Source organism: Triticum aestivum, chromosome 4A, assembly GCF_018294505.1.
Source record: "Triticum aestivum cultivar Chinese Spring chromosome 4A, IWGSC CS RefSeq v2.1, whole genome shotgun sequence".
NCBI classification, from domain to species: Eukaryota; Viridiplantae; Streptophyta; class Magnoliopsida; order Poales; family Poaceae; genus Triticum; species Triticum aestivum.
In genome coordinates, this window is record NC_057803.1 from 717,897,118 (window position 1) to 717,969,206 (window position 72,089).

The 72,089-nt window shown below is 45.9% G+C and overlaps 1 protein-coding gene and 2 pseudogenes across 2 annotated transcripts in view; all 3 read left to right on the top strand.

Moving 5' to 3' along the window:
* LOC123088316 (GDT1-like protein 5) overlaps positions 1-3,282 on the top strand; it is a 4,124-nt gene extending 842 nt beyond the window's left edge. Inside the window, exons 3-12 of one of the 2 annotated variants that reach the window (XM_044510510.1) lie at positions 401-460; positions 540-587; positions 1,040-1,128; positions 1,242-1,278; positions 1,360-1,407; positions 2,328-2,396; positions 2,497-2,541; positions 2,641-2,702; positions 2,784-2,856; positions 2,947-3,282. In XM_044510510.1, coding sequence (XP_044366445.1) covers positions 401-460; positions 540-587; positions 1,040-1,128; positions 1,242-1,278; positions 1,360-1,407; positions 2,328-2,396; positions 2,497-2,541; positions 2,641-2,702; positions 2,784-2,856; positions 2,947-3,024 — 609 coding nt within the window. In that variant the 3' untranslated portion in view covers positions 3,025-3,282. Of the gene's footprint in view, positions 1-400; positions 461-539; positions 588-1,039; positions 1,129-1,241; positions 1,279-1,359; positions 1,408-2,327; positions 2,397-2,496; positions 2,703-2,783; positions 2,857-2,946 lie in introns of both variants that reach the window. The other variant, XM_044510509.1, reaches the window with a different exon arrangement.
* Positions 3,283-34,945: 31,663 nt separating this feature from the next.
* On the top strand, positions 34,946-56,139 carry LOC123084389 (disease resistance protein RPM1-like; annotated as a pseudogene).
* An 8,258-nt stretch (positions 56,140-64,397) lies between these two features.
* Positions 64,398-67,205, top strand: LOC123083370 (disease resistance protein RPM1-like; annotated as a pseudogene).
* The last annotated feature ends 4,884 nt before the right edge of the window (positions 67,206-72,089 follow it).

Here is a 72,089-nt window from a genome sequence, read left to right on the forward strand (position 1 = left end):
TTGATTTGACTCCGGGGCTGCTTGCTGTTGCTGCGCTTCCCGATTTTGGTAGCCACACCAGCTGGGCTCTCCACTTGCGTTGGACTGTTGCTAGTTTTGGGTCAGATGCATGCTGGCCAGTCCTTTCCCACCGAAAACTGTTTCACCACCTGACCAGGGTAAACCTTTAGAAGCATCGCTCCTATCTGGAGTGATTTCTGTTTACAGAATGATTGATGGGCTTCACAAGGTCTGGAGTAGCAGGACAAAGATATTCCTTTCTAGTGATAAACTGCTAGTCATTCCCCACTTCGACATAGATTTCCTTTTCTCTTTTACTCTGCTCTGCGCTCTGTTTCTGTTGCTGTGTTTTTCTTTTATATTTGGTGGGCTTGTGATGTTTTCCGTTTACTTGTGCAAGATTCTGGCCATGCGCCATCCACGGAAGCTCGTCCTTGCTGGCTGTCTATCGGCATTAACAGTGAGAATTTTCAGACATGCTCTAATCTAATGTAATGACCTGTATTTTTCTGCTTGACTGACCGAGTTCAAAATTCTAGGTGATGACGGCTTTATCTGCTTCTCTAGGCTGGGTTGCGCCAAACCTGGTATGTATTCGTTGCTTATTCACCCTGATATATCCAAAGGCACACGCCTACACTACCTATATTCTGTAATAGTTGCTTTGACACTGGTGGTGGTTAGTATCTGAACAGCAACCAGGCAGAAAAGAACAAACCCATTCAGAGGAACTTATTATTGAAATTATGCTCAGCTCTATCCAATGTCAATACTGTTTATTTTCCGTTTGAGCATGGAGAATCACATTTAGAACCCTTGTCCTGATTATAGCTTTACATTAAATCTTGCAATAGCAGTTATTACAATCCTCATACGTGTATTTGTTGGACCAACGGTGAGCTTCCTCTGAACCTGCTGGTGGATATTACCACCAACCCTGTTCCCTCAACTGTCTTGTTGTGATGATGATAGGCCAAAATTTTCTGCTTCATGGGTTACCTTGATGGAAAGCACAGTTAACCGTTTTTTCTCCGAACAGATATCACGTAAATGGACTCATCATATCACCACTCTGCTGTTCTTTGTGTTTGGCATCTGGTCATTGTGGGAAGGCTTCAAAGAAGAAGGGTATTGATCTTGCTTGATTGCTTGTTTGCTTTTTAGTTGGTTAACTATGTACTTGCTTTATGTGATTGGCATTTTAGTGAATGATTTCACTAACTCACTAACGTTTATCGCAGAGAGTCAGAAGATCTGGCTGAATTGGAAGCAAAGCTGGTTTGCATATTTCATTCTTGACTTACGTCCTATTGAACTGTAGGCCAAGTAGCTTATAGCCAACTTCTGCCAAATTTTCAGGATGCGGACTTTAAGAGTAACAAAGGGGAATCGAAAAATAAATCAAAGGTCAGTGGCTCAGCGCATGTGCGACATGCCCATTCAGATCATCTTTTCCTTATATCAGAATGTTGGCAAATTTTTGTGGCCTTCTCCATTTTCACAATCAAAATGTACATAGTTCGTGTGTCATGGGATAAAATGCAAAACACCTTTTCCCCTTCAACAGTCAGAAGAATGATTTCTGATCTCCAGATATTCTCATTCATCTTGGGAAATGTTATACAAAGACAATTCTAATGTGCGAATGCAATTGTTGTTGCTTGTGCCAAGTTATAACGAGTATATGATTTTCATGTAATATTGGTAAAAAATGCTAAAATGAAAATTCCACCTCCATGTATATCCCTTTTCATTATTTGTGCGAACTATTAATTTTATTTTAGCAGAAACACAGTTTTGAGAACCTGCTTACTGAGGGGTGAATGGAAACTCACTTTTTCACTACATTGTCTTTCTTTTTGACAAGTTACTATCCTTACTTTGGACGTGGATTTTGTGCACCTGGGTTATGTGCTCTCTTTAGTTCAGAAGATCCATTTTTTTCCCTCGCATATTGCATATAGGTACAATCTGGAAGATCTCGTGTGAAATGTGTCGATTGTAGTTTGCATTATGATAAAGACAAGATTGAGGAGCTAAGAAAAGCTTTTTCGGGTGTTAAAGCTTGTTTTTTCTGCACAGGCCACAAGAATCCATAAGTTTGCACTAAACTTGAATTAGTGCATAATAAATACTCAGTCATCAACACGTGAGAATTTTTTAAGAACGAGAATTTTGTTTGTTTGCGGCTTTGTGTCCGGAGCATATGCTCCAGACCTCTATATTGGGCCTTGCTGGTTTTTAATATGAGCTCGCGGAGCATCACATATTAATTCCTCTCTGTATGTTTACCTGGACGTGCAACTCAAATATTCTTCACATTTTAGGCAACTGAAGATACAAAGAAAAAGCAAAGGCCATTTCTCATGCAGTTCTTCTCACCAATTTTTATAAAGGTATCAACTAGACAACTACTGATCTATGGGAATGGCAGACAATTATGGTGCTTGTGGTTCCATCTTGACATTTACATGTCCATTCATTTGTATGCTGTAGGCATTTTCCATCACTTTCTTTGGTGAGTGGGGTGACAAGAGCCAGGTAAGTTGCACAAAAAGACTCTTCTATTCGCCCCCTTCCAAAGCAACTTTGATGTTATTCGTAGATGATCTGGTATATTCCTTACCCTTTTCTTCTCAGATTGCTACGATTGGCCTGGCTGCTGATGAAAACCCATTCGGCGTCGTCATCGGGGGAGTCATGTGAGGGCCGCTTCTTTTGTACAGTCTTTAGAAATGGTTCACTCTGTGTTGCTGACAAAACCCCTCTTGTATTGTGCTCAGAGCTCAAGCACTCTGCACTACGGCTGCCGTAATGGGAGGGAAGAGCCTGGCCTCTCAGATATCCGAGAAGATGGTAAGAACTGCTGTCCGAAGCCTGTTTCGCGTGCTCCCGCTGAACAACTCAAACGCCTTCACATCTAATGCGGTGCTTATCTCGTTTCAGGTTGAATTGTCGAGCGGGGTGCTATTCCTGTTGTTCGGCATAATGTCCTTGTTGTCAGGACCAGAAGGGCAGTTGTAATTTTCTACAGGAACTTCGGCAGGACTCTGCCAGCCAGCATGGCCTCCTGGAGTAGTTACCAAGCTTACCTTAATGGCGACGAAAGCCGGCCGTCCTTCACCAACTGGATGGCGATTCATTAGTTTAGTCAACACATCATTGTAACACTTGGCTTGCCACTCATAAATAACTTGATGTTACTGAAATCTCTGCTGATGGCTTCCCTGTTGGTCCTGAAACCTGGAAATATTCAGTAAAAACTGCTGAGAAATTGCTGTAGGCGGTATGTGTGTGAACTGCAGGGCTTTGGCACTGAATCTCGAAAGGCGGCGAGTAGTGTTGAGTTGGATTATTTGCCTTTGAAAGATCCAGATGAAATTCGTCTTGCTTGTATTTCTTTCTGTCATCTTAGGGATGATACAGTACTTATCAAGGAAACATGGCACAGTTTGGTGGATTGGCAAACCTGACGTGCCTTAAAACCTTCTAGGCTACATATTATTTATGCGCTTGTACATTCACATAGTAGCTTTCATGGTGGACATTGCTTAAAGAACTGCAAGTACAAGAGCTGAGCTATTCTTGTGCGGCTTGTTCTTCACCACCAGTAAGCAATCTAAAGCCTTCTCAAACCATTCTAGAGTCACCTCAAAGGCTCAAACCCTTCTGTTTCTATGCAACTCTGATCTTTTTAATGGCTACAAGAATCACAATCTCCGATATTAATATGAGAATTGCCGATGTCTCACTGTTGGGCGGTGGCCTGGTTGTACATTCTACTCAATGTTATCAGAATGACCAGTGCAATATGAAGCAAGTGACCCATTAATTAAACCTTTAGTGAATTGTGCTACTACAAATCACTTGCCAAAACATTTAGTTGTATCTATTCCCCCCCATCACCATTAGAACAGCCACTGTAAAATGAAGTAGTGCACTGTATTAAGTAAACTATCAATGAGTTGTGTCAAGAACAACGACAATCGATGGACAACCTATTATGTTGAGGAAGCAAGTTCCATGATCAAGACTGAAGATGCTGCACCACAAAACTAACTGCAATCAGGGAATGCAGCTCTCACAAAAAGCGCAGAATTTCTCTAACAGAAAATGTACATGTTCAGGATCGAAGCAAGTCCGAGAAGACGCTCCGCCACAAAGTTGTTTTATCTGTATCGACTGACTGCACCGAAGACAAGCGACTCCAGCAATCTTCTGTACTGGCCTTGTTCAAGCCCCGCCTCATTCACGAATGAGCCGACACAGGTAGGTTCCGAGTAAGTTCGTCTCTTCTCCCGTTTTTCCTTTGTTATTTTTTTTTGTTTTTTCGCTTATTATTATTTTTGAAATATTGTAAATACATATATTTCCAATCATAAAAACAATTAAAATCGTGAATTTAATAAAATTTAACGCAATGTAAACAAATTTTAGCTTAATTCAAAGATGTTGGTAGCGTATTAAGAAAAACATTGTGACATTTAAAAATGTTCAGATATTTCAAAAAAATGTGTTGGAAATTATTAAAATGCAATCATATATTTGAAAAAAACTTAAGCATATATAACATAAATGTTTCAAATGTGTGTGAAAAATATCGAAAGCATACAAAAAATTTAGTAAATTTTTTAAAATGTCACGCATTTCAGAAAGATGTATGTGACATTATACAGAAAGGATAATCATGTATTTCAGTTTTTTAAAATGTATATCAAATACATTTTTCAGATGTATATAAAAAATGTACAACGTTTATGAAAAAGTAGACATCAAACATGTTTCAATTAAATGCCAATAATTGTATTTAAAAATTGTAACCATGTATTAACACAATTTTAAACATGCATATGAAAATATAGACATAAAACATGTAAAAATAATATGAATTGTGTAAATATGTTTACCATATATAGTATAATTTCTTTTCACATGTACATGAAGAATGTAAAGAGAAAACAAAGGAGACCCGATGCAAAAAACACATAGAAAATAAAAGAAAAATCAATCAAAAAGGTTCTACAACCGATGAAAAACCATAAAGAAAACACACATAAAAAGAAAGAACAAAAAATAAAGAAAAATGGTGAAAAAGAAAGAGAAAAAACCAAAAAAATTTAATGAAACCCGTAGATAGAAAGAAAACCAGAAGAAAAGCGAATAAAAAAAGAAATAAAAGGAAACACCAATCAAAGACAGGGAAAAATAAAGAGAACCAGTGTAAACGAGAGAAAACATAATTTATAATGAAGAAAAACAAAACCGATGATAAAACAAAAAGAACTAAAGAATAAACAAATGAAAAATAAAATAAGAAAGAAAATCAAAAGAAAAAATGGAGCAGAGAAAACCTACAATGAGCGAATCCTACGCTAGTGGGCCAGCCCACTTGCACTACGCCTGATGCGAGTGAAGCTACCGTATAGTCGAGATATAGCTCTCGCGATTTGGCCGACGATTCCCTACAAACAAAACGTTGCAAATCCTAGCATGCCGCGAAGCTTTATCGTTATCTGAAGATCTCTCTATTTCTAAGATTGTTATTGCATGTGACTCCAAGATAGTGGTGAATGACATCTTGGAGGGAAAAGGAGGCCCATATGAGGCTATTTTTAGAGAATTCAATACTAGGGCTAGTAAGTTAGATAATTGCTTTGTTACCTTTGAAAGTAAAGCTTTGAACTATGAAGCTCGTTTACTTGCCAAACACCCTTCTTTGCTTGATCAGGGTCGCCACTTGTGGCTAATTTCTCCGCATGACCCTTCTTGTATTCCATGGACATCCACATTCAATAAAGTGTTGGTAATTCTCAAAAAAAATTCTATCTTGTATTATATTTTGAACTTTTGAATTGGATTTTTGCTATCAAATCAATCCAGTTCTATTTTAAAAAATAAAATCTAAAAAAATCCAAATAGATCTAAAATAATATTTAGAGCTTAGGACAAGTATTTCCAGCCCAAAGATTAAATGAAATACATACAATTATTTCATAAAATCTATTTGGAGGCATTATAAATATTTCCGAAAATTGAATTTAGGGTCCTAAAAAAATTCCCAAAATATTTTCAACTCGAAATAAATGTCCAATAATATTTAAAACATTTTCCCAAATCGTTTTATGTTGAAGGAGGCATATTACTTTCTCTCGGTTAGTTTTATTTTTAGTTGGATTTGTTTTAAATAAAAAATGCAAATAAGATCCAAATGAATATTTGGGAAAGTCCTTTTATTCCCTCTCATTTGAATATTCAATAAACTTCAAAATTTCAAACCCTACTCAAGATTAACTAAAACCAAGCAGCACGAGCAAGTTTTAATTAATTTTATTTAAATAATTAACACTCCAGAATTTAGAATATTGGGATGTTACAAATTTGTTGTACATTTGCCTGACCAAATAACCATCCACGAATGCTTCACTGCTTCCGTAAGGATATCTCTCACTTAAAAAGCCCCGAAGTTTGAAATTTGAGCCATGTAAAAAAAAGAGGGGATCAAGCTGATCTAGTACCAAAGTGATTGCTAAGTGTTTGGCAAACATATTGAGACCCATTTTGGGAGAGATTATTTCCATCAACCAAAGTGCGTTCGTTCCTGGGAGATTGATCACGGACAACGCGCTAGTGGCTTTCGAGTGCTTCCACTTCATTGAGCAAAATAAAAATCCGGAGAAGAACTTTTGTGCATATAAGATTGACCTCTCAAAGGCGTATGACCATGTGGACTGGGGTTTCTTGGAGAATGCAATGAAAGGCTTAGGTTTCGCTCACCGGTGGATCGAGTGGATCATGTCATGCGTGACCTCGGTGAGTTATTCTGTCAAACTTAATGGAACCTTGCTGGATTCGTTCCTCCCGACCCGTGGTCTGCACCAAGGAGATCCCCTATCTCCCTTTTTATTCCTATTTGTGGCAGATGGATTGTCTGCGTGGCTCCAAAGAGAGATCAATAATAGTCATATAGTTCCATTGAAAGTGTGCCGTAGTGCCCCTGGAATATCACATTTGCTCTTCGACGATGATACACTTCTATTCTTCAAGGCAGAGGTGGATCAAGCTGTACGCGTGCAACAAGTTATTAATTCATATGCTCAAGGGACGGGTCAGCTTGTTAACCTCGACAAGTGCTCTCTAATGTTTGGAAAATCATGCCCGACTGATGCTCAGGAAGGAATTAAAGCAGCGTTGCAGGTTGCCCAGGTGGAGTTTGAGCCTAAGTACCTAGGCTTGCCGACACCGGAGGGAAGAATGACTCGAGGTAAATTCCAAAGCATACAAGAGAAAATGGTGAAGAGGATAGTGTTATGGGGCGAGGGCTCTCAGGGAGGGAAAGAAGTGCTAATTAAGGCAGTCGCCCAAGAACTTCCCACGTTTCCAATGGGTGTTTTCAAGCTTCCTGACGGCTTATGCGAGGATTTAACAAAGATGATATGGAACTTTTGGTGGGGGCGGCACAGAGACAGCGACATACTCACTGGGTGTCATGGGACATTATGCTAAGGCCCAAATCACATGGAGGCATGGGATTCCGAGATATGAAACTTTTTAATCAAGCGCTGCTAGCCAAGCAGGCATGGAGGCTAATTGAGAACCCCTAGAGCTTATGTGCACAGGTGCTCAAGGCGAAATACTACCCTAACGGGTTCTTGGTGGATATGGTCTTCACCGGCAATGCGTCCTCAACCTAGCAAGCCATTGAATATGGGCTGGAGCTCATTAAGAAAGGGATTATCTGGCGTATCGGTAACGGCTCCCAAGTCCGTATATGGCGTGATCCTTGGATCCCTCGTGATTGGTCCCGGCGACCAATGACTCCGAAGCGATACTGCCGACTCAAGTGGGTTTCTGATCTCCTCAATACCGATGGTACATGGAACAATGACCTCTTGCGGCAGCATTTTTATCAGCCATATATATATAGCATCCTTCAGATCAAGACTTCGAACAAGCTAGAAGCTGACTTCCTTGCGTGGCATCCGGACAAACATGGCTGCTTTTCTGTAAGGAGCACCTATTACCTGAGGCTTCACGAAAGCATGGAGGCGCAGGGCCGTGGTGCGTCGAGTATTCGGCCGGACGGACGGCGGCCAGTCTGGGACCTAATCTGGAAGAACGGAGCACCAGCTAAAGTACGTGTATTTGCATGGAGTGCTGCTCCTGAGTCCCTAGCTACTCAAGCTACCAAGAAACGCATGCATACAGAGCAAGATCCTACATGGGTACTATGCGGCCATGCGGTGGAGGATGTACATCATGTCCTGGTACAATGCCCCCATGCAGCGGCACTCTGGGCAGCCATGAGAGACTACCGGGACCTCCCGACCATAGAAGACCTGCGTGATGCCGAGCCCGAATGGCTGTTTCGTCTGCTTGACAACCTATCTGATGTACAGAGGTTGGCTTCCCTGATGATCATGTGGAGGATTTGGTACGCGAGGAATGAGATCACTCATAATAAACCACCGGTTCCGATTGAAGCTTCGCACAGATTTCTCACGAGCTATATCACGTCTTTGCTTGCGATACAGCAGCACCCGGAGGCGGATTTGACAAAAGGAAAGCAGGTGATTTGACCTCTCAGGAAGCATGCCGAAGAGCACACATGCAATAACAGTAGCGCCATCCTGGGAGGTTCCCGATGCAAACCATGCAAAACTTAATATTGATGGCGCTTTTGTTAAGGAAAATGGCACGGCTGGGGCTGGCATGATTTTATGTGATCATGAAGGTAATGTCATCTTTGCCGGGATACGGGTTCTTTTTAACTGTGGCGATCCCTTGGAAGCCGAGATGGCGGCGCTGGATGAAGGACTACAACTTGCTCTCCATTGGACTAACCTGCCGCTGCTTGTTGAAGCGGATTGTGGCGAGTTGTTAAAGATGGTGCAGTCGAAAGATAAAGACCGGTCGAAGTATGCGTACCGGGTTAATGAGATCAGAAGAGTTCTGGCTCAAGAAAGGAACATTAATCTAGCTAAGATCAGCCGGCACGCAAATTTGGCGAGCCACACCCTAGCTTGTATGGGTCGCTTGCAACAGCGCACGGCATGCTGGCTCCGGAATTCCCCTAGGGAGATAGCCAGCATTGTCGAATCTGAATGTAATCATCATAGTTGATCAATGAAAAGTTCCTTTCCCGCAAAAAAAAACTGATCTAGTACCGTACCAGAGTACCAGCCAGTCCGAACACACTGTCTTTTTAGTACTATACTAGGAGAAAATAGAAAGCCTACAGTGTATTATTAGCATTTCCCTACCACAAACAGTATGTTCTTCCCATGACCAGCTTGGCTGAACTCCACAAAATATTGCAAACAGCCCAAAATTTCTCTAGCAGAAATGTGCAGCGGACGATACAACAACAACAGTTATATACCTTCAGGATTGAACAGAGCACCGAAGACATGCGACTCCAGCAATCTTCTGTACCGGCCTTGTTCAATCTCCGCCTCGTTCGCGCCATGCAATAACAGGAGCTCGATCACACAATCTTCCCAGTCAATGGCACCAATACCATTACAACATGGCCCTGATCTTTTCCGTTTCTTCTTCTTCCCAGAGTCATCAGGAGAATCGATTCGACGGCGCTTGGCGGCTTTGATCCGTGCCCTCCTCTGCTTCTGCAGATGAAGTAGTCCGGCGGTGAAAGACGGAGGAGTGACGCCGGCATCTGCTACCTCCTCCTCAAGCCTGGTCCAGCCATCTCCCTCGTCCAGCGAGTCCATCCATGGCTCCAGCTCCAGCCATGCCCTCCACCGCTTCCTCCGGCTGGCCACTTTACCGACCTCCGCGAGCTCCTTCAGCTGGGAGAGCCTGTTGAAGACGGTGCTCTTGAGATCCAGATCATCGGCATCGACATCCGGGGGAGCAGTCTCATCGGCGGATTGCACAATGCCGGCCGGGTCCGGCGTGAAGCTCTCGAGGAACTGGTCGGACGGGTCGGACTGGATGAGCCGGAGCAGCATGGGCGCATCTCGGAGGAGGTTTCCAGCGTGGACTTCGGCGCCCCACGGAAGCAATGCCCGCGCCACACGAACCAGCGCGTCGACGAGCTCATCGTACCGGCGACGGCTGGTGCGCGCGGGCACGGCCGCTGACATGTCCCGCGCGACGTCTTCGGCAGAAACGTAGGTTATCCCGTTCATCTTGGCGGCCAAGGCGACCGCGGCGGCGATGAGCGGGAGCGGGCGCCGGCCGGCAGCGAGGGACCACCTGCAGGCGCAGCGGAGGAGGAACCGGGCCTGGGAGAGGATCGCCTCCGTCTCCCTGGGGGCGGATGGGGCGGAGAGCAGGTAGGAGCAGCGCACGGCGCGCTCGAGCGCGGCCGAGTAGTTGAAGGGCGGGAGGGGAGGGAGGGAGAGGCGGGCGGCGACGCCGGCCGCGAGGTCGGCGAGCGCGGCCGCGGTGCATCTGGGCGCGGCCTCGGCCAACTCCGTGAGGGAGAGCGGGAGGCGGTGGGACCGCGCGACGAGGAAGGCGCAGGCGGCGGCGAGGGCCGGGAGGGAAGCGGGGGCGGCGGGGTTCCCGGCGGTGGCGGACTCTGCCATGCTGCGGGCCTCGTCGGCGCGGGCGGGCGAGAGGCCGAGGCGAACGGGCGTGGAGGTGAAGGCGAAGGCGGTGTAGTACTCCTGGGCGATCGAGCTCGTGTCCGGCAACACCGGGCCATCGCCGCACGTTGAATCCATCCCACTGGCGGCGGCGGCGGCTTGAGGCGAGAAACGATGCAGGGATGGACGAATTTGAAGCCACTCCCCGTTACGATTGCGGATTCATGCGACGTACGGGTCGGCTTGGCTCGAACGTCTTTGTGTCCCGGTGTGGTTACGCACGACTCGCCTTTCCTTTTGCACGAACCGACTTATATGAGGCCAAATCCAGCGTTTCGACTCTTTTGCGAAACTTTAGCAGGAACCGGATCCTGGTTCGAAATAATTTCGTGCTCTGATCCTTTCCCTACCACGGTAGTCTCTGGCGGCAGGTAACATTGCGCGGTCCCTGACAGTAGGATATAACTGCGTTATATGACGTCATCATGACATGAAAAATACCCTACCGTTAAGGACCTAACGGTCGACCATTATACCCCACCGCCATGATCTTCGACGGTAGTGTATGTCACTACCTCCGCTTTGAAAATGTGGTCGCTCGTGCATGCATGCCGGCTGGGCTGGATGGCGTTTTGCAATATGTGGCTGCGGATGTGCCTGCGCTACCTGCTGTCTGCCTAGCTAGCTAGCCGTGCAGTCTATAAATTGTTTAAGTTTGTGGCACGTCCGAGCTAGGAGCTACGTACTAGTAATGATGCATGTAGGCGGAGAGAGAAAGGAAGAGATGGATGCAAGTGAAATTAATCCGTCCCAATCTAGGTATACCGTCCGGCCGCCATCCCATCCATTCTACCTCCGGGGAGTGTTCACGGGCACCGTTGGATGCTTGTGCCCTCGCCGGCGCCAGCCGGTCGAGGACGCCCGAGTCAGAGGTGCCGGCCGCACGGCACGAGCGGCAATTTGCGAGGGAGGCCATGGCTGCGGGCGACGCGTTAGCGAGGCGCCAGGCACTCGCGCGCGCGCCCTTCGATCCCGACGACAGGCTCATTGCGTCCGTCCTCCGGTGCTCCCTGACAACGGCGGAGACGAATGCGCGACGGCTGCGGCGGAAGAACGACCAAGCGCTCTGTCTCGCTATCAAGCTATCGGAGAGCGAGGCGTCGGTGAAGGCGAGGAGGCTCGCCGAGGAGCAGGAACGCTTGCTCCGGAGGCTTGCCATGGGTCACATGGAGCTGTCCGCCGACTCTGACAACGGCTCAAGCTCTGACAACAACGACAATAAACTTGTAATACGGTAATTATTTTAAAAAAGTGTTCTCAGAAATGAGCTATCATGTGTGAAGATTCATGGCTTTCAAGCCAAATGATCAATCTTATGGTTGACAAATTTAATGCACAATTGACCAAATGGTTGGGTGAAATTTTTTTTGATCCACCTCTCGTGAAAAAAGACAAATTCCCGCCGATTCAATAGGAAGCGGGTCAAATTTGAACTGTAGCTACCTCGTAGTTTGCTCTTTATTTTTTCTAAAAATAATTTTTAGGTACATAAGTATCTATTTAATAAGAGAAACACCAAAAAAATTCCAAGATTCAACCACTAGCTAGGAACGGTCATTCCCCCGTTTTGACCGCATTTTGAAATGTTCATAGAAAATTAAAAAAAAATTAAAAAATCGGAAAACCTCCGCATTGTGTCATTATATGTGACCAAATTTTCAGCAAAAATAATAAACTTGTAATACGGTAATTATTTTAAAAAAGTGTTCTCAGAAATGAGCTATCATGTGTGAAGATTCATGGCTTTCAAGCCAAATGATCAATCTTATGGCCACATTCATGACATAGTTTGTTCAAATGATCTCATATTGTTCACAAGGGTGCATCTTGGAATTCCGAACAATGTTGCCTAAGGAAGTTTTCATTTTCTTTGGATGAAAAATTCATTTTTCATTTTTTCGAGTGCCCAAAATGAGTTTTTTGTGAAGGACCTACCATATATTTGTTGCAAAATTGGATCTGATCAATTTTACAAAATACTAGGCCATATATAATGCACAATTGACAAAATGGTTGGGTGTCAAAAGTTTTGATCCACCTCTTGTGAAAAAGACAAATTCCCGCCGATTCAGTAGGAAGCGGGTCAAATTTGAACTGCAGGTGCCTCATAGTTTGCTCTTTATTTTTTTCCAAAAATCATTTCTAGGTACATAAGTACCTATTTAATCAGAAATATATGGTTTGGTGGCGATACATCGAGGTTTGGAAGATGGCCGAGGGCCCCAACTGTAGAGTACGTAAGCTCGCATGCCCGTCGCGTGGTCACCGCGTGACCGTGGTGTTGCCATGCGTTCTGGGCGGACTAGGAATATCTAGTGGGTTGGGTACTCCAAAGGTAGGTGCTAGGAAGAAAATTATAACATAAGATTCTCATGAGGAGACCGAACTATGCTCAAACATGAATTAGCAGCCAAGTGTTTGATTAGCGGTACGGGAAATGCACATGGCCAATGGGCGTGAGTTTTGGCTGAGGATGATCATATACTAAGAAGAATGTCGTCACAATTTTTTAGGTAAATCAAGAATATATAAATAACACTTCCTTCACAAAGTGTTGTTCTGAACAAAATAGGAAAATGAATATTGTTGAATTATTTTTGAACAAGACAAGGAAGGTTTTTTGACACATTTGATGAAGATATGATCCAAACAATTTATGAGAATTTTTGGAACAACCGAAATATAGGTTGCTTCACAACCTAGGGCAAAAATTGACACATGGACATGACACATAGGCAAAACTGATGAGATGACGCCTATTCATCACAACCCACCACAATTTACAAGGCTATGACCATCTTATTGGTCGTTAACAACTAGAAATAAGGCAGCGGACCAGCGCTGTTTGCTTTATGACCATTTCGTGTAAGGAAATTACAACCTTTCTGACCAAAATGGTCGCAATGGTTTAGGGTTTGGAGCCCCCCGAACAGCTTTTGACCAATTGGTCTCAAATGATCATAGATCTATGACCAATTCTTTCAGGGTCACTGACAGAAGGTCACTAGTTGACATATTTCTTGTAGTGTCGCCATCCTCAAGCGTCTTCGGGTCTTCCTCGGCGGTGGTCGGCAGCTCAACCTCGTCGGGCATCGGGTGAAGGGGCTGCTTGCCCTTGTTGTCAACGGCTGTCATGCCCAAGATGCGACCCTGTCCTAAAGGAACTCGAAGGTCCCACCAAGGATAGAAGCGCATCTTGAAGACGCTTTTGCAAGGTGGATATCATTACCTCAACATTACATAATAGTGGGGATACATCCAATACATACAAAGTCACATGAATACAACAATACAACATACAAGAACTACATCCGACTACGGATGAATCATAACCAGAAACTCAAACAATATCCACCCTGCTAGCCCAGGCTGCCGACCTGGAACCTATCCCCTGATCGAAGAAGAAGCAGAAGAAGAACTCAACGCAAGCAAGCATCACTCTCGCGTCATGATCATCGCACAACCTGTACCTGCAACTGTTGTTGTAGTAATCTGTGAGCCACGAGGACTCAGCAATCCCATTACCATGGGTATCAAGACTAGCAAAGCTTAATGGGAAAGGAAGGGGTAAAGTGGTGAGGTTGCAGCAGCGACTAAGCATGTATGGTGGCTAACATACGTAAATGAGAGCGAGAAGAGGAGCAAAGGAACGGTCGTGAAGCTAGCAATTATCAAGAAGTGATCCTGAACTCCTACTTACGTCAAACATAACCCAAAGACCGTGTTCACTTCCCGGACTCCGTCGAGAAGAGACCATCACGGCTATACACGCGGTTGATGCGTTTTAATTCGGATCAAGTGTCAAGTTATCTACAACCGGACATTAACAAATTCCCATCTGCCACATAACCGCGGGCAGGCTCTCGAAAGTTCATACCCTACAGGGGTGTCCCAACTTAGCCCATGACAAGCTCTCGCGATCAACGAAGGAATAGACCTTCTCCCAGGAAGACCCGATCAGACTCGGACATCCTACGAGTAAAACCAGACCTCGAGTTGCCCCGAGGGGGCCCCGCAGTCTACTCGGTTCGGACCAGCACTTAGACAAGCACTGGCCCGGGGGGGGGGGGCTAAAATAAAGATGACCCTCGAGAGAGCGACTCCCAAGGGAAAAAAGTAGGTGGTGGTGTGGCAAATGGTAAAACCAAGGTTGGGCCTTGCTGGACAAGTTTTATTCAAAGCGAACTGTCAGGGGGGTCCCATAAATCACCCGACCGCGTTAGGAACGCAAAATCCGGGAACATAACACCGGTATGACGGAAACTAGGGCGGCAAGAGTGGAACAAAACACCAGGCATAAGGCCGAGCCTTCCACCCTTTACCAAATATATAGATGCATTAATAATATAAGAGATATTGTGATATCCCAACCAAAATCCTGTCCACCATGGAGCAATCTTCAACTTCACCTGCAACTAGCAACGCTATAAGAGGGCTGAGCAAAAGCGGTAACATAGCCAAGCAACGGTTTGCTAGGAATGGTGTCAAAGGTTAGAGGTTCATGGCAATTTGGGATGGCTTGATAAACAGGTGATAGGTAGCGCAGCATAGCGATAGAACGAAGCAACTAGCATAGCAATGATAGTAGTGAGATCCAGGGTAGCGGTCATCTTGCCTGAAATCCCGCTAGGAAGAAGAACGAGTCCATGAAGAAGACGAACGGATGAAGCCACGAAGACGAACCAAGCGCAGACGAACGAATCCTGACGATCGCAAGGAAACAGGAACTATCGAGAAGAAGCACACAACATAGTAAACACACCACTCATGAACACGACATGATGCACAACAAGCATGATGCATGAGAAAGCTAGATGAAGCTACTCATGGCTAGAGATGATGCAAACAAGAACAACACATCAAGGCAAGTTTAAATGAGGCCGGAAACAACATATAACAATTCCGGTAAGTCCTCATATGCAAATTTCGAAATCGGTCCAGATCTGAATAAACCTTATATTCAAGTTGTTAAATAGCAAGTTAAGATACACCACAATGATCTACACGAAATTCTAGTCAAGTTACATATAAAGTTTATTAGATTCGGAGCTACGGCCTAGAAGATATGAGCAAAACAAGTTAAGCATGGCATTGATGCAAAATGCACCCAAACATCAAGAAAACACACCAAAACAAGGATGCAACATGATAATATGAAACTACACGCAAAATCACGCAAGTTTCATATAGAGCACACTCAAAACGGAGCAACGGTTCAACACATACACTCTATACAAGTCATAGCAACAATCTGTCCATAACAGCAACTAGACATCTTACAAGCATCAAAACAATAAGCTACAGCACCCCAACATAATAACAAAAGGCATGGGCATGAAGTACAGGTAAAGCATAACAAAACATGAACACTGAGCTATCTCCAGAAACTACTAGAACATGCTTAAAAGGACATGGTAAGATTGCAAATAATAACAGTTTCAGACTTTACAGAAATAACATCAGGTTGCAATGTTTAGAGCTATCAATCAACATGTTACAGGAACTTATCATGGCAAACAAAGGCATGACATGAATCTACTAAAAGCATAGATCAAAAGTCCCTTACTGACCATGAGACAAAAAGGCATAGAAAATATGACGGCACCCATATAAACATGGCAAGTTATAGTACAGATTCATACATGGCAGGAACAACAATAAGTAGGCATGTTGGTGAGCTTGAACCACTCACCACAGAGCATTACATGGCATGGCAAGGCAACCAACAGTAAGAAGACATGTTTGTGAAGCTAAGCATGGCAAGAGCAAGGTCATAGGGTGCATGAAACACTAGCAAAACACATGGGAACAAGTGAACTTAATGTTAACAGACTGATAGCAACATTATCAAGCAACATTGGAGCAAGATATGAATAATCTACAGCAAGCTATAAATGTAACCAGAGGCATGGATGGATAGGGTATAACATGTAGATCAAAACATGTTTATAGAACATCTTCAGATTATGCATAGAATGATTATTAGCAACATGTTTATACAGCATCACGAAATAACAGATTCAGCCTAGCAAAACAGCAACAACAAGTACACTACTTAACAAGGTCGATTCACTCACCACAAGTCATTGCATCACAAGATAAGCATAGCATCATCAAGAAGACATGTTTATGAAACAAACCAAGTCAAGAACAAGTCCATAGCATGCAAGGATCAACTATAGCAAACTTGGCCAAATTGAATAACACGTAAACAATCTGCCAGGAAACATTTTGAAGCAAAAGTAGAGCACGAAAATGACATGCTAGACTACTCCATAATTGCAAACAAGGGCATCAATGGATAGACAATAACCATATGTTCAAAACACCCTTACTGAAGTATCTCAAAATATGCATGGATCTCTCTGTAGCATCAAGTTTACATGGCATCAAAATAACAGCAGAACAGGGACTAAAATCAGCAACATCACGAAGCCTAGTTTGCATGCTTGTGCTAGTCACCACATTGATCACAAAAATACATGGCATACACCCTAGAAATATGGCATGGCATAGATTAAAACACATGTAGACATCAACCCCATAGGATGCACACATCAATCATGGCAAAAATGACAAATGAGCAAATTATAACAGTTTCAGCAGATTAACATCAACATGCACTCTTCCAACAGCATTTCGGGCATCAAGATGATCTCAAATGAAAATGGTGCAATGAAACAAAATGAAGTACTCGTTGAGGCGAACAATTTGACATATTACACGCACGAAACGGAGCTACGGATGCAGAGATACAGTAGGTCAAACATGGCATGATTATGCAAAGAAAACAGGGACTTAGTGGAATTTCGGGGGCAACCTCAGGATCTGGATCTCGACGAACTCACCGGAGTTTCGCCGGAGACGGGGCTGCGGCGGCCAGGGATGAAGAGAGAGGCGCCGGGGGAGGCGGATACGGCCGGGGACGACCGGAGGAAGGCGGCGCGGTGCGGAGGAAGCCGGGCGGCGCCGGGATGCGGCCGGAGGCGACCAGCCTCGGGCGCGGCGAGGGCGGACGGCGGCGGCCGGGCGCGGGGCGCTGCGCGGGGAGGGCGCGGGCGGCGGGGTCGTGGAGCCCGGCGGGCGGCGGAGGAGCGCCGGCGGGCGGGGACGCGGCGGCGGCGGCCGAGGGCGGCGGCGGCCAGGCGCGCCGGCGGGAGGGCGCGGGCGAGCGGGCGCGCTGCGGGCCGGGCGGCGGCGGCGCACGGGCCCCGCGGGCCTGCAGCGGGCCGGCGGCGGGGTCGGGCGTGAGAGACGACGTGGCAGGCTGGGATTCGCCGGGCGCGCGGCGGCGGACGTGTCCGGCGGCGCGGAGGGAGGTGGACTAGGGTTTGGACCTGAAAATGAAGGGGAAGAGGGCGTTTTTATAGGTAGAGGGAGCTAGGAGAGTCCAAATGAGGAGCGATTTTCGGCCACGCGATCGTGATCGAACGACCGAGAGCATGGAGGGGAGTTAGATGGGTTTTGGGCCACTTTGGAAGGGGTGTTGGGCTGCACACAAAAGAAGGGGTTTGCGGTTACCCGGTTAACCGTTGAGTACCAAACGACCTCCAAATGGCACGAAACTTGACAGGCGGTCTACCGGTGCTATACCAAGGCCGCTTGGCAAACCTCGGGCCATTCCGAGAAAGTTTAACACCCGCACAAGAGAAGAGGCAAAAAGGGACGCCGGATGACATAGGAGTGCCGGATTGCAAAACGGACAACGGGGAAAATGCTCGGATGCATGAGACGAACACGTATGCAAAATGAGATACACATGATGACATGATATGAAATGCATATGATGACATGGCAAAGTGCAACACGCAAGCAAATGACATGGCAACGACGGCGAATAACTGGCAGACACCTGGCGCATCGAATCCGGGGCGTTACAACACTCCTCCACTAACAAGAGATCTCGTCCCGAGATTTTAGGACCGAGACGGAAGAGAAAAAGGGATGAGTGAAACAAGAACTCAAGAGAAGAATCAAAGAATCGAGAGCACTCGAGAAGAAGAGAGGAGCGCCGAGAATGACGAGAATCGAAAGCTCACGGAATAAGATAGACTAAGAAATCACTCGTTCTAACCGGAGTGGTTAGAATGAGAAAAGAAACGAATAAGACTGAAAGGATTTAGGCAGCACTCTGGCTAAAAATGGGAGGATTAGAACAAACTTGAGAGGATGGAATGGTACTTGATGAACTCTTGAAGAATGAATTAAATCATGAAGAACCACCAAGAAGAACTCCGGTAAACAAAAGACAATGAGATAGAATGGAGGAAGAAAGAATAAGATTAGCCTTGCGATGATTTAGATGGAGGTTCCGACGAAATGGCCGTGGAAAAATTGAACTCCGGAAAAGAAAAGATGAAAGCGCTTGGAACTAGAATTTATTCATGAAGAACAAACTCCGAAGAAAAAGGATTAATCACTTGGATGCAATAAGAATAAGATTTATTGTATGTTTATCCTTCATCAAATTAAATTGATGACAAGCAATGGATTTTGCGTACTACTTATTCTTCTTGAAAAGGATTGAGAAGAGATTTGGCGCCAACTTGAAGAAGGTCTTCATGAACCACCGGTAGGATTGAAAAGAATGAATGGATTAATATGATAATCAAGGAAAAAGAATCTGAAAGAACCACCATTAGAATTCAAAATGACTGATGAAAGAGAATGAATCACCGGGAAGAATTAGCAGAACAAATATGCTAGAGGGGATTTAGATGCAAAAGAACGAAGAGATAATGAGTTGATTGAAGAATACTTGAACGAAGCACCGGGATAATTGAAATATTCGAATGAGGTAACAACCTCGAAATAATTGAAACACAGACGAATCTCCTGAGATGTCTTGAGCACTCCGGAAGGATAAACTGGCGAGAGGCGAACGAGCAGGGGAAACACTTGAGCCGAGGGAAAGAATATGATCAACCCGAAAAAAAACTTGAATTGGGTCCACCGAAAAAGAAAAGAGATGAAGAATGCCAAACAAAAGAGAATTCACCGGTTCAAACAATTGATGAAAGACTGAAGAGGCTCTGCACGAATGAAATAGATGGTCGAGAGAGAGTCAGACTCCAGGAAGAAAAAGGGTGGGAGGGCGGGAAAACAAAGACAACTGGAAGGGGAAAAACGATGAATATGTTGAAGAGATAACACCGGTTGAAATCATTGAGGAAGGAAAACAAAGACTTCGCACGAGTAGGATGGATACTCGATTAAGGACTCCGGATTCGAGAAGAAGAAGGGAGGGCGGGTGGGAAAAGAAAACAACTGAGGATTGAACTCAAAGATGAAGAGGCTCGAGTCAACTTGACGAGAAATGCACCGGATAAAAGAGGATGGACAACTCACGAAACTAGCCACGTGATCCTAAAGAAAAAATTTGAACGGGAAGAGAAGTAATTCAAAACACCTACGTCAAGATTCCTGACCAGAGCGACGAAGGGGAAGAGGAGTAAAAAGAATTCCTACTCTCCAATATAACTAGACTCCGAAAATAGTTTTCTTCTAGACTCAACAACGACCAAACTACACGATCAAACAAGGGGGCTCCTAGGGTCGGTCGAGGCTCTGATACCAACTTGTCACGCCCAAGATGCGACCCTATCCTAAAGGAACTCGAAGGTCCCACCAAGGATAGAAGCGCATCTTGAAGACGCTTTTGCAAAATGGATATCATTACCTCAACATTACATAATAGTGGGGATACATCCAATACATACAAAGTCACATGAATACAACAATACAACATAAAAGAACTACATCCGACTACGGATGAATCATAACCAGAAACTCAAACAATATCCACCCTGCTAGCCCAGGCTGCCGACCTGGAACCTATCCCCTGATCGAAGAAGAAGCAGAAGAAGAACTCAACGCAAGCAAGCATCACTCTCGCGTCATGATCATCGCACAACCTGTACCTGCAACTGTTGTTGTAGTAATCTGTGAGCCACGAGGACTCAGCAATCCCATTACCATGGGTATCAAGACTAGCAAAGCTTAATGGGAAAGGAAGGGGTAAAGTGGTGAGGTTGCAGCAGCGACTAAGCATGATATGGTGGCTAACATACGCAAATGAGAGCGAGAAGAGAACAAAGGAACGGTCGTGAAGCTAGCAATGATCAAGAGGTGATCCTGAACACCTACTTACGTCAAACATAACCCAGAAACCGTGTTCACTTCCCGGACTCCGCCGAGAAGAGACCATCACGGCTACACACGCGGTTGATGCGTTTTAATTCGGATCAAGGTGTCAAGTTATCTACAACCGGACATTAACAAATTCCCATCTGCCACATAACCGCGGGCACGGCTCTCGAAAGTTTATACCCTGCAGGGGTGTCCCAACTTAGCCCATGACAAGCTCTCGCGATCAACGAAGGAATAGACCTTCTCCCAGGAAGACCCGATCAGTCTCGGAATCCCGGTTTACAAGACATTTCGACAATGGTAAAACAAGACCAGCAAGACCGCCCGATGCGCCGACAATCCCGATAGGAGCTGCACATATCTCGTTCTCAGGGCAACACCGGATGAGACATCCTACGAGTAAAACCAGACCTCGAGTTGCCCCGAGGGGGCCCCGCAGTCTACTCGGTTCGGACCAGCACTTATACAAGCACTGGCCCCGGGGGGGGGGGGGGCTAAAATAAAGATGACCCTCGAGAGAGCGACTCCCAAGGGAAAAAAGTAGGTGGTGGTGAGGCAAATGGTAAAACAAGGGTTGGGCCTTGCTGGACAAGTTTTATTCAAAGTGAACTGTCAGGGGGGTCCCATAAATCACCCGACCGCGTTAGGAACGCAAAATCCGGGAACATAACACCGGTATGATGGAAACTAGGGCGGCAAAAGTGGAACAAAACACCAAGCATAAGGCCGAGCCTTCCACCCTTTACCAAATATATAGATGCATTAATAATATAAGAGATATTGTGATATCCCAACCAAAATCCTGTCCACCATGGAGCAATCTTCAACTTCAAATGCAACTAGCAACGCTATAAGAGGGGCTGAGCAAAAGCGGTAACATAGCCAAGCAACGGTTTGCTAGGAATGGTGTCAAAGGTTAGAGGTTCATGGCAATTTGGGATGGCTTGATAAACAGGTGATAGGTAGCGCAGCATAGCGATAGAACGAAGCAACTAGCATAGCAATGATAGTAGTGAGATCCAGGGTAGCGGTCATCTTGCCTGAAATCCCGCTAGGAAGAAGAACGAGTCCATGAAGAAGACGAACGGATGAAGCCACGAAGACGAACCAAGCGTAGACGAACGAATCCTCACGATCGCAAGGAAACAGGAACTATCGAGAAGAAGCACACAACATAGTAAACACACCACTCATGAATAAGACATGATGCACAACAAGCATGATGCATGAGAAAGCTAGATGAAGCTACTCATGGCTAGAGATGATGCAAACAAGAACAACACATCAAGGCAAGTTTAAATGAGGCCGGGAACAACATATAACAATTCCGGTAAGTCCTCATATGCAAATTTCGAAATTGGTCCAGATCTGAATAAACCTTATATTCAAGTTGTTAAACAGCAATTTAAGATACACCACAATGATCTACACGAAATTCTAGTCAAGTTACATATAAAGTTTATTAGATTTGGAGCTACGGCCTAAAAGATATTAGCAAAACAATTTAAGCATGGCATTGATGCAAAATGCACCCAAACATCAAGAAAACACACCAAAACAAGGATGCAACATGATAATATGAAACTACACGCAAAATCACGCAAGTTTCATATAGAGCACACTCAAAACGGAGCAACGGTTCAACACATACACTCTATACAAGTCATAGCAACAATCTGTCCATAACAGCAACTAGGCATCTTACAAGCATCAAAACAATAAGCTACAACACCCCAACATAATAACAAAAGGCATGGGCATGAAGTACAGGTAAAGCATAACAAAATATGAACACTGAGTTATCTCCAGAAACTACTAGAACATGCTTAAAAGGACATGGTAAGATTGCAAATAATAACAGTTTTAGACTTTGCAGAAATAATATCAGGTTGCAATGTTTAGAGCTATCAATCAACATGTTACATGAACTTATCATGGCAAACAAAGGCATGGCATGAATGTACTAAAAGCATAGATCAAAAGTCCCTTACTGACCATGAGCCAAAAAGGCATAGAAAATATGACGGCACCCATGTAAACATGGCAAGTTATAGTACAGATTCATACATGGCAGGAACAACAATAAGTAGGCATGTTGGTGAGCTTGAACCACTCACCACAGAGCATTACATGGCATGGCAAGGCAACCAACAATAAGAAGACATGTTTGTGAAGCTAAGCATGACAAGAGCAAGGTCATAGGGTGCATGGAACACTAGCAAAACACATGGGAACAAGTGAACTTAATGTTAACAGGCTGATAGCAACATTATCAAGCAACTTTGGAGGAAGATATGAATAATCTATAGCAAGCTATAAATGCAACCAGAGGCATGGATGGATAGGGCATAACATGTAGATCAAAACATGTTTATAGAACATCTCCAGATTATGCATAGAATGATTACTAGCAACATGTTTATACATCATCACGAAATAACAGATTCAGCCTAGCAAAACAGCAACAGCAAGTACACTACTTAACAAGGTCGATTCACTCACCACAAGTCATTGCATGACAAGATAAGCATAGCATCATCAAGAAGACATGTTTATGAAACAAACCAAGTCAAGAACAAGTCCATAGCATGCAAGGATCAACTATAGCAAGCTTGGCCAAATTGAATAACACGTAAACAATCTGCCAGGAAACATTTTGAAGCAAAAGTAGAGTACGAAAATGACATGCTAGACTACTCCATAATTGCAAACAAGGGCATCAATGGATAGACAATAACCATATGTTCAAAACACCCTTACTGAAGTATCTCAAAATATGCATGGATCTCTCTGTAGCATCAAGTTTACATGGCATCAAAATAACAGCAGAACAGGGACTAAAATCAGCAACATCACGAAGCCTAGTTTGCATGCTTGTGCTAGTCACCACATTGATCACAAAAATAAATGGCATACACCCCTGGAAATATGGCATGACATAGATTAAAACACATGTAGACATCAACCCCATAGGGTGCACACATCAATCATGGCAAAAATGACAAATGAGCAAGTTATAACAGTTTCAGCAGATTAACATCAACATCCACTCTTCCAACAGCATTTCGGGCATCAAGATGAGCTCAAATGAAAATGGTGCAATGGAACAAAATGAAGTACTCGTTGAGACGAAGAATTTGACATATTACACGCACGAAACGGAGCTACGGATGCAGAGATACAGCAGGTCAAACATGGCATAATTATGCAAAGAAAACACAGACTTAGTGGAATTTCGGGGGCAACCTCAGGATCTGGATCTCGACGGACTCGCCGGAGTTTCGCCGGAGACGGGGCTGCGGCGGCCAGGGATGAAGAGAGAGGCGCCGGGGGAGGCGGATCCGGCCGGGGACGACCGGTGGAAGGCGGCGCGGTGCGGAGGAAGCCGGGCGGCGCCGGGATGCGGCCGGAGGAGACCAGCCTCGGGCGCGGCGAGGGCGGACGGCGGCGGCCGGGCGCGGGGCGCTGCGCGGGGAGGGCGCGGGCGGCGGGGTCGGTGGAGCCCGGCGGGCGGCGGAGGAGCGCCGGAGGGCGGGGACGCGGCGGCGGCGGCGAGGCGCGCCGGCGGGAGGGCGCGGGCGAGCGGGCGCGCTGCGGGCCGGGCGGCGGCGGCGCACGGGCCCCGCGGGCCTGCAGCGGGCCGGCAGCGGGGTCGGGCGTGGGAGACGACGTGGCAGGCTGGGATTCGCCGGGCGCGCGGCGGCGGACGTGTCCGGCGACGCGGAGGGAGGTGGACTAGGGTTTGGACCCGAAAATGAAGGGGGAGAGGGCGTTTTTATAGGTAGAGGGAGCTAGGAGAGTCCAAATGAGGAGCGATTTTCGGTCACGCGATCGTGATCGAACGACCGAGAGCATGGAGGGGAGTTAGATGGGTTTTGGGCCACTTTGGAAGGGGTGTTGGGCTGCACACAAAAGAAGGGGTTTGCGGTTACCCGGTTAACCGTTGGAGTACCAAACGACCTCCAAATGGCACGAAACTTGACATGCGGTCTACCGGTGCTATACCAAGGCCGCTTGGCAAACCTCGGGCCATTCCGAGAAAGTTTAACACCCGCACAAGAGAAGAGGCAAAAAGGGACGCCGGATGACATAGGAGTGCCGGATTGCAAAACGGACAACGGGGAAAATGCTCGGATGCATGAGACGAACACGTATGCAAAATGAGATACACATGATGACATGATATGAAATGCATATGATGACATGGCAAAGTGCAACACGCAAGCAAATGACATGGCAACGACGGCGAATAACTGGCAGACACCTGGCGCATCGAATCCGGGGCGTTACAACACTCCTCCACTAACAAGAGATCTCGTCCCGAGATCTTAGGACCGAGACGGAAGAGAAAAAGGGATGAGTGAAACAAGAACTCAAGAGAAGAATCAAAGAATCGAGAGCACTCAAGAAGAAGAGAGGAGCGCCGAGAATGACGAGAATCGAAAGCTCACGGAATAAGATAGACTAAGAAATCACTCGTTCTAACCGGAGTGGTTAGAATGAGAAAAGAAACGAATAAGACTGAAAGGATTTAGGCAGCACTCTGGCTAAAAGTGGGAGGATTAGAACGAACTTGAGAGGATAGAATGGTACTTGATGAACTCTTGAAGAATGAATTAAATCATGAAGAACCACCAAGAAGAACTCCGGTAAACAAAAGACAATGAGATAGAATGGAGGAAGAAAGAATAAGATTAGCCTTGCGATGATTTAGATGGAGGTTCCGACGAAATGGCCGTGGAAAAATTGAACTCCGGAAAAGAAAAGATGAAAGCGCTTGGAACTAGAATTTATTCATGAAGAACAAACTCCGAAGAAAAAGGATTAATCACTTGGATGCAATAAGAATAAGATTTATTGTATGTTTATCCTTCATCAAATTAAATTGATGACAAGCAATGGATTTTGCGTACTACTTATTCTTCTTGAAAAGGATTGAGAAGAGATATGGCGCCAACTTGAAGAAGGTCTTCATGAACCACCGGTAGGATTGAAAAGAATGAATGGATTAATATGATAATCAAGGAAAAAGAATCTGAAAGAACCACCGTTAGAATTCAAAATGACTGATGAAAGAGAATGAATCACCGGGAAGAATTAGCAGAACAAATATGCTAGAGGGGATTTAGATGCAAAAGAACGAAGAGATAATGAGTTGATTGAAGAATACTTGAACGAAGCACCGGGATAATTGAAATATTCGAATGAGGTAACAACCTCGAAATAATTGAAACACAGATGAATCTCCTGAGATGTCTTGAGCACTCCGGAAGGATAAACTAGCGAGAGGCGAACGAGCAGGGAAAACACTTGAGCCGAGGGAAAGAATATGATCAACCCGAAAAAAAACTTGAATTGGGTCCACCGAGAAAGAAAAGAGATGAAGAATGCCAAACAAAAGAGAATTCACCGGTTCAAACAATTGATGAAAGACTGAAGAGGCTCTGCACGAATGAAATAGATGATCGAGAGAGAGTCAGACTCCAGGAAGAAAAAGGGTGGGAGGGCGGGAAAACAAAGACAACTGGAAGGGGAAAAACGACGAATATGTTGAAGAGATAACACCGGTTGAAATCATTGAGGAAGGAAAACAAAGACTTCGCACGAGTAGGATGGATACTCGATTAAGGACTCCGTATTCGAGAAGAAGAAGGGAGGGCGGGTGGGAAAAGAAAACAACTGAGGATTGAACTCAAAGATGAAGAGGCTCGAGTCAACTTGACGAGAAATGCACCGGATAAAAGAGGATGGACAACTCACGAAACTAGCCACGTGATCCTAAAGAAAAAATTTGAACGGGAAGATAAGTAATTCAAAACACCTACGTCAAGATTCTTGACCAGAGTGACGAAGGGGAAGAGGAGTAAAAAGAATTCCTACTCTCCGATATAACTAGACTCCGAAAATAGTTTTCTTCTAGACTCAACAACGGCCAAACTACACGATCAAACAAGGGGGCTCCTAGGGTCGGTCGAGGCTCTGATACCAACTTGTCACGCCCAAGATGCGACCCTATCCTAAAGGAACTCGAAGGTCCCACCAAGGATAGAAGCGCATCTTGAAGACGCTTTTGCAAGGTGGATATCATTACCTCAACATTACATAATAGTGGGGATACATCCAATACATACAATGTCACATGAATACAACAATACAACATACAAGAACAACATCCGACTACGGATGAATCATAAACAGAAACTCAAACAATATCCACCCTGCTAGCCCAGGCTGCCGACCTGGAACCTATCCCCTGATCGAAGAAGAAGCAGAAGAAGAACTCAACGCAAGCAAGCATCGCTCTCGCGTCATGATCATCGCACAACCTGTACCTGCAACTGTTGTTGTAGTAATCTGTGAGCCACGAGGACTCAGCAATCCCATTACCATGGGTATCAAGACTAGCAAAGCTTAATGGGAAAGGAAGGGGTAAAGTGGTGAGGTTGCAGCAGCGACTAAGCATGATATGGTGGCTAACATACGCAAATGAGAGCGAGAAGAGAACAAAGGAACGGTCGTGAAGCTAGCAATGATCAAGAGGTGATCCTGAACTCCTACTTACGTCAAACATAACCCAGAAACCGTGTTCACTTCCCGGACTCCGCCGAGAAGAGACCATCACGGCTACACACGCGGTTGATGCGTTTTAATTCGGATCAGGTGTCAAGTTATCTACAACCGGACATTAACAAATTCCCATCTGCCACATAACCGCGGGCACGGCTCTCGAAAGTTTATACCCTGCAGGGGTGTCCCAACTTAGCCCATGACAAGCTCTCGCGATCAACGAAGGAATAGACCTTCTCCCAGGAAGACCCGATCAGTCTCGGAATCCCGGTTTACAAGACATTTCGACAATGGTAAAACAAGACCAGCAAGACCGCCCGATGCGCCGACAATCCCGATAGGAGCTGCACATATCTCGTTCTCAGGGCAACACCGGATGAGACATCCTACGAGTAAAACCAGACCTCGAGTTGCCCCGAGGGGGCCCCGCAGTCTACTCGGTTCGGACCAGCACTTAGACAAGCACTGGCCCGGGGGGGGGGTAAAATAAAGATGACCCTCGAGAGAGCGACTCCCAAGGGAAAAAAGTAGGTGGTGGTGAGGCAAATGGTAAAACCAAGGTTGGGCCTTGCTGGACAAGTTTTATTCAAAGCGAACTGTCAGGGGGTCCCATAAATCACCCGACCGCGTTAGGAACGCAAAATCCGGGAACATAACACCGGTATGACGGAAACTAGGGCGGCAAGAGTGGAACAAAACACCAGGCATAAGGCCGAGCCTTCCACCCTTTACCAAATATATAGATGCATTAATAATATAAGAGATATTGTGATATCCCAACCAAAATCCTGTCCACCATGGAGCAATCTTCAACTTCACCTGCAACTAGCAATGCTATAAGAGGGGCTGAGCAAAAGCGGTAACATAGCCAAGCAACGGTTTGCTAGGAATGGTGTCAAAGGTTAGAGGTTCATGGCAATTTGGGATGGCTTGATAAACAGGTGATAGGTAGCGCAGCATAGCGATAGAACGAAGCAACTAGCATAGCAATGATAGTAGTGAGATCCAGGGTAGCGGTCATCTTGCCTGAAATCCCGCTAGGAAGAAGAACGAGTCCATGAAGAACACGAACGGATGAAGCCACGAAGACGAACCAAGCGTAGACGAACGAATCCTCACGATCGCAAGGAAACAGGAACTATCGAGAAGAAGCACACAACATAGTAAATACACCACTCATGAACAACACATGATGCACAACAAGCATGATGCATGAGAAAGCTAGATGAAGCTACTCATGGCTAGAGATGATGCAAACAAGAACAACACATCAAGGCAAGTTTAAATGAGGCCGGGAATAACATATAACAATTCCGGTAAGTCCTCATATGCAAATTTCGAAATTGGTCCAGATCTGAATAAACCTTATATTCAAGTTGTTAAACAGCAAGTTAAGATACACCACAATGATCTACACGAAATTCTAGTCAAGTTACATATAAAGTTTATTAGATTCGGAGCTACGGCCTAGAAGATATGAGCAAAACAATTTAAGCATGGCATTGATGCAAAATGCACCAAAACATCAAGCAAACACACCAAAACAAGGATGCAACATGATAATATGAAACTACACGCAAAATCACGCAAGTTTCATATAGAGCACACTCAAAACGGAGCAACGGTTCAACACATACACTCTATACAAGTCATAGCAACAATCTGTCCATAATAGCAACTAGGCATCTTACAAGCATCAAAACAATAAGGTACAACACCCCAACATAATAACAAAAGGCATGGGCATGAAGTACAGGTAAAGCATAACAAAATATGAACACTGAGTTATCTCCAGAAACTACTAGAACATGCTTAAAAGGACATGGTAAGATTGCAAATAATAACAGTTTGACTTTGCAGAAATAACATCAGGTTGCAATGTTTAGAGCTATCAATCAACATGTTACAGGAACTTATCATGGCAAACAAAGGCATGGCATGAATCTACTAAAAGCATAGATCAAAAGTCCCTTACTGACCATGAGCCAAAAAGGCATAGAAAATATGACGGCACCCATGTAAACATGGCAAGTTATAGTACAGATTCATACATGGCAGGAACAACAATAAGTAGGCATGTTGGTGAGCTTGAACCACTCACCACAGAGCATTACATGGCATGGCAAGGCAACCAACAATAAGAAGACATGTTTGTGAAGCTAAGCATGGCAAGAGCAAGGTCATAGGGTGCATGGAACACTAGCAAAACACATGGGAACAAGTGAACTTAATGTTAACAGGCTGATAGCAACATTATCAAGCAACTTTGGAGCAAGATATGAATAATCTACAGCAAGCTATAAATGCAACCAGAGGCATGGATGGATAGGGCATAACATGTAGATCAAAACATGTTTATAGAACATCTCCAGATTATGCATAGAATGATTAGTAGCAACATGTTTATACAGCATCACGAAATAACAGATTCAGCCTAGCAAAACAGCAACAGCAAGTACACTACTTAACAAGGTCGATTCACTCACCACAAGTCATTGCATGACAAGATAAGCATAGCATCATCAAGAAGACATGTTTATGAAACAAACCAAGTCAAGAACAAGTCCATAGCATGCAAGGATCAACTATAGCAAGCTTGGCCAAATTGAATAACACGTAAACAATCTGCCAGGAAACATTTTGAAGCAAAAGTAGAGCACGAAAATAACATGCTAGACTACTCCATAATTGCAAACAAGGGCATCAATGGATAGACAATAACCATATGTTCAAAACACCCTTACTGAAGTATCTCAAAATATGCATGAATCTCTCTGTAGCATCAAGTTTACATGGCATCAAAATAACAGCAGAACAGGGACTAAAATCAGCAACATCACGAAGCCTAGTTTGCATGCTTGTGCTAGTCACCACATTGATCACAAAAATACATAGCATACACCCCTGGAAATATGGCGTGGCATATATTAAAACACATGTAGACATCAACCCCATAGGATGCACACATCAATCATGGCAAAAATGACAAATGAGCAAGTTATAACAGTTTCAACAGATTAACATCAACATGCACTTTCCAACAGCATTTCGGGCATCAAGATGAGCTCAAATGAAAATAGTGCAATGGAACGAAATGAAGTACTCATTGAGATGAACAATTTGACATATTACACGCACGAAACGGAGGTACGGATGCAGAGGTACAACAGGTCAAACATGGCATGATTATGCAAAGAAAACAGGGACTTAGTGGAATTTCGGGGGCAACCTCAGGATCTGGATCTCGGCAGGAGTTTCGCCGGAGACGGGGCTGCGGCGGCCGGGGATGAAGAGAGAAGTGCCGGGGGAGGCGGATCCGGCCGGTCCCGTCCCGGATCCGGCCGAGGACGACCGGAGGAAGGCGGCGCGGGGCGAAGAAGCCGGGCGGTGCCGGGATGCGGCCGGAGGCGACCAGCCTCGGGCGCGGCGAGGGACGGGTGGCGGCCGGGCGCGGGGCGCTGCGCGGGGAGGGCGCAGGCGGCGGGGTCGGTGGAGCCCGGCGGGCGGGGACGCTGCGGCGGCGGCCGAGGGCGGCGGCGGCCAGGCGCGCCGGCGTGAGGGCGCGGGCGAGCGGGCGCGCTGCGGGCCGGGCGGCGGCGGCGCACGGGCCCCGCAGGCCTGCAGCGGGCCGGCGGCGGGGTCGGGCGCGGGAGGCGACGTGGCAGGCTGGGATTCGCCGGTGCGCGGTGGCGGACGTGTCTGGCGGCGCGGAGGGAGGTGGACTAGGGTTTGGACCCGAAAATGGAGGGGGAGAGGGTGTTTTTATAGGTAGAGGGAGCTAGGAGAGTCCAAATGAGGAACGGTTTTCGGCCACGCGATCGTGATCGAACGACCGAGAGCATGGAGGGGAGTTAGATGGGTTTTGGGCCACTTTGGAAGGGGTGTTGGGCTGCACACAAAAGAAGGGGTTTGCGGTTACCCGGTTAACCGTTGGAGTACCAAACGACCTCCAAATGGCACGAAACTTGACAGACGGTCTACCGGTGCTATACCAAGGCCGCTTGGCAAACCTCGGGCCATTCCGAGAAAGTTTAACACCCGCACAAGAGAATAGGCAAAAAGGGACGCCGGATGACATAGGAGTGTCGGATTGCAAAACGGACAACGGGGAAAATGCTCGGATGCATGAGACGAACACGTATGCAAAATGAGATACACATGATGACATGATATGAAATGCATATGATGACATGGCAAAGTGCAACACGCAAGCAAATGACATGGCAACGACGGCGAATAACTGGCAGACACCTGGCGCATCGAATCCGGGGCGTTACAACGGCCAGGAGCACCTCCATGCCCATCTCATTGCTATCCTCGATCCGCACACAAGTCATGGAGTTAGGCACTGCACAGAGTTCATGGCTAATTCAAGAGCTTGTAGTTAAAACGACATGACTGTCACTCTTCTCCTCCTCTCCATCCCCCCTATATTTACTCACCCTGCCCACCACTACTTACCCACCCCCTCTCTTCTCTCACTGTCAACCTTCCTCCTCCCCATCGCCATGAGCTCTAGCTCCAGCTCCAACGCCAACCCCTTCCCTTGGGGTATTGGCTGGAGGGTCTTCTTCCTCGGGTGGACAGCTGGTGACCGGACCAAGTTCGAGAACACCATGGAGGTGTTCTCGAACTTCGGCTCCATGCCGGACATGCAGAACGAATCTAATGCCGTGCTCATGAAGGCCACTAAAGAAGAGCTGAAGACACTGATTCCTGACCCAGCGAAGGGCGCGATGGCAGTTGACATCATTCGCTGGGCCATGAATCAGGCCGTCTCCGATGAACCTAAACAGAGGAATAAGTGGTGCAAGTACAAGGCCTACTAGGCTCCTAATGACCGTCGTGCCGTAGTGTACTGGGAGACGGCTATCACGCCGCCGACGGTCATCGGTGGGGAGCCTAAGGAGGAGGAAGAAGAGGCGGCGCACATGCCAGCTAGGGCGCCGGAGCCAGTCTGTCCTACCTGTCAGATCGACCTCGACTCCGCCGAGGATGACGAGCATGACCCACCGGCCCGCACGGTGATGAAGAAGAAGATGAAGGCCAGCGGCTCGACCAGCCGCTTCGCACGCCGGTGACGGCCGCCGCGGTCAGCTGGTGTCCGTTGTGTACCCCCTTTCCTCCTATTCCCCTATCCCCCAATCCCGAAATCTACCTTATGCATTTCGATCTTGCATGTATGAACTCGTATGAACTGCTATGAACTAGTATGAATTACCCCTATGCTTATCTACCTCTATTCCCCATTCCCGTCCACCGTGGATCAAATCTATCGCCGTGGATCGAATCAAGCGTGCATGTCGAAGAGAGAGAAGTGCTTACCGCCATTGATGGAGTCCGGTGGTCTTATTCCTCTGCTCTGATCCACCGCCGCCGGGGATGGAGTCCGGTGGTCTTCTTCCTCTGCTCCGATCCGTCGCCGCCGGTGAGAGTTGGGAGAGTGGGGAAGAGTGGGGAGAGGGAGAGGTGAGGGGCGGTGAGGCTAATAACTGTCGGTGCTTCGGGAAGCAATGCGGCTTCTCGAGCGTGGCCGCGCGCGTGCTGCCGCGCCCGCCCACATGCACCGCTCGGGCCTGACCCTGGAGAAACTGCCGATTCGTGCATTCCCAGTGAGCCAGGCCCAGAGGTGCTCTGAGAAGCGTGCGATGCAAGCCCAATAGTGTATGCGGGCTACCAAACAGGCCGAATCCTTCCCGCGCGGGCCTGGTTGGACCTTATGCGGGCAACCAAACACGCTCCTACGTTTTCGACCCTGTTTTGGCTTACCCAGGCCCTGCTCAGCCTGACTCTTTTTCCCTTCTGAGCCAGGCCCGGCAGCGAAAGCAACCAAACACACCCTTGGTGGATGTGTGCCGTCTATCATGGCTAGCGAATGCAAATAAAACCACTGAAATCATCCCTAAGCTATTAATTACAGATTCTTCTATTTAATTATTTTTAGTGAGATTTACCTGGACTCGAATGGGGGATTTGATCATAATTTGCGATATCACCATACAGTAGTCGCATCCATTTTTCTTCTTTTGTTGTCAGTTTTCTATAGCAAGATCTTTCCTTTCCATGCGAGATCCACTCTGGACTAAGTTGTGTTTGGCGACTGCTGTACATGCAACTGTCAAAAAAAACCACAAAGATAGCAGAATATGTATGTCCCTAGGGCTGCAACCTATAAAGCAATGAAGTTAAATGGTATCCTACCTGGCACAGACGATGCAGTCATTCAGATGTATCCTGAATGGTTATCTTTCACATTTTTTTGTCCATGTAGGCTCTGAAGAATTAAGATGGCTATTATGCAGCTGAATATATTCGTATCCAAGGCTATGAGTTGTCCCCTGATGCATGGTCTTGCCTTCCTAGGCATACTGAAATTTACTATTTTGTTTCATTACATCATGAGAAAAGGAAGCCTCTAGAGAGAAAGAAAGCGACTTATTTGAAGAATTCTACATAAGCAGATTTATGTGTCGACATACGTCTTTTCAGAGCTAGTGACTTATTTAGAGGTAATTTTAGAGCTACAACTAATAGTTTCTGCATTATATACTTGATATTTGGTTCTTCTGGATAATCAGGATGCACATAAAGTTTCAGTTGGTTTACATTGACAAGCCTTCTTATCCAGTTTCAGTTCTTTCACATTGACAAGCCTAACTTGGATAGACTTCACCTTGGTTTAGCATCAGTACTACCGGCACTGTAAGCACAATAAAATTATCTCCTGGAAGGACGAGCTTCTTAATTTGTGACGACGACAAGGTCTGGCGAACAGGAAGGTATGTTCAGGTTTTAGTTGTCGCCCATTCTTTGCCTTGGATTCACAAATAATCTGGAATTAATCTGTAGCATAGTTGTTCATAATGATATATTGATTTCTCCTAATGATTCCTAATGCAATATAGCTTTGTTTACTTATTCATTTTCTTGACTGCAATACATCTTTCTTGCAACTCAATCAACAACTATAGCTATTTATTTGTTTGTCAATAAATCTGGAAATAAAATTATATTGGTAATATTGAGGAACTAGGTTACTGATAACTTTCAGATTAGCTAAATCTCTAAAAGTGAAATATTTATCTCGGCAATCTAGCAGGTATGCCAGATTGGTTCCCTCTTTGTCTTGGTTCAAATTTCAACATTTGGGGCATTTTAACCTGAGATGTTCCTATACAGAAGCGTTGAGTTTGGGGTATTTCAACCTGAAATGTTCCTATACAGAGCATGGCTAGTTATTTGATCGAGTGTCACTCTTGTCAGGTAATAACATCAAATTTGCCGCGGTTGACTATAGCACAGTCCCAAGTGTTCTTAAACTCTCATGGCCTGCCTGTCATAAGAACTGTTTTGTTGGATCAGTGGGTTAGAATTAGATAGGTTAACAACATGAAATAAGAGTTTAGGAGGATTACTTTAACGGCTTCTGCTTACACTTCTCCATTATGGTTGGAGAGTTTTGAAGTGTTTTGGCAAGTGCCTACTACTACCAGAATGCACTAGCGGATTAATTAATACATCACTTACTTCATTTGGCAGTGAACTTTTTGATGACACTTAGGAAAATATACAACTAGGACGCCCCCAACCAACGAGGCATTAGCAAACCTCAGAAAGTAATGGTGGAGATTGTGATCCTTCTAGACATTAAAAAGATTGGAATTGCCTTGGCAAAAGGAGCGGCAGACCAGGCCAGCATGCAGTTTGCAAAGTATGGGGCACAACTACTGGAGCTACAGGGTGAAGGAAATATGCCCTAGAGGCAATAATAAAATTATTATTTATTTCCTCATATCATGATAAATATTTATTATTCATACTAGAATTGTATTAAGTGGAAACATGATACATGTGTGAATACATAGACAAACTTAATGTCACTAGTATGCCTCTGCTTGACTAGCTCATTAATCAAAGATGGTTATGTTTCCTAACCATAGACATGAGTTGTCATTTGATTGGATCACATCATTAGGAGAATGATGTGATTGACATGACCCATTCTGTTAGCTTAGCACTTGATCGTTTAGTATATTGCTATTGCTTTCTTCATGACTTATACATGTTCCTACAACTATGAGATTATGCAACTCCCGTTTACCGGAGGAATACTTTGTGTGCTACCAAACATCACAACGTAACTGGGTGATTATAAAGGAGCTCTACAGGTGCCTCCAAAGGTATATGTTGAGTTGGCGTATTTCGAGATTAGGTTTTGTCACTCCGATTGTCGAAGAGGTATCTCTGGGCCCTCTCGGTAATGCACATCACTATAAGCCTTGCAAGCAATGTAGCTAATGAGTTAGTTACGGAATGATGCATTACATAACGAGTAAAGAGACTTGCCGGTAACGAGATTGAACTAGGTATTGGGATACCCACGATCGAATCTCGGGCAAGTAACATACCGATGACAAATGGAACAACGTATGTTGTTATGCGGTTTGACCGATAAAGATCTTCGTAGAATATGTAGGAGCCAATATGAGCATCCAGGTTCCGCTATTGGTTATTGACCGGTAACGTGTCTTGGTCATGTCTACATAGTTCTTGAACCCGTAGGGTCCGCACGCTTAAGGTTTCGTTGACAAATTTATTATGAGTTTATGAGTTTTGATGTACCGAAGGTTGTTCGGAGTCCCGGATGTGATCACGGACATGACGAGGAGTCTCGAAATGGTCGAGACATAAAGATCGATATATTGGATGACTATATTTTGACACCGGAAAGGTTCCGGGTGTGATTGGGACAATACCGAAGCTCCGGGAGGTTATCGGACCCCCCGGGAGGTATACAGGGCCGGCCCTGAGGGGGGGCGGAAGGGGCGGCCGCCCCGGGCCCCTGAGTACGAAGGGGCCCCCGATTGCTTAATTTCCATGTATACATACGTGATGTTAGCCCATGTATAAGATCGATTGATTTCTAAACAAAGGGAAAAAAAGGAAACAGATCGCAATGTTCTTGGCTTGCCGCACGGGCGTAATGTTCTCCGCTTCCCTGCCACCGGAGGCGCTAATCACAGAAGCAAAACTGTCGGCCGACTAGTGCGCTCGCTGCCTTTGAAGTCTCTCGTACGGAAAAAAGTGCAAGCCCTCGACGCAATATCCTTTCACCGATGCAACACATGACTCTGGACTCTGGGATCTGGGATTGCAATTGCTGAACTGCCAGGAAAACAATCCTGGCGCCCCAATTCCAATTGGCAAACGAATCAGCCCCAAGGATAACTGCGCCCCCGCACATGTCTTGTAATCGTGATTTTCTGCTGCTGCGCTTGATTACTGGAAGAAGGTAATGCAGTTTTTCAGATTCCAATCAACCTGCTCTCTAATGCAAATCTCTTTCTTACTCGTTTCATGAAGATTATCCCCATACATATCGCTTACTCACTCCGATTTCTTGTGTCGGTTAGGATTAGAAAAGATGAGCTCGGATTTTTCTTCGTGACCAGTAAGCACCAGTAATATCTTGCAATTTCTACTTTTCTAGCCATACAGATCTTTGTCCCGGGCCTTTCTTAGCATTTTTTAATTAAACTAACAGTGTTTTCAATATCATATGTTTGTGTGCAAATTAGCAAGTTGTTATCTAGAAAGTATGCATCTGGTAATGACTAAAGAAAATAAACTTGCGTATCAGCTGATTGAGATCAAGAAAAGAGATATTGGCATTTTTCTAAAACAGGTACAAGTACTTCTGTTAGAAACTCCGTGGAATGCACTTGATTGAGATCAATAAAAGAGATATTGATATTTTTCTAAAATAGGTACAAGTACTTCTGTCAGAAATTTCATGGAATGCCTTTAGTTACTGTTGAAAAATAAGTGACAATATATAGGATAATAATAATTAATGTAGGCATGAACCTAATAGAAACATATAGCGCCGATTGAAAAGAGCGGCCAATTTTTCTATGAATGTTTATGACCTTGGTTTTTTGGATGGCCGACATGACAATGCAACATAAAATATGGTGCACTGAGTATTTAGATGCAATTGGTATAGAGAAAAATGTGGCTTTGGGGCCCCTTTGTGTTGTCTTGCCCCGGGCCCCTGAAATCTCAGGACCGGCCCTGGAGGTATATGAGCCTTATTGGGCCTTAGTGGAAAGGAGGGAAAAGGAGCAAAGGAGGGGGCGCGCCCCCCAAGCCCAATCCAAATTGGGAAGGGGGCCGGCCCCCCTTTCCTTCTTCCCTCCCTCCTCTTCCTTCCCTCTCCCTCTCCTAATAGGAAAGGGGGGAGTCCTACTCCCGGTGGGGGTTGGACTCCCCCCCTAGGGCGCACCACCCCCCTTGGCCGGCCCCCTCCTCCACTCCTTTATATACGGGGGAGGGGGGCACCCCATAGACACAACAATTGATCTCTTGATCTCTTAGCCGTGTGCGGTGCCCCCATCCACCATAGTTCTCCTCGATAATATTGTAGCAGTGCTTAGGCGAAGCCCTGCGATGGTAGAACATCAAGACCGTCACCACACCGTCGTGCTGACAGAACTCTTCCCCGACATTCTGCTGGATCGGACTACGGGGGACGTCATCGAGTTGAACGTGTGCAAGAACTCGGAGGTGCCGTAGTTTCGGTGCTTGATTGGTCGGGCCGTGAAGATGTACGACTACATCAACCGCGTTGTGCTAACGCTTCCACTTTCGGTCTACGAGGGTACGTGGACAACACTCTCCCCTCTCGTTGCTATGCATCATCATGATCTTGCGTGTGCGTAGGATTTTTTTAAATTACTACGTTCCCCAACAGTGGTATCAGAGCCAGGTTTTATGCGTAGATGTTATATGCACGAGTAGAACACAAGTGAGTTGTGAGCGATACAAGTCATACTGCTTACCAACATGTCATACTTTGGTTCGGCGGTATTGTTGGATGAAGCGGCCCGGACCGACATTACGCGTACGCTTACGCGAGACTGGTTTTACCGCCGTGCTTTGCACACAGGTGACTAGCGGGTGTCAGTTTCTCCAACTTTAGTTGAACCAAGTGTGGCTACGCCCGGTCCTTAAGAAGGTTAAAACAACACTAACTTGATGAACTATCGTTGTGGTTTTGATGCGTAGGTAAGAACGGTTCTTGCTAAGCCCGTAGCAGCCACGTAAAATTTGCAACAACAAAGTAGAGGACGTCTAATTTGTTTTTGCAGGTCATGTTGTGCTGTGATATGGTCAAGACGTGATGCTATATTTTATTGTATGAGATGATCATGTTTTGTAACCGAGTTATCGGCAACTGGCAGGAGCCATATGGTTGTTGCTTTATTGTATGAAATGCAAGCGCCCTGTAATTGCTTTACTTTATTACTAAGCGGTAGCGATAGTCGTAGAAGCAATAGATGGCAAAACGACAACGATGCTACGATGGAGATCAAGGTGTCGTGCCGGTGACGATGGTGATCACGACGGTGCTTCGGAGATGGAGATCACAAGCATAAGATGATGATGGCCATATCATATCACTTATATTGATTGCATGTGATGTTTATCCTTTATGCATCTTATCTTGCTTTGATTGACGGTAGCATTTTAAGATGATCTCTCACTAATTATTAAGAAGTGTTCTCCCTGAGTATGCACCATTGAAAAAGTTCTTCGTGCTGAGACACCATGTGATGATCGGGTGTGATAGGCTATATGTTCAAATACAACGGGTGCAAAACAGTTGCACACGCGGAATACTCAGGTTAAACTTGACGAGCCTAGCATATACAGATATGGCGTCGGAATACAGAGACCGAAAGGTCGAACGTGAATCATATAGTAGATTTGATCAACATAGTGATGTTCACCATTGAAATCTACTCCATCTCACGTGATGATCGGACATGGTTTAGTTGATTTGGATCACGTAATCACTTAGATGACTAGAGAGATGTCTGTCTAAGTGGGAGTTCTTAAGTAATATGATTAATTGAACTTAAATTTATCATGAACTTAGTACCTGATAGTATCTTGCTGGTCTATGTTTATTTGTAGATAGATGGCTCGTGCTGTTGTTCCGTTGAATTTTAATGCGTTCCTTGAGAAAGCAAAGTTGAAAGACGATGGTAGCAATTACACGGACTGGGTCCGTAACCTGAGGATTATCCTCATTGCTGCACAGAAGAGTTACATCCTGGAAGCACCGCTGGGTGCCAGGCCTGCTACTGATGCAACTGACGACGTTAAGAACGTCTGGCAGAGCAAAGCTGATGACTATTCTATAGTTCAGTGTGCCATGCTTTACGTCTTAGAACCGGGTCTTCAACGACGTTTTGAACGTCATGGAGCATATGAGATGTTCCAGGAGTTGAAGTTAATATTTCAAGCAAATGCCCGGATTGAGAGATATGAAGTCTCCAATGAGTTCTATAGCTGCAAGATGGAGGAGAATAGTTCTGTCAGTGAACATATACTCAAAATGTCTGGGTATAATAATCACTTGATTCAACTAAGAGTTAATCTTCCTGATGATAGTGTCACTGACAGAATTCTTCAATCACTGCCACCAAGCTACAAGAGCTTCGTGATGAACTATAATATGCAAGGGATGGACAAGACTATTCCCGAGCTCTTCGCGATGCTAAAGGCTGCGGAGGTAAAAATCAAGAAGGAGCATCAAGTGTTGATGGTCAATAAGACCACCAGTTTCAAGAAGAAGGGTAAAGGGAAGAAGAAGGGGAACTTCAAGAAGAACAACAAACAAGTTGCTGCTCAAGAGAAGAAACCCAAATCTGGACCTAAGCCTGAGACTGAGTGCTTCTACTGCAAGCAGACTGGTCACTAGAAGCGGAACTGCCCCAAGTATTTGGCGGATAATAAGGATGGCAAGGTGAACAAAGGTATATGTGATATACATGTCATTGATGTGTACCTTACTAATGCTCGCAGTAGCACCTGGGTATTTGATACTGGTCCTGTTGCTAATATTTGCAACTCAAAACAGGGACTACGGATTAAGCAAAGATTGGCTAAGGACAAGGTGACGATGCGCGTGGGAAATGGTTCCAAAGTCGATGTGATCGCGGTCGGCACGCTACCTCTACATCTACCTTCGGGATTAGTTTTAGACCTGAATAATTGTTATTTGGTGCCAGCGTTGAGCATGAACATTATATCTGGATCTTGTTTGATGCGAGACGGTTATTCATTTAAATCAGAGAATAATGGTTGTTCTATTTATATGAGTAATATCTTTTATGGTCATGCACCCTTGAAGAGTGGTCTATTTTTATTGAATCTCGATAGTAGTGATACACATATTCATAATGTTGAAACCAAAAGATGCAGAGTTGATAATGATAGTGCAACTTATTTGTGGCACCTCCGTTTGGGTCATATTGGTGTAAAGCGCATGAAGAAACTCCATACTGATGGACTTCTGGAATCACTTGGTACTTGCGAACCGTGCCTCATGGGCAAGATGACTAAAACGCTTTTCTCCGGAACTATGGAGCGAGCAACTGATTTGTTGGAAATCATACATACCAATGTGTGTGGTCCAATGAATGTTGAGGCTCGCGGCGGGTATCGTTATTTTCTCACCTTCACAGATGATTTGAGCAGATATGGGTATATCTACTTAATAAAACACAAGTCTGAAACATTTGAAAAGTTCAAAGAACTTTAGAGTGAAGTGGAAAATCATTGTAACAAGAAAATAAAATTTTTACGATCTGATCGTGGAGGAGAATATTTGAGTTACGAGTTTGGTTTACATGTGAAGCAATGCAGAATAATTTCGCAACTCACGCCACCCGGAACACCACAACGAAATGGTGTGTCCGAACGTCGAAATCGTACTTTACTAGATATGGTGCGATCTATGATGTCTCTTACTGATTTACCGCTATCCTTTTGGGGTTATGCTTTAGAGACGATCGCATTCATGTTAAATAGGGCACCATCAAAATCCATTGAGACGACGCCTTATGAACTGTGGTTTGGCAAGAAACCAAAGTTGTCGTTTCTTAAAGTTTGGGGCTGCGATGCTTATGTGAAGAAACTTCAACCAGATATGCTCGAACCCAAATCGGAGAAATGTGTCTTCATAGGATACCCAAAAGAAACTATTGGGTACACCTTCTATCACAGATCTGAGGGCAAGATATTTTGTTGCTAAATTCGGATCCTTTCTAGAGAAGGAGTTTCTCTCGAAAAAAGTGAGTGGGAGGAAAGTAGAACTTGATGAGGTAACTATACCTGCTCCCTTATTGGAAAGTAGTTCAGCACAAGAACCGGTTCCTGTGACAACTACACCAATCAGTGAGGAAGCTAATGATATTGATCATGAAACTTTAGATCAAGTTACTACCGAACCTCGTAGGTCAACCAGAGTAAGACCCGCACCAGAGTGGTACGGTAATCCTATTCTGGAAGTCATGTTACTTGACCATGGTGAACCTACGAACTATGAGGAAGAGATGATGAGCCCAGATTCCGCAAAATGGCTTGAGGCCATGAAATATGAGATGGGATCCATGTATGAGAACAAAGTATGGACTTTGGTTGACTTGCCCGATGATCGGCAAGCCATCAAGAATAAATGGATCTTCAAGAAGAAGACTAACGCTGATGGTAATGTAACTGTCTACAAAGCTTGACTTGTTGCGAAAGGTTTTCGACAAGTTCAAGGGGTTGACTATGATGAGACTTTCTCACCCGTAGTGATGCTTAAGTCTGTCTGAATCATGTTAGCAATTGCCGCATTTTATGATTATGAAATATGGCAAATGGATGTCAAAATTGCATTCCTGAATGGATTTCTGGAAGAAGAGTTGTATATGATGCAACCGGAAGGTTTTGTCGATCCAAAAGGTACTAACAAAGTGTGCAAGCTCCAGCAATCCATTTATGGACTGGTGCAAGCCTCTCGGAGTTGGAATAAACGCTTTGATACTGTGATCAAAGCATATGGTTTTATACAGACTTTTGGAGAAGCCTGCATTTATAATAAAGTGAGTGGGAGCTCTGTAGCATTTCTGATATTATATGTAGATGACATATTGTTGATTGGAAATGATATAGAATTTCTAGATAGCATAAAGGGATACTTGAATAAAAGTTTTTCGATGAAAGATCGGTGAAGCTGCTTACATATTGGGCATCAAGATCTATAGAGATAGATCAAGACGCTTAATTGGACTTTCACAAAGCACATACCTTGATAAAGTTTTGAAAAAGTTCAAAATGGATCAGGCAAATAAAGGGTTCTTGCCTGTATTACAAGGTGTGAAGTTGAGTCAGACTCAATGCCCGACCACAGCAGAAGATAGAGAGAAAATGAAAGATGTTCCCTATGCTTCAACCATAGTCTCTATCATGTATGCAATGCTGTGTACCAGACCTGACGTATGCTTAGCAATAAGTTTGGTAGGGAGGTACCAAAGCAATCCAGGAGTGGATCACTGGACAGCTGTCAGGAATATCCTGAAATACCTGAGAAGGACTAAGGATATGTGATGTAGGGTGGAACCCTATGGCGTCGATCTTTCACGTTTGGAGTGGATCCTACGGGGAATCACGAAGAACACGCGGAAGCACAAAGGGAAAACACGGGGAAAACGAGAGAGAATCACTAAACCAACAAGGAATCGGTCACACAAGTGCTAGATCACCACCCACATAAGAGATACACGAGATCCAAAGTCAACATAGGTAAGGATACAAAGGAACCGTTCTTCTCCGTGAGGAGGCCTTGATGTTCTTCCCTAGAAGGGGTCTTGAATCCGCTTGGGGGATCTTCTCCGAAGAGGTCGTGGACTCCAAGGAGAAGTATCCAAGTGGATGAGCAAAGGCTCTCACACAAATATGAGCTAATCCAATGCTAACCCTAGAAAGAGGAAGGGGATGGAGTATATATAGTCTACGGGGGCGAAAGGGTACATGGGCTTCGGCCCTTCACTGTTCACGCGCAGGTGAGGCCGGATGTCCGGGCGTCGGGCCGGATGTCCGGGGCTTCATGTGAGGCCGGATGTCCGGGCTGGTGGCCGGATGTCCGGGCTGGCGGTGCAACCTTCTGTAGTTTCTGGTGCGGGGCGCCGGATTTCTGGGCAGAGGGCCGGATTTCCGGGGCTTCGTGGGAGGCCGGATGTCCGGGGCCTGGGGGCCGGATGTCCGGGCCCTGTAGTCTTCGTGGCTGAGCTGCAGCTGATGTGTTGGTGTCTCCAGGGGCCGGATGTCCGGGGTCTGGGCCGGATGTCCGGGGCCTGGAGGGTGAACTTGTCCGTTTCAGCTGGTTCTCTTCATCCGTGGAGTGGGAAGCTTGTCCATCTTCACGTGCATCCTCGGGAGGTCCTTCTTGACACCTAATCCTGCATAGTATATCGGACTTAGGTAGTAGCCATGTCTCGAGAGGATCATATGAGATATCATTTAGGAGAGAAGTCACCTCGGTCTCGAGAGCTCTAGCACGTGCTCTAGTCATGGGCCCTCTTGAGGCTTGGTGAGGCGACGGTAGGTCCATGGGGATGACCGAAGGATGCTCCGCATCATCTCCCCCCCTTGTGAAAGATCCGACCTCGGATCGAAATCCTCATCACCATGGTACAGGGATAGATCGGAGACGTTGAAGATGTCGCTCACATTGTATTTGTTGCGTGGGAGATCTATCTTGTAAGCATTGTTGTTGTAGCGTGCTAGCACCTTGAAGGGTCCGTCCGCTCGAGGGAGAAGCTTGGACTTGCGTTTGTTGGGGAAGCGGTCCTTGCGAAGGTGTAGCCACACGAGGTCTCCAATGTTGAATATCATGGGGTTCTTGTTGACGTTGAGCTTGGTCCCGAGTCGTTGTACTTGGCGCTCGATGGTGTGTCTTGTATCTTCATGCATCTTCTTGATGTAGCTTGCACGAGCACTTGCATCGAGGTTGGTTCTCTCTTGTAGAGGAAGTGGTAGAATGTCCAATGGGGACAATGGGTTGAAGCCGTAGACGACCTCGAAAGGGGACTTGCCGGTCGTCGAATGTCTTGCGCGGTTGTAGGCGTACTCAGTGATGGGTAGACACGCCTCCCACTCCTTGATGTTCTTCTTGATCAACACGCGAAGTAGAGTGGATAGTGTCCGGTTTGTCACCTCCGTTTGGCCGTCGGTTTGAGGATGGTATGCGGATGAGAACAAGAGCTTGATTCCGAGCTTGGCGCATAGGGTCTTCCAAAAGTAACTCAAGAACTTGACGTCGCGGTCGGAGACGATTGTCTTTGGTACTCCATGGAGGCGCAAGATTTCCCGACAAAATAGATTTGCAATATGTGAAGCATCGTCTACCTTGTTGCAAGGAATGAAATGTGCCATTTTAGAAAATCGGTCCACAACAACAAACACGAAATCCTTTCCATTATGAGTTCTAGGCAAACCAAGTACAAAATCCATGCTAATGTCTTCCCAAGGTTGATAAGGAATAGGAAGAGGCATGTAAAGACCATGAGATTGAGCTTTTGACTTAGCTTTGCGGCATGTAGAGCATCGGGTGGTGAAGCGTGCGACATCACGGAACATCTTTGGCCAAAAGTAGTTCTTGGAGAGCGTGGCGAAAGTCTTGTCGCGTCCAAAGTGTCCCATGAGTCCGCCTCCATGAGCCTCTTGCAAAAGTAGCAAACGAAGAGAAGACTCCGGAATGCATAGTTTGTTAGCTCTCATAAGATAACCATCCTTGAGGTAATATTGTTCCCAAGATGTATGCGTCAAACATTTAGCATAATGTGGTGCAAAAGATGGATCATTAGCATACAAATCTTTTATGTGCTCAAAGCCAATAACATTCAACTCAAGTTGGGTGACAAGCGTGCATATGCGTGAAAGGGAATCGACAACTACATTTTCCTTACCCTTAATGTACTTGATCACATATGGGAAAGATTCAATAAATTCACTCCATTTGGCGTGATGCTTGTTCAACTTAGTTTGACCTTTTAAGTACTTAAGCGTTTCATGATCGGTATGGATGACAAACTCATGAGGTCTAAGATAATGTTCCCAAACATATAGTACACGCACTAAAGCATACAATTCTTTGTCATATATGGGATAGTTAAGTTGAGCACCGGAGAGTTTTTCACTAAAGTAAGCAATGGCTCGTTTTTCTTGCATCAAAACTCCGCCAATTCCGGTACCACTTGCATCACAATGAACCTCAAAAGTTTTGTCAAAATTGGGCAAAGCAAGAATTGGAGCATGAGTAAGCAAGGACTTGAGTTCATCAAAAGCGGTGGATTGCAAAGATCCCCAAACAAAAGGAGTATTCTTCTTACTCAAAGCATGCAAAGGAGCGGCTATTGTGCTAAAATCTTTCACAAAGCGGCGATAAAAACTTGCAAGACCAAGGAAACTTCGCACTTGTTGCAAATTGGTGGATTGGGGCCAAGTTTTAATTGCTTCAATTTTAGTTTCATCAACATGGACACCCTTGGAAGATACAACGAAACCCAAGAAAACCACTTTGTCAACACCAAATGTGCACTTTTTCATGTTTGCATAAAGACTTTCCTTGCGAAGGGTTTGCAAAACAAGCTTAACATGATCAAGATGCTCTTTCATGGTTTTGCTAAACACAAGAATATCATCGAAGTAAACCACAACAAAGACTCCAATGTAAGGTCGAAGTACATGATGCATGAGACGTACAAAAGTACCGGGAGCCTCCGATAAACCCATAGGCATGACTAACCACTCATATAGGCCAAATTTGGTTTTGAAAGCAGTTTTCCATTCATCACCCTCGTGAATGCGTATTTGATAATAGCCACTTTTAAGATCAATTTTTGAGAAAAAGTTGGCTCCACTAAGTTCATCAAGCATATCATCTAAGCGAGGAATGGGATGCCTATAGCGAACGGTGATAGAATTTATAGGTCTACAATCGGAACACAAGCGAAAACTTCCATCGGGCTTAGGCACAAGTATGACGGGAACGACACAAGGGCTTAAGCTTTCACGTACATGACCGTTGTCGAGTAGTTGTTGTACTTGCCGTTGAATCTCCTTGGTTTCTTCGGGGTTGACACGGTATGGAGCTTTGTTTGGAAGTGGCGCTCCGGGGATGAGGTCGATTCGATGCTCAATGCCTCGAAGAGGAGGTAGACCCGGAGGTAGCTCATCGGGGAAAACATCTTGAAATTCCTGCAAAAGAGATTGAAACACCAAAGGTAGCTCGTGAATGGTGTTAGTTTTTGTTTCTCCATCCTTGCACACAAGGACAAAGTGCATCACACTCGATGGGTTCTCACACACTTCTCTCATCTCACTTTTGGTGGCAAATAGTATGAGGTGTTTCTCTCTAGGCGAAGAGGCCCTCAAGTTTGGCTTGTGGCTCTCACTCACTTTTTGGTGGCTCACTTTCTCACTCTTCTCTCTATGGTGGGTGGCTTGCTTGTCGGCTATCACTTGGCTAGGAGACATGGGTCGTAGCACATATTCTTTTCCTTTCATCTTGAAGCTATAGTGGTTTGTACGCCCGTTGTGGAAGACACCACGGTCGAATTGCCATGGTCGACTAAGGAGGAGGTGGCAAACGGTCATTGGGACCACATCACACTCCAAAGTGTCCTCATATGCACCAATTTTGAAGGATACTTGGACCGTATGCTCAACTCGTATAGTTCCGGAGTCACTTAGCCATTGAACCTTGTAGGGGTGCGGGTGCTTCTTCTTGACTAATTGGAGCTTGGAGCATAGTTCTTCACTTGCCAAGTTGTGGCAACTACCTCCATCGATGATGACCTTGACGGATCGTCCATTGATGCTGGCCTTTGTTTGGAAGATGTGGCATCATTGGTCTTCTTCTTGTTGATGTTGAAGAGTCAAGACCTTGGAGACAACGAGAGCGGGGCTCGTATCTTCATCACAAAAGACTTGATCATCTTCATCCTCGTTCACGCGTTGGTGCATGGCCACTTGCTCAAGAGCTTCCATTTCATCTTCACTCATTGAGTCGTAGGTGCCATCGTCGTTGAGTATCATGGTGCGCTTGTTTGTGCATTCATATGACTTGTGGCCTCGGCCGCCGCAAGTGAAACATTTGAAGGAGCTTGTCTTGACGGTCTCATCGGTCGGAGTAGATGACGAAGCACGCGGCTTGAAGTTGCTTGTAGTAGGAGGAAGACGACTTGAACTTGTGGAGGTTTTCTTGTAACTTGACTTGTCGTCGTTGCTTGGCGAAGGCTTGGTTGATGTCGAAGTTGGAGTAGTTGTTGAAGCTTGGTTATTGGAGAAGCCGTAGGTCTTGGAGGAATACTTGGCGTACTTGAAGTCATCTTGCACTTGACGTTCTGCCTTTGTAGCTTGATGCACGAGCTCAATGAGGTTGGAGTAGGGTTGGAAGTCAGCGATCTTCTTGATGGGATGATTGAGTCCATTCAAGAATCGTGCCATTGTTTGCTCATCATCCTCCGTGACATTTGCTCGAATCATGGCAATCTCCATTTCCTTGTAGTATTCTTCAACACTCTTTGTTCCTTGCTTGAGGAGTTGGAGCTTCTTGAAGAGATCGCGATTGTAGTAGGTTGGCACAAAACGTGCTCGCATGACATCCTTCATTTGAGCCCAAGTGGTGATTGGAGGTTCACCTCTTGCTTGTCGGCGCTCAAGGACTTGTTCCCACCATATGAGCACATAGTCTTGGAACTCAAGTGATGCCATAGTGATCTTATTCTCTTCCTCATAGTTGTGCAAACGAAAGATTTTGTCGACCTTCAATGCCCATGAGAGGTACTCTTCGGGATCATTGCTTCCATTGAACTTGGGCATTGTGAATTTGAGCTTGCCATAGCGTTGCTCTTCATTGTGTTGTTGGCGATGGTGATGATGACGCCCTTGACATGGAGGGTAATCATCCTCATGTTGCTCTTGGCGTGGAGGAAGTCCATGATCAACTTGCTCTTGTTGACCTTGAGGGTGAGGTTGAGCTTGAGGAGCTTGTGAGGTAGCTTGACGTTGGACACGCGGATGGTAGTTCCTTTCTTGGATTTCTTCTCGAAGGGCTTCCGCTTGATTGCGCCGTTCGCGATTGCGGTTGGCGATAGCTCGACTTGATGCTTGAAGGGCACGTTCCGCCTCAAGAGCTTGTGCTTCTCGTTGTTGTTGTTGAAGACGTTGAGCCTCGGCGTCTTGTTGCTCTTGGTGTAGACGCTCTCGTTCTTGTTCTTCTTGGCGATGAAGACATTGTCGTTCTTGAGCTTGAGCAAATGCTACTTGGTTTGATTGAGGACGAGGGACTTGCTCATCAACTAGCTCTTGTGAATGCTTGTCATGTAGCGGGTTGCGCGATGCATGACGGTCTTGACGCGCGGCTCGTCGAAGAGTGTTCGATGACGGTGTACTTGAGCCGGAGAAGGAGTCGTCGGAGTGTCGACTTGAGTGGCTCCTTCTTGAGTATGACGATGTAGAAGGAGGCCGGTTCACCAACAAGGCGCGGATTTCGTCCATTCTTGCATCGTTCTCTTGCTTGTGCGCGTCGAGCTTGTTGTCGAAGTAGTCTCTTGTACGTTGCTCGGAGAGTCGTAAGTCGGTGGCGAGGTTGTCGATGCGGTCGTTCATTGCTTGTTGCTCTTGATGCAATGCTCGTTGTGCACCAAAGAGGTGGCTCTTGGTGACGTAGGATGACATGTCGTCGACTTGCTCGATGAAGAGTGGGTTGGTAGAAGTACTTGGCCTATCCATCATTTCAAGCAAAATGTGAGTGGTAGGAGAAGAAGAACTAATACCAATGTGCCTTTGACCGATGTTGAAGATGAATCAAGTTCACTCAAATGCGGACAATGAAATAGCACTATTGGTACCAATTCTTGTCGGTTCTCACACCTACACAAGTAAAAGCTTATAGTGGAGCTTGGTTAGGATGGTGGCACAAAATTTGATGCAATTGAAAGTGAGATTCAATAATGTTGGAAAAGATTCACAAATTTGCAAATGCAACAAGTAGACCAAGCTAGTATGGGTACACGGAAACAGACACGCAAATAGATAAATGGGATTGTGCAAACCAAAAGTGAACCAAAATGTGGAAACCACGAAAATGCTCTTGTTGCACAATACTAGAGAGACGCTAGCACGATTGCACAATAGGCGGATACAGAGCTTGTGCACAACCTACTATGCAAAAATGCAACGATCTCTATCCCAAGTATGCTATGTGTATGGTATTTCGGTGCAATGATCCAAGATGATCCAATATGACAATCTTAATGATGTATGATGCTATGGTTCTTGCTTATAAGCTCTTTGCTTATCTTTCCTCTTTGCTTAAAAGCTTGGGTGGCTCTTTCACTTTTGAGCTCTTTTCTCATGCAAAACTTCACGAACCAAGATAGCAATTGTGTATGCTATGACAACTTTGTGACACACAAGTGGATCCCTAGATATGCACCACTATGGTATGGTATGTATGCTATGGAGTAAGATCACTAAATGTGCACAAGTCACGTTGCCGGCAATACTCAATGGCTAGTCTCGATGGGTAAGCTACGCAAAAGTAAGGCCATGTGGGGTATCAATGCAATTGCAAGTTATGACAAAGATGTCGTCGAAGTTACCGTCCTTGGCAATGTTGAGTAGTCGATGGAGGTGAGCGGTGGTGATGATGACGTCGAACCGTACCTATATAGCCGAAACACAATAGGACACGGGAACCACAACTCAAAATCTCAAAGATCAAGACGCATCAAAATCGACATAGGAGGTAGCGGTGAGCGGTGGGTGTGTTTGTTGAAAGTGTTGTGGGTATGCGGAAGAAGGCGTGGGCACCGTGGCAAAATTTAGCAAAGGTATGGTGGAATGGGCGCGGGGTGTTGGAGTTGCTATTTCCAGGGGCCGGATGTCCGGGCTAGCTGCCGGATGTCCGGGTCGCCGGATGTCCGGCGGACACGGGTCGGATGTCTGGGCTTTGGATCGGGGACGAACACGAAGAACTCCGCGGGGAAAATCGCAACTCCAGGGCAAAATTCGGACGAATTGGTGGATGGAAAGGGTGGGGAGGGTGGGGAAAGCTAGATCCACACGTAGCAACACAAATCCATGGACCAAATCCAACAAAATTTCATCACACCAACAAATCACAAAAAATTTTGGGGCTATTTTTGGTGGGGATTTTCGGATTTAGGACGAAAAACAACAAAACCAAGCTAGAAAAGAGGGGTAGGGGCTCCAATAACGTGATCAACGTGGCTCATGATACCAAGATGATGTAGGGTGGAACCCTATGGCGTCGATCTTTCATGTTTTGAGTGGATCCTACGGGGAATCATGAAGAACACGCGGAAGCACAAAGGGAAAACACGGGGAAAACGAGAGAGAATCACTAAACCAATAAGGAATCGGTCACACAAGTGCTAGATCACCACACACATAAGAGATACACGAGATCCAAAGTCAACATAGGTAAGGATACAAAGGAACCATTCTTCTCCGTGAGGAGGCCTTGATGTTCTTCCCTAGAAGGGGTCTTGAATCCGCTTGGGGGATCTTCTCCGAATAGGTCGTGGACTCCGAGGAGAAGTATCCAAGTGGATGAGCAAAGGCTCTCACACAAATGTGAGCTAATCCAATGCTAACCCTAGAAAGAGGAAGGGGATGGAGTGTATATAGTCTACGGGGGCGAAAGGGTACATGGGCTTCGGCCCTTCACTGTTCACGCGCAGGTGAGGCCGGATGTCCGGGCGTCGGGCCGGATGTCCGGGGCTTCATGTGAGGCCGGACGTCCGGGCTGGTGGCCGGATGTCCGGGCTGGCGGTGCAACCTTCTGTAGTTTCTGGTGCGGGGCGCCGGATTTCTGGGCAGAGGGCCGGATTTCCGGGGCTTCGTGGGAGGCCGGATGTCCGGGGCCTGGGGGCCGGATGTCCGGGCCCTGTAGTCTTCGTGGCTGAGCTGCGGCTGATGTGTTGGTGTCTCCAGGGGCCGGATGTCCGGGGTCTGGGCCGGATGTCCGGGGCCTGGAGGGTGAACTTGTCCGTTTCAGCTGGTTCTCTTCATCCGTGGAGTGGGCAGCTTGTCCATCTTCACGTGCATCCTCAGGAGGTCCTTCTTGACACCTAATCATGCATAGTATATCGGACTTAGGTAGTAGCCATGTCTCGAGAGGATCATATGAGATATCATTTAGGAGAGAAGTCACCTCGGTCTTGAGAGCTCTAGCACGTGCTCTAGTCATGGGTCCTCTTGAGGCTTGGTAAGGCGACGGTAGGTCCATGGGGATGACCGAAGGATGCTCCGCATCAATATGTTTGTCTTCTATGGAGGTGAAAAAGAGCTAGTCGTAAGTGGTTACGTCGATGCAAGCTTTGACACTGATCCGGACGATTCTAAATCACAAACCGGATACGTATTTATATTAAACAGTGGAGCTGTCAGTTGGTGCAGTTCTAAACAAAGCGTCGTGGTGGGATCTACATGCGAAGTGGAGTACATAGCTGCTTCGGAAGCAGCAAATGAAGGAGTCTAGATGAAGGAGTTCATTTCCGATCTAGGTGTCATACCTAGTGCATCGGGACCAATGAAGATCTTTTGTGACAATACTGGTGCAATTGCCTTGGCAAAGGAATCCATATTTCACAAGAGGACCAAGCACATCAAGAGACGCTTCAATTCCATCCGGGACCAAGTCCAGGTGGGAGACATAGAGATTTGCAAGATACATACAGATCTGAATGTTGCAGAACTGTTGACTAAGCCTCTTCCACGAGCAAAACATGATCAGCACCAAGACTCCATGGGTGTTAGAATCATTACTGTGCAATCTAGATTATTGACTCTAGTGCAAGTGGGAGACTGAAGGAAATATGCCCTAGAGGCAATAATAAAGTTATTATTTATTTCCTCATATCATGATAAATTTTTATTATTCATGCTAGAATTGTATTAACTGGAAACATGATACATGTGTGAATACATAGACAAACTTAATGTCACTAGTATGCCTCTACTTGACTAGCTCATTAATCAAAGATGGTTATGTTTCCTAACCATAGACATGAGTTGTCATTTGATTGGATCACATCATTAGGAGAATGATGTGATTGACATGACCCATTCTGTTAGCTTAGCACTTGATCGTTTAGTATATTGCTATTGCTTTCTTCATGACTTATACATGTTCCTACAACTATGAGATTATGCAACTCCCATTTACCGGAGGAACACTTCGTGTGCTACCAAATGTCACAATGTAACTGGGTGATTATAAAGGAGCTCTACAGGTGTCTCCAAAGGTACATGTTGAGTTGGCGTATTTCGAGATTGGGTGTTGTCACTCCGATTGTCGAAGAGGTATCTCTGGGCCCTCTCGGTAATGCACATCACTATAAGCCTTGCAAGCAATGTAGCTAATGAGTTAGTTACAGAATGATGAATTACGTAACGAGTAAAGAGACTTGCTGGTAACGAGATTGAACTAGGTATTGGGATGCCGACTATCGAATCTCGGGCAAGTAACATACCGATGACAAAGGGAACAACATATGTTGTTATGCGGTTTGACCGATAAAGATCTTCGTAGAATATGTAGGAGCCAATATGAGCATCCAGGTTCCGCTATTGGTTATTGACCGGTAACGAGTCTCGGTCATGTCTACATAGTTCTCGAACCCGTAGGGTCCGCATGCTTAAGGTTTCGTTGACAGTTTTATTATGAGTTTATGAGTTTTGATGTACCGAAGGTTGTTCGGAGTCCTGGATGTGATCACGGACATGACGAGGAGTCTCGAAATGGTCGAGACATAAAGATCGATATATTGGATGACTATATTTCGACACCGGAAAGGTTCTGGGTGAGATTGGGACAATACCGGAGCTCTGGGAGGTTATCGGAACCCCTCGGGAGGTATATGGGCCTTATTGGGCCTTAGTGGAAAGGAGGGGAAAGGAGCAAAGGAGGGGGTGCGCCCCCAAGCCCAATCTGAATTGGGAAGGGGCCCGACCCCCCCTTTCCTTCTTCCCTCCCTCCTCTTCCTTCCCTCTCCCTCTCCTAATAGGAAAGGGGGGAGTCCTACTCCCGGTGGGGGTTGGACTCCCCCCCTAGGGCGCGCCACCCCCCTTGGCCGGCCCCCTCCTCCACTCCTTTATATACGGGGGAGGGGGGCACCCCATAGACACAACAATTGATCTCTTGATCTCTTAGCCGTGTGCGGTGCCCCCCTCCACCATAGTTCTCCTCGATAATATTGTAGAGGTGCTTAGGCAAAGCCCTGCGACGGTAGAACATCAAGACCGTCACCACGCTGTCGTGCTGATAGAACTCTTCCCCGACATTCTGCTGGATCGAAGTACGGGGGACGTCATCGAGCTGAACATGTGCAAGAACTCGGAGGTGCCGTAGTTTCGGTGCTTGATCGGTCGGGCCGTGAAGACGTACAACTACATCAACCGCGTTGTGCTAACGCTTCCGCTTTCGGTTTACGAGGGTACGTGGACAACATGCTCCCCTCTCGTTGCTATGCATCACCATGATCTTGCCTGTGCGTAGGAATTTATTTGAAATTACTATGTTCCCCAACACAGGGTAGCGTGGGTTGTGTTGCCAGGGAGCTTTGGGTGATGCATAATGTTATTTGTTAAATGGACATTCGAAACTGCATCAATCAAGTATATGAGGGCTGGTTAGAGGAGGTACGCAAAGTAGCACATGTGATGGAGGACAAGGTGGATGAGTACTTGTATCTTGTAGGTCGAGAACATGATATAGGTTGTTGTTTTCTCATGAAGAAAGGGCTCAAAAAGCCAAGACCACTCCTTTGTTTGAATCAGATAGCTCTAAGAGTGAAGGAAATGGAGAAAGACCTTTCACACCTGTCACAGTCAAAAAACCATTGGGTTCCCATGATAAATAATGGGGATTCTAGCGACCTCAGTTACATTGTCAAGAGATCACAAGAGCTAGCAAAAATTTCATGCTCACTTGATGATGAAGATCTAGTGGGGGTGGATAAAAACAGAGAAAAACTCGAGCATTGGTTGGGGGGGGGGGGTGATGATCAGGAATGCTCTATGATAGCTCTGCTCGGAATGGGAGGTCTTGGTAAAACTGCTTTAGCTGCAAATGTCTACAAGAAGGAGAGGGAGAAATTCCAGTGCTATGCATAGGTCTCCATTTCTCAAACTTATTCTAGAGAATCTGTCTTGAGAAATATGATCAAAGAACTTTTTAAAGATAATGTCACTGTTCTATGTAGCACTCTGGCTATGGACATCACGAGCCTTGAAGAGACACTAAAGAAACATCTGGAGCAAAGGAAGTACTTTATCATATTGGATGATGTTTGGGATCTTGAAGCATTTGATGATTTGTCACGGATGTTTATTCATAAAGATAAGGGAAGTAGAGTGATGCTCACAACAAGGGAAGCCCGTGTTGCCGCACTTGCCTCTCGAGGACATACCATAACAATGGAAGCTTTACCAGAAGACAAGGCATGGGATCTCTTTTGTAATAAAGCCTTTCCAAGAGATACAAATCATGAATGCCCTACAAAATTGAAGCCATCGTCCAAGGAAATAGTTAGCAAGTGCAAAGGCTTGTCTCTTGCTATTGTGTCAGTTGGTAGCCTCCTGCGTGTGCGTGAGAAAACCATTGAAGAATGGAGAAGAATAAATGACCAACTGAGCTGGGAGATTATTAACAATTCAAGACTGGACCACATAAGGAATGTTTTGCATCAGAGCTTCATCTACCTTCCAACGTACTTAAAAAGTTGTTTTCTGCACTGCAGCTTATTTCCAAAAGACTATCATTTTAAAAGGAAACAACCTGTACGGTTATGGACAGCAGAGGTGTTCATAGAGGAGAGGGGTTTAAGCACACTAGAAGAAGTCGCAGAAGACCGTCTGGAGGAGTTAATTGACAGAAACATGCTACAACTTGTTGAGACAAACACATTTTGTAGGATGAAGAAATTAAGAATGCACGATCTCTTACGTGAGCTGGCAGTTGACTTGTGCAAGAAGAACTGTTTTGGTGTTAGTTATGAGGATCGGTGTGGGGGGTCTCTTGAGATGAATGGACATCGGTTGGTGCTTTCACAAACTAAAGAAGGATATTCAACAACCATTTTCCAATATGCAACAACTTCGGACTGTCATTACACTGGGCGATAGCAAGTCATCATTCACCTTACTACCTCTGCTATGCACGGAGCCAAGATATATTACAGTGCTAGAATTAAGTAGTCTACTTATCGAGGAGATTCCAGATGCTATTGGAGATCTTTTTAATCTCCGCCATTTGGGTTTACGTGATTCAAAAGTGAAGATGCTCCCGAAGTCTGTCGAGAAGCTTTCAAATTTATTGACATTGGACCTTTCAAGATCTGATATACATGGGTTGCCTAGTGGGATTGTGAAACCAAAGAAGCTTAGGCACTTATTTGCAGAGAGACTAATTGATACAGATTATAGACAGCTTGCATATTGCAGTGGCGTGCATATCCACAATGGACTTGGAAATCTAACATGCTTGCAGACGCTACAAGCACTTGAAGTACAAGCTGAGTCTGTTAGATGTTTTGGGGAGCTGAGGCAACCGAGAAGTTTGATGTTATTGAATGTGAAGGGAATTTATTGTGGACGCATCAGTGAGTCTCTAGTTCAGATGCAGCATTTGTCTTTCCTAGATGTGAATGCAAGTGATGAGAACAAGGTTCTCTTGTTGAATGTCTGCCTGCCAAGCCTGCAAAAGCTAAGTTTGAGAGGAAAACTAGCGGAAGGGGCACTGGAAGAGCCTCCTCTCTTCCAAGCTGCTGGGGGGCAGAACTTGTATGAATTGTATCTATATTGGTCAAACTTGAGAAGACCCGCTGCCATCCCTTTCTCAGTTGTCAAACTTGAGACACCTAAAGTTAACCAGAGCATATGATGGAGAGCAGTTGACGTTTCTCTCGGGGTTGTTTCCCAGCCTAAAGATTCTGAGTCGGCTAATTGACCTGCCTAATCTGAGTCGGCTAGAGATACAGCAAGGTGCCATGGCGAGCCTGGAGGAGTTAATCTTAGTCAACCTCGGAAGCATGACGGAGGTCCCACCTGGCATATTCGAGTTCCTCACGTCCACCAAGTATCTAGGCTTTCGTGAGATCAGCAGAGACTTCTTGATATCCCTGGGCCAGTGTTCTGCTACTGTCACGGGAAAGAGGATGCTTCACCAACGAGTTAAGGCGCTGATGCACCTCAATATCCACACAACAGTGCTGCTGTTGTTCTGCTATACCGTCCGGGTTTCCTCTGCTGTTTCAGAATGTACTAGTGCACGTCTTCAGCTTTTGCTGCCACCTCCATTGCAGTGCTTCATTTCTGCTGCACTGCTGTTTGTGTATGCTTATTTGCATATTCAAACTAATTTGCTTACTGCTGTTGTGTGTGTTTATTGTAAGACTGAGACCGAGTTGGGTTTCCATATTCAGAGCTTCTCTTTGCATTGCCTGTGTACGTTTATTCGTATGTGGTAGCTAAGAACTAAATACGATGTCGCCTATTTCAGGTGTGGTTTGTGATTCGTAATGCTCAGGTTTCATTTCCTTATCAAAAAGAATGTGCTTGTGATTCATTAGTGCTCAGGTATATGGTCACTGTCTGTAAATCCTTGATGCTATGATCTGAATGATACGCTTTGTGTCATGAAAAGAAAGGAATTTGATGATGTTCACCAAGCTTCAAGTTCTTGGGATTGGCATGTAATCCCTCTGTCCTATAATATAAGACGTTTTGAACTGCAAAAACGGCTTATATTATGTGTGGTGAAACCGCTCATCAAGAAATATCTTGATACTCATTTAAAAAATTCTGAGGACCATGTTTATCTTGGTACTCATACTAAAATGGCCGTATGCATCCTTAGTTGGTGCAGAGGCCGGGAAGTGAAAATCTCCCCATTTTAAAAAGTGGTTGTTTAAGTTGTCTTCTGAGACAGATGCAACTTGGGCGCAGATTCTACGTAGTAAATATCTGCACTCAAAGACGTTATCCCAGGTTACTCTGAGACCTACAGATTCACCGTTCTGGAAAGGGCTTATGAGGGTTAAAGCCGCTTTCTTTAACAGAACAAAATGTATTGTTGGTAATGGCGAGAATACGCGTTTCTGGGAGGATACGTGGCTTGGTGACGCGCCATTGGCTACACAATATCCGACATTATATCGTATTGTTCAGCGTAGGGATACTCTCGTTGCCACGGTGATGCAGTCTATACCTCTAAACATCCAGTTTAGGAGGGTGCTTGTCGGGCCTCGATGGGAGGCATGGCTTCACTTGGTCCGTAGGCTGATGGAAGTTCAGCTAAATCCTCAGCACGATCAGTTGTTTTGGAAGCTAACTAGAACTGGGGTATTCACAGTCAAATCGATGTATGTTGATATCATTAATTCTGCTGTGATACCTACTTCCAAGGAGGTCTGGAAAGTTAAGGTTCCTTTGAAGATTAAAGTGTTTATGTGGTTTGTGCATAAGCAAGTTATTCTTACTAAGGACAATCTAGTTAAGCGCAACTGGACAGGTTCTACTAGGTGTAGTTTCTGTGATACGGATGAGACCATCAAGCACTTATTTTTTGACTGTCCGTTGGCACGCGGGCTGTGGTGCTCTGTGCAAATTGCCTTTAATATTACTCCTCCCACATCGGTAAACACGTTATTTGGGGCGTGGCTTGTTGGGATTCAGTCCGAAACAGCCAGACATATTCGTGTAGGAGTATGTGTGTTATTATGGGCAATTTGAAATTGCAGAAATGATTTGGTTTTTAACAGAACAACAAATACTCATTTTTTGCAGGTGTTATTCCGAGCTACAGCACTGATCCGTACGTGGTCATTACTCACTCCGACGGAGGCCAGGGAGCGTTTGGTTACTGGATCTGTCCGGTGGGAGACGGTAGCGTGGGATATCTTCAACCGGTTTGGATGGCGATCATGTAATAGGATAGACATTTAGTTTTACCTATCTGTTTTCATGCCAGCCGGTTGTGGCTTTTGTCGTTGGTGCTTTGCAGTTGACGCTCTATGTGAGCTAGTCCCTGCTTTTGTTACATTACTGTAAGACCTTGTTGAGACCTTGCTTTATTTTTAATAATAGAGGCCGTATGCATGGTTCTGATGCAGAGGCCGGGGAATCCCCTTTTCGAAAAAAAAAGTAGCAGGGATTGAGAATTCTTCATGCCGGATGCAGATTCCCTGTTTTTACTTGCTCTAGCTCTGCAAGTGATGAAGGTGCCTGTTTCAGGATGCAGATGTTTTTTATGTGCCAACTAGGGACCTGCAAGTTAGGGGCTGACTTGCTGGAGCCAAAGTCAGGGGCTGACTTGGCCACTCCTATCCATCATCCACTCTAGATCTAAAGGCTGGAAATTTTCCATGCAATTTTACTCAACCACTGCATGCAAGTGTGTACAGTTCAGGAACTAGCTGCAGAATCCTATGCAAAAGATAGCGAGATTACAGATTCACAATGAAAATCAATTCACAAACAGGCGGTTGTCATTTAGACTGTGAGTATTTTTTTTGAAATGGAGGAAGACCCCCGGCCTCTGCATCTGGACGATGCATGCAGCTATTTTATTAATTGTTCACACAAGACCTTACAAAGTAATATAACAGTAAGACTAAAGCCACCGTCTAGGCAACATCTATCGCTACTTCTATCCAATTGATGAAGGGGTGCTGATAGTCTGGGCTTAATACCAAACGACCTCGCAGCCAAACCTACCATCTAAGACTTGAGGTCCCATCCAGGACGCCTGCTGGGTATGGGGCACCCACCGGTCCGGCACACTCCTCAACCAGGACGCCTACCGGGTATGAGGCCGCCACAGCCACCTGCCACCAATCCATCTTCAGAATTGTACCGCTGCATCTACCTTGCCCGGCCGATGCCAGACCGCGTCACCCTCCTGCGCGAGTCCATCTCCGCGCATTGGACGCCGAGTCACCACAGTGCCATGCCGCCGAGATCCGCCGCCATCAATGAGTGTGATGAAGCACCGCTCCAGCAAAGAATCCGTCCTCTGGCTCCTCGATCACATGTGTATCTCCAAGAATGACGCCCCAAAGGGGGGAACGAGACTAGATCGCCGCCATCATCCGATCATCCGACTTAGGGTTTCCCGCGGAGGTAGCAGAGGGTGGTCTTGAACTTCTCCACGGCGATGCCTTCAAGAAGGGAACGATGCGGATAGCGCCGCCACCGCCGGCCTTGATAATAGCCGAAAGCAAGTTTTCACCCAGATCTGTTAGAAGGAATCCAACTCCCGTGCACGGCCGCCGCTACCACCAGGCTAAGCACTCGCCGTCGCCGGCACCTCCACGATGCCCAAAGGCCGCGAGACTCGCCGCCACCATGCCTGGGCCGTCGGCCACCGCTGCCAACACCAACCCCACCATCCATGAGTGAGTTGTGTTTTCATATTCAACTAATTTACGTACTTCTATTTGGGTGTGCTTATCATATAAGAGTATAAGACATATATTAATGAGTCATGTTTTCATTTTCAGACTTTCTTGTTGCATCTCCTGTTTGAACTATGTACTTTTATTCACATGTGCTCAGCTGTGGCTGGTAAAAATAAAAGACTTGGTTGCGATTCATAAATAATGCTCAGGCACTCATTTCCTTTTGAACAAAAATTGCGTGTGATTCATTACTGCGCAGGTATTCGTTCTCATTGTCATATGGTTACTGTCTTTGGTTGCTGCTGTTGTAATTACTTCTTTACTTGCTAGTTCATTTTTCTATATGCTGTTGCCATTCCAGAATATGTTCTTTATTCGCAATACATTGATTGATACAAAAGTTTCGGAGCCTACAGTATGTATACGTCGCTGTTTCATCTTTGTTTTCTTGCTTCTCTACTGAGGCCATGGCTGTAGCTTAGCCTCTACTTTTATATTATCTTGAACTGAATATCGCTGGACATTCCCAGGCTGCTCCAACAGGCAGCAAGCGCCAAACCCATGTATATAGCAGACCAAAAGAAGTGTGCACAACAGCACTAAAGCATCAGGATCTTAGCCTTTGCTATCTTCTTCTTCTTCATTTCCCTTTCCGTTTAGATAACGGACTGGAGACCAGTGGCGGAGCCAGCACCCGGCGAGCCGGGGCGGCTGCCCGGGCTCCCATGCTCCATGTGCATGTAACTCTAGTATAAAATAATGGTTTGATTAACAGTTTGTTTGGGCAAAAGCTAATTAAACTTGCAGTAGTTAGAACTTGCCCAGGCTCTAAGCTTGAGCTGGCTCCGCCACTGCTGGAGACCCGCCCTACGCCCAGCAAGAGCAGCCGCGAGCGCAGCACCGTTAACCGGCCGTCCAACTCCGGCTCATCCGCGTCCCTCTCGCGTCGCCTCCCCCGCAGGTGACTCGGGAGGGCTCAGCCGCCGCCGCCGCCTAGTCCCTCCAGCGCCCCCCCCCTCCGCCGCTGCCGATGGTCGGCGCCGGGCAAAGCCCGTGCATGCGACGGCGGCGGCGGAGGGTCTCTCCTCCCGTTCCCGGATCCGCGGCGGCGCGGGCGTCCTGATCCGTAGGGTGCGGCCCTCTGGATCCCGGAAGCGGCGGTCTCGCGGCGGTGCACGGGTGCCCAGATCCAAGGGTATGGGTCTCCTAGCAGCGTGCGGGCTCCCGACGGCGGCGGGATCGGTCGATGGCGGGCTTGGGCGATGGTGTTGGCCGTGCGGTGCCGGATCTCGTCGCTCGTGGCGGATCTCGCCACTCCGGCCTTCGTGGAGGAACTTGGACCAGGGGTGGCGGCCCCGTTACGCATGGCGACAGTGCCCTCGGCTGGCGACATTCGCGGGGGGTGGATGGATGGCATCTTGACCGCGTGGGCTTACGATCGTGGTCGTCGGCCTCGGTGCATTTGCGGGGTCTGGTAGAGGTGGCATCGGACCGGAGGAAACTCTGGATGACTCGTTCATCCCGACGGCGGCGACGACCAGGGTTGCCGTGCTCCTCCTTGCAGGCGCCGTCGAGGTCCCTGCCCTCCACCCCGACCCCATGCCCAGGTGAAAACCCTAAATCTCCTTAGATTGGGCGGCGGCGGCACTGCATGTGTCGTACCCTTCTTGGAGGCGCCGCCTGGGGCGTTTGGGTGCTCGGTTTGAGGAACTGCATGCGGAGGGGATGGGACCAGTGGCAGCAGGTGGTGTTTCGCGTCGGAGGAGCGGCGTGGCATCTGGCACGTCCATAACGGCGGGTCTCAGCGGCATGGAGCAGCGGGGTCTCGCCGGTGGGCGTGTGATGATGGACGAGCGCAGGATGGTGGCGTTGTCTGGCGTCGTGGTGGCGTCGACGACAACTAGACCGGGCAAAGTAGATGCAGTAGTACAACACTGAAGATGGAGCGGTGGCAGGTGGCTGCGGCGGCCTCATACCCGGTAGGCGTCCTGGTTGAGGAGTGCGCCGGACTGGTGGGTGACCCATACCCGGCAGGCGTCCTGGTTGGGACCTCAGATCTTAGATGTTAGGTTTGGCTGCGAGGTCTGTTTGGTATTAGGCCCAGACTATCAGCATCCCTGCATCAACTGGATAGGAGTAGTGACAGATGTTGCCTAGACGGTGGCTTTAGTCTTACTGTTATATGACTTTGTAAGGTCTTGTGTGAATAATTAATAAAGTGGCTGCATGCATCGTCTAGATGCAGAGGCGGGGGGCCTCCTCCTTTTCTAATTTTTTTTCTCTTTCCGTTTTGTTAGCCTAGGCTGGAAGTTGATTTTGGCCCCTTACTTTTCATTCTTCTGTTTCTGTACATAATTTGTTCCCAAGTTGCCAGCAATCATATCTCGTGTCGGCATTAACTAGCTATCCAGTTGGAATTCTGAAGTAAGTATACATCATGTTTCTGCTATGGAAAATCAACACTGAATTTCAGTCCCTCGAAATTAACTGAAGTCAGGACAGAAAAGTCTGAGTACGTGCTAAACTGAGATTTCCACCATACTTGTCTGGTATCGCAGGTGTTTTGTAGCTGGAATTATCGAAAGTAAATGAGAAAGGATATATGATGGTAGTATATGTAGTTAGTTCCACCGGGTTGATGGATGTTCTGTCAAAGTAACTTCCTTTAGTTCTCACAGTAGTCAGTATGCATATGGTATTGGTAGCTTAATTAGTTTGCTGCTGGTCGGGCAGCTACTGTACTGTTCAGGCTTATCTGAATATAGCCTTAGGGAAGTTTGTAGAAAAATATACTCCCTCCATTTCAAAATATAGTGCACCCACGCTTTCCGAGGTCCAACTTTGACCATAAATTTAACCAACGAGTGCGACTGTGGTGGGAGAAAAAAATTATATAATTGAAAACTTCTTTTGAATAAGAATTCACTGGTATAATTTTTGCTCCCGCCGCAGTCGGTCTCATTGATTAAATTTATGGTCAAAGTTGAAGCACGGGAATAGAGGAAGCACTATATTTTGTAACGGAGGGAGTATTAACATATACATCACCAAATCAATACCATTGGATTCATCATTGATTATATTTTCACATCATATAGATTTCTTATTGTAAGTGTTCATACTGTTTTCTACAAATTTGGTCAAACTTTATAAAGTTTTGAATTTAGTCAAAGCTAATATGTGGGGTAAATAAAACCGGAGGGAGTAATACTTATTAATAGTGTGTGTTTGGAAAACCCTTGTAAGCTTCAGGGCTTTTGATCCTCATCATCATAATACAAGACACCACTGTATGCAGTGTTCCAACAACCCTTGTAAGCTTTTCACCAACATATGTTTAAATTGGAAAACAAATTGCCATCCATATCATTTTCGATGTTTCAGAATTTCTGAATGCAGAGTCGCTGGTCCCCAAAGGACACGTCGAACAGCGTATGGCTATGCTTCGAGCAGAATAGTGAAGCATGAGTACCGAGCACAAAGACCACAAGAAGATTGTGGTAGTGGCTGGGTGTGGGGTCCTTGAACATGAGGCGATTGAATAGTCACACAGGCACATTGCTTTCAGATACCGCAGCATTTCGGAAAACAATTGGAACTTCGAGCTCAACCACAACCACAGGAAGACTAGCAGGGACTTGACTTGCAGGTTCTCTGGCTGGTTCGCAATGGCTTCAACAACAAGACTGGCATGCACCCACTCTCACAAAACCATGACACTGTTCTCATGGTTTCATATTCTGAAGGACACAAGGAGGTCACCACATGTCCAAATCTGGCTGGCTCTACATCGATTACAAGCAAGGTGTGTTCCCCTTGATTGTGTTTTGTTCCTAGTTCTCCTATCAACATCCTAGCTAGTTTCATGCAGAAGTGAGCAGTTTTCCTTGCCATTACAAGCCATGTAGGTGGTTGTTCTCTGGTTTTATTGGGTAAAAGGAACAAGGCAGACACCTCAAGTTGAAGATCAAATCGAGCTACTTGTTATCAACAACAGGATAGCACAATAAAAAGATTCTTCGAAGGATGAGCTTCTTAATGCGACGGTACCACGGTCTGGTGAGCTATCAATTATGCTCAGGTTTTAGTAGCCATTCATTGTCTCTCTTTGATTCACAAATAATCTGGAATAGCGTAGTTATAGATAATGCTTTTTACTGGCGACATACTTAGTACATGATGGGAATTTGGAATTTCTAGCCTCCTAGATTCAGTATTCTTGTTGTGTGGATCTACTGAAGTGAACATGACGTCTCCTTTAATTTTGGTCGTTTAAATCATGGTTTTGATATTTTGATTTCTCCCAAGGAGCTAAGTTTCCAGGAACTGTTACATTTGCGAGTTGGCAGGTATTCAGATTGGAGCCCTCTCTCTTTTACTTGATTAAAATTGCAACATCCGATACAATAGATGTCCCAATAAGAAAGTGGATCATGCTTGGTCAGTTATTGGTCAAATGCCACTCGTTCTTGCTTGACTATAGCACAGTCCCAAGCATTTTAAAATTCTCATGGACCTGCCTCCAGTAAGGACTATTTTGTTTATTATGTGCGCTAGAGTTACAAAGATTAATAGTATGAAAGAGTTTAGTAGGAGTACTTTGAAAGGTTTTGCAAATTTTGCTTTTCTGCTGCGAGTGGAGAGTTTTAAAGTGTTTTCAGCAAGTGCGTGCTACTAGGAGAATGCATTGACAGTTTAATTAATAGTACATCACTTCATTTGCAGTGTCATTCTGATGATATCGAGGAAAATACACAACTAGGCCACCACCCAACAGTGATACACTAGCAATTTCTGGAAGTAATGGCAGAGATCGTGATTCTTCTAGCCATTAAAAAGATCGGAAATGCCTTGGCAAATGGAGCGGCAGACCAGGCCAGCACTCAGTTTGCGAAGTACCGCATGCAACTAAAGGAGTTACAGGGCAACATGGGTCGTGCTGCGAGAGAGCTTCGTGTAATGCATGATGTTCTTTATCAAATGGACATTCGAAACTGTGATGATCAAGTATATGAGGGCTGGTTGGAGGAGGTAAGGAAAGTAGCACATGTGATGGAGGACATGGTGGATGAGTACTTGTATCTAGTTGGCCGGCAACAGGATACAAGGTGTTGCTTTTACCTGAAGAAAGGGTTCAGAAAACCAAGATCTCTGCTTTCTTTGAACCAAATAGCTTTCAAGGTGAAGGAAATAGAGAAAGACCTTGCACACCTGTCAGAGACAAAAAAAAAGATGGGTTCCCATGATAAACAACCGGGATACTAGCAGCTCAAAATACATGGTCAAGAGATCACAAGATCTAGCAAATATTTCACGTTCCCTTGACGAAGAAGATCTAGTGGGGGTGGATAAAAACAGAGAAAAACTAGAGCAGTGGGTGGCATGTGATGATTTGGAATGCTCTATCATAGCCTTGCTTGGAATGGGAGGGCTTGGTAAAACATCTCTAGCTGCAAATGTCTACAGGAAGGAGAGAGATAAATTCCAGTGTCATGCATGGGTCTCCATCTCACAAACTTATTCCAGAGAAGATGTCCTGAGGAATATAATCAAGGAACTTTTTAGAGATAAAGTCAATGTCGTATCTAACACTGCGGCCATGGACATCGCATGCCTTGAAGTGACACTGAAGAGATTTTTGGAGCAACAGAGGTATCTGATCATATTGGATGATGTTTGGACTCCAGAAGCATTTGATGACTTGTCTAGGGCGCTTATTTAAGACAAGGGTAGTAGATTGATAATCACAACAAGGGAAGGTGATGTTGCTGCACTTGCCTCCCGAGGACATATCTTAACACTAGAAGCTTTACCAGAAGAACTGGCTTGGGATCTCTTTTATAAGAAAGCCTATCCTGCAAGAGATACAATTCATGAATGTCCAGCCGAGTTGAAGCCATTGTCCAAGGAAATAGTTAACAAGTGCAAAGGCTTGCCTCTGGTTATTGTGTCAGTTGGTAGCCTCTTGCGTGTGCGTGAGAAAACTATAGATGAATGGAGAAGGATAAATGACCAACTGAGCTGGGAGTTAATTAATAATTCAAGGCTAGGTCAGATAAGGAATGTTTTGCATTTGAGCTTCATCTATCTTCCAACACACTTGAAAAGTTGTTTCCTGTATTGCAGCTTATTTCGAGAAGACTATCTTTTCAAACGGAAAAGGCTCGTACGGTTATGGATAGCAGAGGGGTTCATCGAGGAGAGGGGTGAAAGCACTCTAGAAGAAGTCGCCGAAGGCTATCTGAAGGAATTGATTGATAGAAACATGATACAACTTGTTGAGAGAAACTCATTTGGCAGGATAAAAGAATTCAGAATGCATGATATCTTACGTGAATTGGCAGTTCATCTATGCCAGAAGGACTGCTTTGGTGTTACATATGAGGATAAATGTGGGAAATCACTTGAGATGGATGTACGTCGACTGGTACTGCATAAAGTAACGAAGGATATTTATCAGAGATTATCTGGTATGCACCGATTTAGAACTGTCATTACAGTGGACAATAGCGTACCAACGTTCACTATACTACCTCTGCTATGTAAGAAGTCAAGATATATGACAGTGTTAGAATTAAGTGGTCTACCCATTGAGAAGATCCCAGTTGCTATTGGAGATCTTTTCAATCTCTGCCATTTGGGTCTACGTAATTCAAAAGTGAAGATGCTTCCAATGTCTGTTGACAAGCTTTCAAATTTGTTGACACTGGACCTTGCTAGATCTGACATACATGAGGTGCCTAGTGGGATTGTGAAATTGAAGAAGCTTAGGCACTTATTTGTTGAGAAAAAAATTGATCCAAATTGGAGAGCATTTAAGTGTTCCAGTGGTGTGCATATTGCCAGTGGTCTTGGAAATCCGACAAACCTGCAGACGCTCCGAGCATTGGAAGCACATGACGGATCTATTAGACATTTAGGTGAGCTGAGGCAACTAAGAAGCTTGAGGTTGTGGAATGTGAAGGGAATCTACTGTGGGCGCATTAGGGACTCTCTAGTTCAAATGCGGTATTTGTCCAACCTTTCTGTGAGCGCCAGTGATGAGAATGAGGTTCTCTTGTTGAATGTCCTGCCAAACCTGCGAAAGCTAGTTTTGAGAGGGCGACTGGCGGAAGGGGCGTTGAATGAGTCTCTTCTCTTCCAACCTGTTGGGGGGCAGAACTTGTATAGACTGTCTCTATCTTGGTCACAACTGAGGGAAGACCCTTTGCCATCGCTTTCTCGGCTGTCTAATTTGACGCAAATACATTTCACCAGAGCATACAACGGAGAGCATCTAGCATTTCTCACGAGGTGGTTTCCCAAGCTGAAGACTCCTCAGTTGGGAGACCTGCCTAATCTGAAGCAGCTAGAGATACAACGAGGTGCCATGGCAAACCTGGAAAGATTATTCTTAATCAACCTCAACAGCATGATGGAGGTCCCACCTGGCATTGAGTTCCTCATGCCCCTCCAGCGTCTCGGCTTCCACGAAATCACAAGTGATTTCTTGCTGTTGTTGCGCCAATGTTCTGCAATTCAAGGGACACAGTGGCAGCATTCTCTCTGAGAATGACCTATCAGAAATGTGCACGTTTGTAAGCAATAGCTACTCCCTCCGTCCCATAATATAAGAATGCTTTTGACACTACACTAGTATAAAAAACGTTCTTATATTATGGGACGGAGGAAGTACTGTACTAGCTTCCTCACTCGTCTCTTATTATCTTATTACTACAACATGCTGATGTGACATGATGTTGGTTATGTAGATGAAGGAATGAAGAGGCTTCGCTATGATGTTCATTATTGCAGATCAAGGAAAAGGACAGATCCGATTGCGCATAGTGTCTGGGACTCCTCTGCTTTCTTAAGGCGCCATTTGCTGCTTGTTCCACCTCCACTACGGTGATGCTACTGCTACTATTGTTGGTGTCATCATGTGCTTTTTCTTGTCAAGTGTGATATTCTCTTCTACTCCCTCTGTCCCAAAAATAAGTTTCTTAACTTTATACTAACTTTCGTATAAAGTTGTATTAAACTTGAGACACTTATTTTGGGACGGAGGAAGTATTATTGTGGCTTATTAAGAGATCGAAAACGAGTTGTGTTTCCGTGTTCAGACTTAATTATTTCATGTTACTTGTAGTTGTTTCAACTGTGCACTGCTATTTTGCGCGTGTGCTTGTTGTTGAACCTATTTGAGTTGTGGGTGGCTGTTCATAGAAGACTTGGTTTGTGATTCACAACTATTGCTCAGGTATTCATTTTTATTATCATTATGGTTGATGCCTGGCTCACTACTAGAATTTTCGTATACGCCGGGTGTTGGAGTCTTCACCGAGAGCTAAAACACGGGCACTCGAAAATGTATAGAACACCAAGAGCCACACTCGGCAAAGTGAATAAATTGGCAAACACATGATAATGCCGATAGTATTGCTCGGCAAACAGGCTATACTCGGCAAAGGCACTATTTGCCGAGGGCCATCTGGTCACACACGGCAACGTTTTGCCACGTGGCACATTCGGCTGCGACTAACGGCACGGTGACGGTTGATACTCTTTGCCGAGAGTGGCTCTTGGCAAAGATTTAGTCCCACCTCGCCTGCCGACTAGCAAAAAGGCATTTTTAAATAGTTCAATACTCCAACCGCATTAAGCTTCGGTCTTCATTAGTAAGTGTCCGTACAGTCACTATGAATCTTCCTGTTCCGGGTAGAGAAGATTCATAGTGGCTGTCGTATTCTAAAAATGGATGCCGGCATTTTTTTAAAAAAAATTTATGATCCACATCTTTACTGAGAGGAGCTCTCAGTGGAGCAATAGTTACCCGAGGGTGGCTCTCGATAATGATAAGGCCACCATCAAAGTTTAGTCCTACCTCACCTAGAGACAAGCAACAAAACCTGTTTAAATTGTTGGGAAACGTTGCATGGAAAACAAAAAAAATTCTATGCACACGCAAGATCTATCCATGGAGATGCATAGCAACGAAGGGGAGAGTCTGTCTGCGTATCCTCATAGACCGTAAGCGGAAGCGTTTAGTAACACGGTTGATATAGTCGAATTTCTTCGCGCTCCAACCGATCAAGTACCGAACGTACGGCACCTCCGTGTTCAGCACACGTTCAGCTCGGTGACGTCCTCCGCCTTCTTGATCCAGCAAGATGGCGAGGTAGTGGATGAGTTCTGGCAGCACGACAGCGTGGTGACACTGATGGTGAAACTATCTCCGGAGGGCTTCACCTAAACTACCTCCAACTTTCTGACCTCCAGCGTTGACCCTGTTCTTCGTTCGAGCTGCATTACCCCACCGGCAGTACTGCACTCCCAATTGTAGAGTTAGAAGCTTTCGACGCTGTGGGCAGAACTGCAGGGCCCTGTTGGTCAAGCTGCACTTCCCCACGGGCAGTACTGCATGCCCGTGTGCAGAGTTAGAATCCTTCGACGGCATGGGCAGAACTGCAGGTCCCCGCTGGTCGAGCTGCACTTCTTCGTGGGCAGAATTGCATGCCCATGTGCATACTCGCAGTCGCCGGCTGCAGCGATGGCTTGCTGGGCTTGCCCGCAGGTGCTCTTCCATCGGGGAGCATGGAAGTCTCAATCTTAGCCACGCATCGCAGAACAGGAGGTGCTCCACTGCATGCCCGTGTGCATCAGGACAGCTCGGGACGCCGCATGCCTCTCGTGAGGAACCGCACTGCAACCCTGCGGCAACTGAACCACTTGGAGATCCCAGGGGAACTGCACCCCATCTGGCGCCATCGGAGTCATCACCCGACCTCGGCGGTTGAAGAAGAGGAAGAGAACAAGGGCGTAGGGCGGCCTAGAGGAGAATGCCGTTGAAGAAGAGGAAGAGAGACTGAGCACGTGCTGCTCGCTTCCGTCGCGGCCCGCAGGCCACGCTACTTCCTCTTCGAGGCGGGGCTCTCCTTCATGGCAATCATATAGAGGAGGGGAGAAGGTGGAGGCAGATCCGGCAGCTGGGGTCGCGGGAGGCTGGGGATGCGGCTGCCGTGATCCAAAGGTCTCCGGCGGCGGCGCTTGATGGGACGACGACGGGCGGAGGTGGTGCATGCCGGGGTGGCGCTGGTAGGTAGCGATGCTGGTCCAGTGGATGGAGAAAGAAGCTGGGTTGGGTGCGGCGGCGGTGGGGTGCTGTCCGCGGGAGGAAGGTGGAGGGGATCGGGTGGTGGCTCACCGCAACGAGGCAGTGGGTCGCCGGGGGTCGGCAAGGTGGAAGGCGGCCGGGGCGGGGCGGTGAGGTGGAAGGCGGCCATGAGGGGGAGGTAGAGGTAGGAGCGGCGGGGATCTGGGGGTGGCTGGGACCCGTGCGGGCGGCGGAGATGGATCCCGCCGGATCCAGTGGTTGCTAGGCGCCGAAGGTAGTAGGTTGGGGCGGGCCGCGGCGGCGGCGGGCGGGAGGGCAAGCGGGGCAGGGGAGGCCCGATGGCCATCGGCTGCCGGGCAGGTGGCTATTGGTGGTGGGGTGGGGACGGTGCGAGCGGGGGCACCGGAGGAAGGAGGTTTCGGGGCGGGGCAGGGAGAGGCCCTTGCGGCGGCGCCGGTAATGTCGCCGGAGCGGAGGAGTGTACGGGTGGTGGGAACGGTTGACTGGTCGGGAGTGGGTGGGTGAGGGAAGACAGAGGGGGTGGGTTGGGCGGTGGCGTTTTTTGTTGTTCCGGTGTTAGGTGCTACTAGGTATTAGCAGAATTAGCAGAATAAGATGTTTGGTGTGCAGAATAAGACTCTAGAGGGTGTTATCATAATTTACCCACCCTATATATATATATATATATATATATATAGAGAGAGAGAGAGAGAGAGAGAGAGAGAGAGAGAGGTGGAGGGAGGGGCTAGGCTGAATTGGAGGAGGAAAACCCTCCCTTGGGTTGTGTCCAGTGTGGAGGAGTCCTCCTCCAACTCCCATGCGCCCCCATAACTTGTCCAATAAGCTTAAAGGGTGCGCCACCCCTACATGGGCCTTCTAGGCCCATTAGCTCTCCACGAATATGCCAATTGATATTTTTTTAGCCCATTGACCCTAGATAAATTCCAGGGACTCCTAGATCATTATATAAGTCCTCTATTATTTATATTAGGCCTTGGAAACAATTTCGTATGTGGTAGCTGAGGGGCTAGGTTGAATTGGAGGAGGAAAACCCTCCCTTGGGTTGTGTCCAGTGTGGAGTCCTCCTCCAACTCCCATGCGCCCCCATAACTTGTCCAATAAGCTTAAAGGGTGCGCCATCCCTACATGGGCCTTCTAGGCCCATTAGCTCTCCACGAATATGCCAATTGATATTTTTTTAGCCCATTGACCCTAGATAAATTCTAGGGACTCCTAGATCATTATATAAGTCCTCTATTATTTATATTAGGCCCTGGAAACAATTTCTGCCAATATATCATTTCCCGGTGTTACCAGGTATTCCCTGAAACTCTTCCGGTTACCTCGAATCACTTCCAGTTTTTATTCCCAAAACTATTTTAATAATATTTTCTCATAACTCTCGCTCCAATAACAGTCAACAGGTCGTTATTCCTTAAGCGTGAGGCCCTGCAGGTTCGTTAAAATATAGATATGACCGACACTCCCTTTCGCTCAATGATCAATAGCGAAACCGTGGACATCCATATTCATCCCCGTGAATAAACGAATGATATTCGAGTAAACCTTTGTTTATCATAAGCTATCCCTTTGCTTCGCGATACTTTACAAAATCCAGGGTGAGATGTATGAGTATCCTCTTGAGTCAATCTCATGCTCACGATACTAGTCTGCTCACTACCAATTTTGTTCGTCTTTCTAGTTGACATGTTCTGGCATCCCTATGACCCAGTCACCTGTGTTTGGCCAGATGATGATGCATGCCATCGCACTGAGAGACCCTAAGAATATCTCTTCATCGTCGGAGGAGCAAATCCCACTCTTGAGCTATCCAACCCCTTGTCAAACTTTCCGACAAACCTGTAAGTTGTCCTGATGATCACCGTTAATATATGGCATTTGAGCATCCCCAAAGTTAATCATCCAGTAAGAAGTGGCTACGATCCTCTCATGGTCTAAGAAACTAAAGCATACGTTAACTGTCTGTGTTCTATCAATAGATTTGTGACGATACGATAGTATCTCGAAGTATAACAAACAAGTTGGAACAACTCAATATGGCCGTTCTTCTAATGTCATACTCTCAATGTTGTTTGGGACTATCGTTACACTTAAAAATATCCCAAGATCCGGATGACATGGTCAACATACAAAACTTGAGATAGTTCTAGGGCGAGACTAGGAATCAGATCTTACCGTTTATCATTCCACACATGCTTATGAGATTTTTATTGAATCTCATATTACAGGATCAGAGCAGATATAGCATATAATATCAACTCTTAATTATAAATGTGAAAATAAATAATACAATATTATTGCCTCTAGGGCATATTTCCA